The sequence below is a fragment of the Phoenix dactylifera genome, chromosome 18 (assembly GCF_051530095.1).
Source record: "Phoenix dactylifera cultivar Ajwa chromosome 18, Ajwa_hap1_PhDact_Kaust_v1.1, whole genome shotgun sequence".
NCBI lineage: Eukaryota > Viridiplantae > Streptophyta > Magnoliopsida > Arecales > Arecaceae > Phoenix > Phoenix dactylifera.
The window spans coordinates 13,071,116-13,143,204 of NC_143207.1; the positions used below are offsets into that span (position 1 = coordinate 13,071,116).

Genomic DNA, 72,089 nt, shown 5'->3' on the forward strand with positions numbered 1-72,089 from the left:
GTTATTTGTTTTCTTGAAACACTTCATTTTTTATTCCCGAGTCCAATGGTGGTATCTATTTTTCAAACCACTATTGGAGACATAAGGTTTGGATATTAAACATGTCAAGTGAGAGTGGGATTGGTCAGTAGAGGTCTTCTTCAACCCTGACATAAGCTAATCACCGTAACAAATTGCACAAACACCACATGCGATACATGAATGTTGGCTTGGTTTCACAAGACCATAGTGTCAAGAAAATCACCAGGGTAACATAGCTAAGAGGTAATCAAAGTTGAAATTAAGCAATATTAAAGTTGAAATTAAGCTTGTACGTGAAAAATTCATTCTTCAAGCTCATTAAAATGTCAGCTTGGCAGCTCATCACCCGTCCTGTTAAAATATGCGGAGAAGAAGAGAAACTAAGAGAATTGTATTTCTGACTGTCTATTACAATGTACAGAAGCAACCTTTATACAGATTAGGAGACCGACAAAATTTAGTAAGGCCTTTGGCATAATCAATTACAAATCAATAAAGGTGAAATTTGGTAAAGCCGACTAAAATTTGGCACAGCCTGATTTTATGGAGGCCAATTATATTGGGCACAATTAATGGTGAAGTTTGGTAAGACCGACTAAGTTTGGCATAATCAATCAATCAATAAATTCTAACACATCCATCCTTCATGCATGCATGGCATCTATTTTCATGTGTCCCACAAGTTCCCACGCCCTACTAGGTGAAAGAGCTTTCCCTAATCATGAAATATACCACGTAATTGAGGCTTCTGCCAGGGCTATAATACCCATTTTACCCCTATATTCACCAAAAGCCCGACCTGAGCCACCGCGAGTAGTCCGACTTATGAGGTACATCCAGAGTACATAAGACTTTTCATAGAGTTTTTAAATATAAATATTCTTCTAAATATCAAATTTTGCATGAATATTCTTCTAAAATTAATATTTATATCTATACCTCTATAAAATATTTAATTTTGTTATTCTATTTTGTTATTCTTATTTTTGCATATGTATTCACACCATCTAACATCGTTAAAAAATTAACAGTTTCAAACTAGAATGACTAAAATATTTTTAATAGATAGATGTGCTAAAAGAAACATTTATAAAATGATCGCAATAGAAGAAAAAAATAATTTCAAAATTTTATTTTATTTTCAATTAAAATAAATATAGCTTTTATTAATGATGTTAAAAGAACCGTTATATTAGGAGAATTTATGCAAAAATAGTATTTTATGAGGATAAAAAATAAATAATAAAAAAATATTTATATAAATTTTAATTGTTAAAGGGTATTTATGTAAAAAAATTATTTTTTTACAACATGTCTCCTCCGTGGATCACCTTCCTTCGTGCCAATCCAAGTTGAATCGTTCAACACACGGATCTCAAAGCTCTACACATTACTCAAAGCAAGAAGTGGATGATCCATTGCTCCCACATGCATCACAATATCACATGCAAGGATACGACAGGGCCGGCTATTTAGCCCTTCTTTTAGAGTAATTATTTTTTCGTGCTTCCATTCAAAAATTATATCAAACTATAAAAATTTGTTATCCATCTTCGTTGAAATATTGTACTAGCTATCTATTTTCATATTTTTTTTTTAATATTTTACTTGGCAACTATTTATTTTTATATCATTTTTTTAAATATTTTATATTTATTAAATTTTTTTATTATTAAAAAAAATCTTATTTGGCCGTCCGTCCATGATATGCGGGGATATGACAGGGCCGGTTACTCTTTACCTCAAATAGTTATTGAGACAAGACCACCATCCCTTTCCGACGGTGATTGATGTGGAAGAAATTATTCCCTGTGCTGCATGCGTGCAGCATGTGGCCGTGTACGTCACCGATTATGATTATTTATTTGTAAAATAGTGTATCAAGATGTATGTTTGACGAACGAGATCCACAGAAATGAGCCGTTGTGATTGATGATGTGTACGGGTCATTAGATGAACGATGCAGCGTAGGGCTGAGATTGGTCCACCGGTTCTGCTGCCCGTGGCCGTTTCTCCACTTGGTGGGGACCGATGATGCGAGCATCCAAGGTGGCGAGATCTGGTGATGCTATTACGTGGCTCTCTGGGCCCGCAAGTCCAAAGAAACCAAGCATGTAACACGTATCCCATCCATTGCCGTCGGTCTCACGCATCACACAGCCCAAAACGTTGGCGAACTTTACTCCTCTGCCCTTTTTTTTTTCGCCCTTTTCGTTTTGATCCATCGGATGCCTACGGCTACCCTAAAAGTCAGCGACCAAGAAAAAGAAAAAAAATTAAACACACCCATTCCAAACACACCCATAGTCCCCCTCTCTCCAACCTAATTTGTGGGGCCCGCGTGCAGTGGACAAAGAATGGCCGGCGGTGGAATTCTAAGAACCGATTCCGGTCCCCGTTAGCGTGACGGTCTTTTTTTTTTCTTCTTTTTTTTGGGTACAAGAAGCGGGACGGCCTTCTCTCTTTTGCCTCCCTCTTGCCCTCTCTATTTTGAGACGCTCGTGTCTTTCCGCGGCCGTTCAATTCATCACTGCCATCCACTACGGAAACATGGGGCTGTCTCTAATCGAGGTGATTTGTTTGAACGGTGAAAAGTGAGCCTCGATTTGGTTCTTCCTTGTTTCGATTTGTGTTTTATCCATGATTTTTTTTTGGTTGAGATCAGGGCTTTACTAAGTCGCTTGCGATGACCGTGCTATCGGAGATTGGAGACAAGACATTCTTTGCAGCTGCGGTAAATCTATCTTTTCCTCTCTTTTTTTTTTTGTTAAAATTGAATGAGAAAAATGCACACTTCCTTGTTCGGATGTATTAGTGAAGATTAGAACTATGTCTGGTGAAGATCGGATTATGTCAGATTTAGAGTTTGAAATCGCTCTACCAGCACTCTGAATTTTTTTTTTTTCGCTTCTTTTTTTTTGCCTGAATCAAACTGAGTTTTAAAAGCAAGGTCCTGAAGCACCTTGATTCCTAGTTTCCAGTCTCCTGTTGTTGTGGTAGATAGATTAAGGTAGGCCAACCCTTGGATACAGTGATTTCCTATGAAGTTATACTGATTGATGTGGCGGCCAAAACACAAGAGACCGCCCCGTTTATTACGCACGTGTGATTCAATTGCTATCTTGTCAGAAGGAACATGTAAGATTATTTTTGTCTTAACAAAATTAGGTAAACAAAAATATATAGATAATGTTTTTTTTTATTTTTTTTTCGGGGGTGTGGTGTGTGTGTGTGTGTTGGGGGGGGGGGGGGGGGGGGGGGGGGGGGGTTCTGGGTTTAGAAGTGGCTTTGGTTTCAGAGGCATATATCTCATGTTGTTTGTAAGTACATTGAGCTCCAGGAAAAAGACCATAATAAACCAACATTCATATATTAGGTCCTGTTGATCAAAACTTCTTCTAGAGTCTAGACACACAGACACACACATGCAAGCATGCAAGATACAAGCTTAGAAGCTTACCTCAATAATTTTTGTCTCGCTTATTGGAATATATTCTCGAATCTTGATTATAATACACATCATGCATCTTAGCACCCTAGCTCTATTGTTGTGGTCCATATTATCAATCACCTGATGCAGGGTTATAAAACCTCCAATTGATTTTTGTATTGTTGGCAGTTTAAATTTTGTGGGTCATGGTTAATGCTGTTCTCTGTTCAACTTAGATGGCCTATCATATATTTTTACACTAAGAAAGTTTGCACCGGATCCTACCATAGTTCAACTCTCTCCTTAGCATGTAGTTATATCCTAGCGCCATAATATATGATGGGTCATCCTGAACTGTTCATCATAATCTACACATCATAAAACACATGATGACTACTTTTAGTTGCTTTTGGTATTTTTAAACTGTGGATCATAAAAAACTGTTTTTCATGTTATTGAGGAGTTGATTATGTCATGAACCATGATGCATAAGTAGGAAACCCCTATATATTTTTTTTTTCCATTTTTTTGGATGATTTTGATGGTTATGTTACTTCTGTGGATCTATAAATACATAAGGGTTCAAACTTCAACTTCACTCTCTTGCCCCTAACATCTTGCTGCCTAGGCATGAAATTGTAGTTCTGAAGTTTGAAGTAGGAAATGATCTGTGTGCCTTACTTGAAATATTAAATTCCTTTTATTTGTTTTACCAAGATCTGGGTTGTCAAGCTTCTACTATAGCTTCTTGTTAGAACAGTGGCAGTGGACACTGTACCACCGTCAAATGCTACTAGTTGTTGCTAAAATGTACTATGCAAGAATTGTGTGGTGGTCATACCTGTAAGAATTTGGAAAGATGCAATCTATTTTTCCTATGATAGCCTGAACATTATTTTTGTTTCACCTGACATATGATTGCTCTTCTTAAGATCTTGGCAATGCGTCATCCAAGGAGGCTTGTCTTAGCAGGTTGTTTAATAGCATTAATTGTGAGTTCTCTTCCTTGACCTTTACTTTTATATTAAAGCTGTTGCTTTACCTTAGCCATAATTTCATCTGTTTTCACATATATATGGAGTTGGATTGTAGGTGATGACCATCCTATCTGTCTTGCTTGGTTGGGCTGCACCAAATCTGGTATGCTATATGCTTTTTATGATTGAGAAAGTATTATCTCTTTGTTTTTGAACTTATCATATTGACTTTTCATGAGTTTTGAAGTTATTGTATTTTGTTTATCTTCTGTGATGTTTCTAGAAATTAGTACCGGTTTTGGAGTTATAGGTATCTATAGCAATATAGAGGCCTTATGCCATGAAACATCTTATAAATTATATTGAAAATCAAGGTATATGGTACCAGCTTGAATAGGGTGATACGGGGCGTACCGTACCGGTTTGGTACCCGTACCCGATATGGGTGGCATACGGATACTCGGTGTACCAAAAAATTTCATACCTTACCATACCGACACTGTGCTAGTGTGACATTGGTACATGGTCTGGTACCGAGACGACGAACTTTACTAAAAACTCTATATTAATATTTTTGTTAAATGTTTTCTTCATACTCCAGTGTTGCTTCTGTTAGTTATTTTTTACTTAAGCAGACATGATAGGCTACATCTACCTATATCCAGTAACTATTGTGGAAAATGAGTAGTAATTGATCTAAGAGATAAAAGATTTATGCATAAGTTTACACATTGGAAATTTTATGAATTTCATGCAATTATATTACCTGCTTCGATGAAATTTGGCCCAGTCATTTGGCATCAGGAATCTGAATGTCAGTAGAGACTTTATGGAGCATAACTGTCTGAATGATGGCTAGGTTATCCATATATACTGATGCTTTATCTGAAAAACATGTGTATTCCAATTTCATGAGATTACTAGCTTTTTTTTTTAAAATTAATGTACTCATATATCAAAATTTGCTTTTTCAAGGAATTAAATGTTATGATTTTATGCTGATTGATGTTTGGAAATGTTGAAAAAAATTCTATTCAGAGTAAAACTTTTCAAGTTCATAATATTTTCTATTCTTCTTATATTTTTTGTTCTATTATATTTTGCCTTTCAACAAACGAACACTCGAAAACTCTAGACTTGGGAAAAAAAGTAGAGAAGTAAATTTCATGATTTTGGAATTAAAAACCTCAAAGCACAATCATTAAAAGTCCTCAAAATAAATTGTTTGATCATACCTTCACCAAGGCACATGTGATAAGGATACCTTCTTATTCGATAGAGGTGTTTCTAATGATTAAAAATTGTTAGCTACTACGGTGCAACGAACTGAAGAATCAGATTTGTTTTGATAAATGCTGTTGCTTTCCTTTGTAAATGAACTCATGGATGTTAGTATTTGAAGAATGACGGTGAAAATGGTGCAAGAATATGAAAAATGGTTTGCCGAATCTCAAGATTCTTCATAGTAAACTTTGAATTAGAAGCATTAGGCTATTGCTTTCTTCATAACTGTGTAATAGTATTTGGAACAATGAGATGGAAGTTAGGACTGAAGGTTGTTCTTGATTAATGGAAATATAGAGATAAATGTGCTTCTGGGATATTAGTGAGTGAGGTCATACGATGCATGATAAATGATTAACAGCTGCACATGCTACTTCGGAATCTACTGAATGAGCTTTAGAACATCATTTATCTGGTCTATGGATCAACCCAGAAAGAGCCTTTACATTCGAAATAGTCATTTATATACAATGCTTTATTTTTTTTTCGTTGAGATGTTTTTTTTATCAGAAGAAACATGGGATACATTTCCATGGGGAATCATCATTCTCATAGACAAGTGCTCTCACTCTTGGTTATGTTCCATTTTTTATACTTAGGCTGATGAGTCGGCTGTGCTTCTATTATCCGCGAAAAAAGCAGCAGAAAGCCAAAAAAAGAATTATGAAAAGGTACCCCTGTAGTCTGTAGCTCATATCCATTGTTCCTTTGGGATTAAAGACCTGAAGATGCTAACGAGCATTTGTGGAGGAGTACAACCAGGGTGTAGGTATACTTTTGAGAGGGAGTATGTTATGGCATCTTCCTTAATACACAGACAGCTAGTGGGTGCATAATGGAGTCTTAGACACTTTTGCTAATTCACAAGGATCAAAGCATCATGTAACATGTTGTATTTGTGCTAACGCTGGACACAACGACAAGTAGGCAAAGGTAAATTTGTAAAAGAATTTGCAACTGGTGGTTAAATTATACTACTTAATTTAAGCATTTTAACACAGACAAATTTTAATGTCTTTATACTGGGACATATGTATGGTTTAGACAAGTAACTACACTTTGTAACCAATCTTTGTAAGATCATAAATCATCCAAGAGCTGATTTCCTTTTAACAAGAGGATAGCATACTGTTAAATAAATTGCTTTAGAAACAGACATCTTGTTACTATGTTTGCAAAATTACATCATATGTAACATTTAAATCGTCACTAAAGTTATTAGGGGCTTATATGACTATACTTAAAAATGCATCGTAGGTGTTGTGTACACACACCAATGATAATTTGCCAAACTCTTATCCTAATAATACTTCTAGAAGCTTATATATTATGGCTGATCTTGATCTCTAACCTTAGACAAGGATCGCTAATGATCTATGTTGACCAGCACTTGCCATGCCAGGCTTGTTACTGGTTTGGTACCAAGTATTGAGTGAATAACTTGGTGTCACATGATGTTGAGCTATATTAAATCTTCATTTCAACATATTTTGATTTAACAGGTGTCTGTAGGGTCTAGCCTAAATGGTCGTTGACCCTTTTTTCCTTTCCAATTTATTTTTTAAAAGTTGGAGATAGGTGCATGTTAGTTAAGACTTAAGACTGTGACTTAGCAAGAATATAACAAATTTCATTTATATGAATACTTTTGACTTAAGATATTATATGTAAACAAGGAAATACTCTCCATTTGATTTCACCAAAAATATATAGAATTCAAATTCCATCAAACTAAGAAGATAAACTTTCCAGCTCAAGAGCAAATCCCAGAATTTTCAGATTATGTCTAAATAACAACTTTCAAATATTTGACAAATACTCAAACATTAGTAGGAAGCAAAGGTTTGGTAAGAAAAGCACCATATCTTAGTCTCCAAAATTTTTCATCTAATTTCAGATCTCAGTCTCCAAATTATTGCATCCAAAGGACAAAAATTTTGTATAATGAACCCCACTTCAATTTGAGTTAATATGTTCTCCCAAATGAAGGCTGCCAAAGGTGGGACCCTTTTATCAAGTAATTAAATAAATAAATAACAATGCTCCATCCATAGATGAGTTTATCAGGCAGCGTACACAGACAAAATTATGCTCCATCTATGCTGTCATCCATCTACTTTAGAATCCCTTGAATCAAACAACCAATAATGAGCAACTCCCACTTCCACTCTGTAATTATCCGATCAAGTGAATTTGCACAAGGAAAAACAGATTTTGAAAACAAGAAATCTATGGCCTACTTAATCTATAAGGCCACAATATCTAACAATTGTTGCTAACTTGCTATATTAATGTAAGAAATTATTACGTAAATTGCTCTTTGTTAAGATGGATGACCAAAATGTTCAATTTAACTAATTAAATATCCAACTGAGTGCAGAGCTGTAGATTTTGGAGTGCTTATTCAAGAATTTCAATCATAATCCTTATAGTCTATAACTATCAATACAACTTTGTATGTTTTTAATTGATATAGAGCTGGTTTTCTCTTAAATAGGGTGATGAGGACTGAATATGTAAATACCATTTCAAACCACTGTTTCAGCTCGATTATGGGAATGAAACTTCAATGTTTATACTTAAGCACTACTAAGGAGCTAATAGGTCTTTTCTATCACTGGGATCAATACCTAAGGAGCTAATAGGTCTTTTCTTTTGTTGGTCTTCGAACAATGTGCTACTTGAAATTCTCTTCTGGTTTGAGCAGTTTTATAAATTCTTTTCTGAAAATTATTTTCTTGTTCGTGGTTTCTTATTAGAAAAAAATGAATTGAAATAACAATATTTGCATTTTGGTTTAGCTTCTCTGTTTCCAAATACTCTGTGCTATGCATAGATTTTGAATAAAACAGAGTTGAAATGCGCAGATTTCTCGCAAATGGACGCACCATGTAACAACTGTGCTGTTCTTTATATTTGGATTTTGGTCTTTATGGGAAGGATTTACAGAAGATGGGTATGCTTATCTGCTCTTTCTCCTTTTAAAATATTTATTAGTTTTTTTCTCATTCAAATCAGGTTTCATCACTTACTTCTATACTTAACATTTACCCATCAGGGAAGCTGAAGAGCTGAAGGAAGTAGAGGCAAAACTGGTTGGTGAAAATCATCTCTGGAGTCCATTGGTTTATTTAATTCTATGTACCACATTCTTTCTATGATTTTGTTAAATGGCTATTTAATTCTATTTAATTAGGATGCTGACTGGAAAGCTGGCACAGGTGGCCCCAAAGGAGGTTCTAAGGTCAGTTGGCAAGTGTAAACTGGTCTCTATTTATCTTTATTTCTCATATCAACTTACTTTCCGTTGACTGAAGATATCTTGCTCTTCCTGGTCTTCATAAAGATAAGTAACTCTTCAGCAGTGGAAAGCACTTCGTTTAAATGTAAACAGCGATAACTTATTTTCTTTTCCAATCATATTAACAAACATTTAGTTCTAATGCATCCGTGATCACCCAATGTCTCTAATTTGCTCTAGTCAACTTGTCGTTTAGAGTTTCTCTGTATATAAATGCAGAGCAAGTTTTAAATCAATCAGCAAGTTACATTCAATATTTGATGTATTAGAGAGAGTGTACTGTTTTCCTGTCCGTCGAAATAGATCCTCTAAGCCATTTCATACTCTTATACTTTGTTTTGGTGGTTGACTGGTTAGAGGATTTGCAAAGGTTTCATTTGAAAGGAGCTTGCTAGATAGATTGTATGTGAGGAAATGAGGATGAGAGTGTCATGAAATGGCTTTTGGGTTAAGCTTGTATAGTGTGATTTGATAATGTGGAGTGGGTGAGAGATGAAAAAGCAACTGGGCCAAAAATAAGCCTTCTAAATTCCTGTTTAGAAGAATAATATATGTGTAAAACCTACTTGATGCAAAATTTTTGCTTTTAAAGACATTTTATGCCAGGAGATATCTGTATAATTTTCTTACATTCTTGTTTATCTAGGTTCTCACAGTGTGCATATTATTACGGTGAGATATTAACACAAAATGTCCATTTATATCTTTACTGATGTAGGATTTGGTTTTTCTCTTCATTTATATTATTTGGTGGTTGAAGAGCTTGTCGGATGATGTCTATAGTATCTTGTGAGGGCTTTGGTAAAACCAAATCTTTGTGGGACTCTGGTTGGCATAAAAATGGGTTACATGAAAACTGTCAATTGTGAATGTTTGGAGACTAACCACTAGGAACTGGTTTAGATCTTTGTAAAATTAGAGCTGCAACTTGGGTTGTTTTCAACTAGAAAATAACCAACCCAATCATGTTCTTGGGCTGGGCTAGGTTAATGTTTTAAGAAAGTGGATAGGGCTTAAGTTCAAGATAATTCAGACCCTGGGTTTGGTTGAGTTGGGGTTAAGATTAAATCCAACTTGAACCTTACCGGGTACCATGAAGAGAGAGAGCATGCACCTCTCACTTGATTTGATGATTTTCCCTTTTTTCACAATGGATAGCCAAAAGAGGAAAGAAGGGGGGGGGGGGGGGGGGTGCGAGCGTTGGCACATGGAGATGAACGCACCATTGTGCGGCTGGGGAGCTGGCCGGATCAAGCCTCAGATCCAGCTGGGAGGAGCCAACATTACCTTATGTATATGTACATATGTAGTTATGTATGCATATGTACATACAAACACAAAGGGAACACAACTTGACCTGATCTACCTTGGCACAATACTGACCCAAACAGAAATTAGCCCAACCTGAAGTTAGGTCAGGTTTAGAGATATAAAAGTAGGGCTGGGTTAAGGTCGAGCGTTCAACATGAGCTGACCTGCTCGAGTTGCATCCCTAGGTAGAATAATTAAGATTCTATTTATGCCATGCAAATTAGCAAACAATTAAGATTCTATTTATGTGCAAAGAAGTTCAACTAGAAAATTTAAGGGTCAAGAAGCATATTGGTCCAGCAACCCTTTACTTGGGGAAGTCACCCTTTTGTCTAAGGTGGAATTTGGCATGTATCCTTCCAGTTTATTTGCATATAAAAGGGAATTATAAGGGAAGAAAAATGACATGAAATGAAAGAAAAGAAAGTCTAGTGGCTAAAAACAGTAAATCTTACAAAAAACTGAGTCAGGCTACCAATGACCCATCTGATCCAATGTTAGAGAACCTTTTGTACCAGCTGGAAGTGAACTGAAAGAGTTGAAAAAAAATACTTTTGAGTATCATAAACAAGATTCGCTCTATGATCCGCAACCAAATTGTATCTCTAAATAATTGCTGAACCACAACATATATGGAATCAGCTGGCATTCTGAATTTCTGAACAAGGTAGCACAGCTTCCGAGGAATATGAGAATATTGTTTAATAATATCAACCAATATTTGAGAATCAGATTCTACAATGTTAGAAAAGAAACCTTTTGGGGTGCAAAGTCTCATTCCATCAAGAAGTTCTCTCATTTTAGCAAACGTAACAAACTTATAGAAGTAATTAAAACCCAAAAGAAATCTGCCCTGGTCATCCCATGTAACACCACCATTTTCAGGTACCAGGCTTGCCTTTGGATGCATCATCACAGTTCAATTGTACAAAATGAGGAGGTCATTTGATTCACTTAGTTCAAAGTGCCTTCAACTTTTCTAGGCTTGAGATTAGAGACACCAGATTCAGAAAGCACTAACCTAGCAAAATCATTTGTAGGGGCACCTTTAACCTGGAAGGCAATAAAAATATCTCAAACCCAAATGTTAAAGGCATTTATAATTTATAACCAATGTCTGACTTTTTTGAGTTTTCAAATATTCTATTTCTTTCACACAGATTTCTAGCATATAATGCAAAGAAGGAATTTTTTAATAGCTGTATCTTGGTCTTCTTAACTTGAATGGGGACGTCGAATATTTAGAATTTGAATAATGTCCAATTTATTGAGCTTCAGGGAACCAAAAAGATTAGAGAATTTGATCCTAATAAAGGCATGCCAATTCACGATCAGGGAAGATTGGTGGATTTTCAGTGCCCTCAGGGAAACAAATATGTTTAGAAGCCAAATGAATTCCATGGGAGTTCCAAGAGCCATCGACTGGTAATCTGAATTTCTGAAGATGCCACATAGTGAGAGTTTTAACAGGATGCTTGGTCCAAACACTTCTTAGATTAACCTCTCCAAATCTTCTTTCTCAAATAGATTGCCTGCTGATTTGAGAGTAAAACATCTTATGATCTTAGCACACACGAATAGTCTTATTAGAATTGATAAAAGTACTCATACTATTGATGAGATGAATTAAGTCAAGTGAAGGACTAAGCAAGACAATTTCCTACTTAAGATGGCCTGTGTCATCAAACAGTCATCGAGCTTCAAGCCTACAACCTGCAAGTTTGAGTCATCTCCAATATCCCACCAGAAATTTAATTCTCCCTCACCTACTAACTAGCCGATGCTATTCTTGGATGATCTTTAACTGGTATCAACCTTCTCCAAGCGAGCGAACAACTAAGATGATTGGCCAACAAGGTGAGCATAAGTCTTTTTCACAATATTAAGAGAGAAGAATCTTGGTACATGAGGATTCATTCAATCTCTTCTTCTCCCATAATTTGATGCTATGAAAAGTTATAGCGTTAACTAACCTTTTAAGTCCAGCACCATCTTCAGAATCAGGAAAGAACAAGTTACTCCACCATTTGATGCTTTTGAATGCCTTCAAGTCACCTGATAAAAAATTCGTAATGATTCTTTCGATCTTATTTATGAGCTTTTGAAGGGGAAATGAATAAAAGGTCATGTAGAGGCAAGGAAGAGGTTAGACCCATGGTTTATGAAGTTACTTTTCTAAAAGCTCTTCTATACTTAAATAAAGGGTAGAAATAAAGAAATTAGCAACGATACCAGATAATGCAAGCTGCTTTATTGAAGACTTCTGAAATGGGTAAAGTCTTAACATAAGTAATCACTTAGGGCATAATCATACATGTGAAGTTCATGGATAACAGATAACCATCTTATAAGAAAATTATGGAAGTTCTCTAGAGTATATTATAACGGAGGAAGCATGAAGATGATTTAAGATACAAATGGGACATGGTATGGTTTTGACAATATGACAAATTTTGATATGTCAGGATATGGATATGGCAAGAATACAAAATAAATGAATGTATTCTGACAATAATTAAAATTTATCCTGTCTAATAAAAAGTTTATAGTTTTAGATCTTGTTTGCTTGATTCATAGGTTCTGTTTCTCCCACTTGCTTAGGATATTAGAGGGACAAAGGAGGTTTTATTTCGCTTAACTGACTAGCGAGCTGGTGGTTGAATTGACCCAAGATTACTTGACCAGAAACCTGATGACCTCCAACATTATCTGTGACATATACGCAAGTATTTGGACCACATATCAATGTATCAAGTGCATTGAGTTGTAACAAATGTTTATCTGGTGCTGACACCACCTGGACATCATGGCACTACACATGGTCAAGGTGCATTGCAATAGCAGATTTGTGATAATTAGCTATCTAACACAAGATGTGGTTGCCTATTGGAGTGACAAGCCTAGCTTCTAACTGCAAGAAGCAGATAACCATGTCCTCAACTTGAACTGGGTAGGTGTCGTGTTTCTAGGGTTTATGAGTTTTAACATGCTTAAAATTGAAGCGGGAGGTAAAATATTGTTGTAAAGGTAAAGGGTATTGACCTAGTAGTAAATCCACATCACCAAAGCTTCCTTTAAAATCCGCAATCTACTGTAGCTTTATGCAGTTTCCTTTGGCTGCTAGATGTCTTCCAATGAATGTCCCTGCAATATACTAATGCAAGTATACCCCATGGAGAGAGGAAACAAGTGCGTAAACTCAAAATGTGGACTTTATCAATTAATGTGTAGAATTTAGTACATAGATGGGGTATTTTTTGGGGCATTGGGCACCAAAGATTTAATGTCTCCAAAGAACGGCTCAAACTAATGAAACTATGAATTGGAAGCAAATAAAGGTTGTATTCATCAAATCCATGAGCTAATGGCAGTTCTAGGCATCTAGTAGCAAGAACTGGCCATTAGTTAGGACTTGACTAGATGGTTCTGCTGGATTTATTGGGTGTACAAGGCAGGATTTAAACTTTGATCCACACTATCTTGCTGATGTCATTCTAATTTTTCATTGTTCTCACCAACAGGAAAACATGATTAAGCTGTCAGATGTGTTGTATGGCCAATTTGAGCTGTCAGACCCAGTTCAATGCAATCGGGATTCTTTTGGTGTTTGCACTTCATCCATTTGGTCAGGGATGGACTTGGTGCCCATTCTGACCCGTCTAAAGGCCTCGGCTTGCACCACGGCCTCTTTATGCTTCTTGCACCATTGGTGGATCCATTTGGCACTAGCTTGATTCATACTATGGTAGTGTTGGTATATGATATGTATTAAATGTAATTAAATTACTCGAGGGAAGTGTCCGGAGCTTACAAAAGCTTAATTAGCCTTATTAATATTGGGGTTCCAAGCACCAAAGGTTTTTTTCTCTGGCTTCGAAATCATTTACCAACTCCATAAACAAAATTTCATCAGTAGTGACTTACCTTATCTTGATAAGTGTTTTCAGATTTTTCCCTTTTCAACACTAATTCCCTCTAAGAGTGGCATATAGTGACTGACATGCACTTCTGGAAGGGAAGATTGAAATGAGGTAAGGATGGCTATGTTAGTCATAGTGCCTGCAGTGCAGTAGCAGAAATCCTTCGCTTAGGATGCTGCACCTGCTTTGGAATCTCCCCGGAAAATCGCCTTTGTTAGGAACATCAGTACGGCTAATGTAGGCTTATTTGAACTAAATTATTTCTTTCAAAGTTAAATAGCACTTCATAAATTGACTGAAGTTTATGGAATTTTCTGCTTGTGAGAACATATGCATAGTTACAAATTAAAGTCAGAACATGCATGCTTTGCAGGAACATATGAATATGCAAATTATTAAGTCAGAATATGCATTTTTAAATAATGAGCCACATTGGTATTCGAAGCATGTCTGCATGTTAGGACTGTCCAAAGGTTCCATCAATGTTTGCTTTCTTTGATCAAGTGTGTGTTCATGCACCCAGGCAAATTTTAACATTGGATATTGGAGTCTACTAATTGTGTAATTCTTTGTGATGCATATGGATATTAGCTCTGGGCAATCACTGTTATGTATTTGTATGTTGTTGAACCAAAAAGGAATGACAATACTTGATAATCTTCTTGTTATCCAGTGTTATTGAGTCAGTCCATTCAATGGTTCGAAATGTAATATCGTGACAAAAGAATCAGATCCTGTACCAGATCAGGGATTTGCTGTATTGTTTGCTAAAATCAAATTCTGGCAGGAAACCTTAAAAGGCTGTTTTGTTCATAGTTATATGAAACTTTAGACTGATTATGGGTGTTTGAGCAAGGATTATTTGGTCTTCAATATTTACAGAATATACCAGCGAGATGATTGATAACTTCCTCTCCAGTACTGTTCGTAGGATTATAAACCTTGAACCCTAGGTATTTACTAGCTAGATGCCCTGTGCACTGTATCTTCCTATTATATACTTCCATCTCTTCTGAATGACATGAAAATTTAACTATAAATCATATCAGGTGATAATGGCATTTTCATGTTGTATAGTTTGTCAGCCATTAACTAATTACTTTATTCATTCTTCATAAATAGGGGGATAATGATTTAAAGAAACAGCAGAGACCATTTCTGACACAGTTCTTCTCACCCATATTTCTGAAGGTATGGTTGTAAGGTCACTGGTACAAGATAAAAAATATAGATGCAATGTTGTTATATGATGCACAGTTTTAATATGCTGTTCTTATCCATCGCTGCAGGCATTTTCCATTACTTTCTTTGGTGAGTGGGGTGATAAGAGTCAGGTAATCTGTGGATAAATAATTTCTTTAAATCCCATGGGTTTCTAATTGTATTAAGGTACTGGCCATTATAATTAGCTCTGTCTTTCCTCTCAGATTGCTACAATTGGTTTGGCCGCTGATGAAAACCCATTTGGTGTGGTTCTTGGGGGCATCATGTATGACCCGAACCTCATGTCTTCTTTATGAATGTCCCTTTTATTATAATGTTATTTATTTTAGCTGAATGCTACTGTTTTTCTTGGTTATTATATTTGGGTGCAGGGGACAGGCATTGTGTACTACAGCAGCTGTTCTTGGCGGAAAGAGCTTGGCATCCCAAATATCTGAGAAGATGGTAAGGGATTACCCTTTTAGTTTTTACCCTAAACACTTCTTTAAAAAAATGATATAGACATTGATGCTGTATTAATCTGGTTGTAGGTTGCACTCTCCAGTGGGGTACTTTTCCTAGTATTTGGGCTCCAGTCCTTCCTGTCAGCAGTGGGAGAGTCATGATCCTCACTTGCCGTCTTTTTCATGTTCAAATGCTTATCTGGTTGCACATTTTGCTTTCCCTATTCATTCCAAGATATATGTCATGGGATGTCATTTGCACCACAGCTATTCTGACTCAAAATTTTTATACAATAGGAGTTATTCTCACAGCTTCATTTATGAACAATCTGTACCATAGTTATAAACATTTTATCAATTCAGTGACAAATAGATTACTATCTATTATCAATATGATCATAAATTTTACTCCTATTTGCTTATCCCTTTCAAATCTTTGCATTGCATTGAGATCTGTTCGTTGATGAAAGAAAACCAAAGACATAAATATTTAGGCTTTGTAGGCGCACTAAGGAAATTTGGATTCATGCAATTCTCTATGTTTACTCTTAGGGATTTTGTAATCAACGGATGTAACATAATAGAAGAACAGTCTTATCGACCAACGGTCAGAATTTCTTCGAATATGTCCTTAAATTTATTCGAGATTTGAGCAAAACTCAGATTGGAGAAGAATATGGTTCTTGGGTTCCCTTTGTTGGAACTATGCAAAAGCTCCTCTAGGCCCAATAGACTGAATTAGTGCTTCTCGCCCAAATAGGAATAAGAATGACAATCGATTTTTTTTTTCGATTTCATCGCTTTGTTCGAAGGCGGCCTCTTCCTTTTTTGAATTAGCAGAATTGTCAGCCCTTGCTAAGCCTGCTGAATTTACTAACATTGTTGTAGGCTCCTCTGTACAAGCGTATAAGAGCTATTATACTCGAAAAAAAGAAGTTTATGAAAGAGTCTTTCTTTATTTTTTGAATAGCCGGCGTGAGAGCAGACTTTTCCTGATCGTATGAACAATACCGTCTGCTTTTATGAGTTTCCATTGATCTCTCAACGCAGTTGCGGAAGCTATTTGTGAATGAGCATTGCTACCTGATTCCTACAAAAGAAATAGGGGAAGCTCACTTTTTTCAAATGGGGCTAGAAAGGAGGGAGGGCAAACATCTCATCACTTGCCGCTAGACCAAGTTCTCGAGAGTGTTCGTTCTATTCTAAACCCATTGTTGTCCACGGTTACCTTGTCGATGCGAAGGGACACAGGAGATTGATTGTGAGAAAGAGCCCTTTCAAGAAATCTTACCTAGGTAAGACATTCTGTTCTGCTTGCAAAAAACTCAGCTAAACTGCGAACCCGAAGCCACAAGCTTTTCATCAAATTGGTAAGCATCCTTATTGGGACATTGTTACGGGAGCTGATGGTGACCTTATTAAATTGCGAGCTTATACAGCTATGCTTATTGTCAATGCATTGTGGGCTGTATTTCTATTAATTCGGATCTGAAAATTAATGCTTGGCTTAATAAATAGATTAAATGGTTGAAAAGATTTTGTTCCGACTTATCTACATCCAAATACTTCCTCCTTTGTCTAGATGGTTGTGTAGTTAATAACAATGGACAGATATCTAATGATACACGTATTTAGCTTATTCATTAACGATGTATGCATGGTTTCCAAGGTTACCCTCCCACACAAGTTCAAGATGTTGGAGACCGTTGACACACATTATGGCATGAGTATTGAACTGCTCATTTCAAATTGGAATGCAGTGCTGTATGATTTGTAGCTGTTGGGGGGAATAAGATTTTTTTCCAAAATGACATAAATGCCCCTAAGAAGCCGTACAACTTCCGACCCCGGACGGCCGAAGTCGGACGAACGCCCGACCTCGAGACCTCCGACCTAAGAAAAACCCCGATATTCGAGGTCTACTCTTGTCAGCCACCTACTACGGCCGTGCGCTTCAGAGGTCCGGCTGAGGACCATACCCTGACATTTATTGCGCATGGTCGCTGTAACCCTCCGGCTTACTCCATAATAAATGCGGATCTCCGGCTTACTCCACAATAAATGCGGATCTCCGGCTTACTCCATAATAAATGCGGATCTCCGGCTTACTCCACAATAAATGCGGATCTCCGGCTTACTCCACAATAAATGCGGATCCCCGGCTTACTCCATAATAAATGCGGATCTCCGGCTTACTCCACCATAAATGCGCATGGCTCCTGTCATCTACGGACTCTCAGCTCTCCACGGCAAATCAGCCCAGCAGAGTCTAGTCAACTATGATAAGTCTCCGATCTCGGCCATACCTCCGACACCAATGCAATAATTCGTCTGACAGCGTGCTAGTTCGGGTTATACGACGCCCTCACCGCCGACATCAGAGCAATGATTCGCCTGACCATGCGCCGACCTGAACAACATGCCGAGCCGTACTACGGCCTCGCCCTGTTACATCGCAGGTAAACCGACCCCCGCCTATAAAAGGGAGCCTTGGCCTCTCAGGAGGGGGTTGGAAGATTGATACACTCTACAGACATTATTTATCTCCCTTTCTACACTATCTGCCCCCTCCCTGACTTGAGCGTCGGAGGGCCGGCGCCGGAAAACCCGGCCACCGGTTCGTGTGCAGGCACCCGGACGGAGGACGCCGCCAACTGACGGATCGCCGCTTCGCCACGAGGACCTGCCGCCCCTTCTCTCCGACTGCCCCAGACGGAGGACGCCGCTCGCCGACGGACCGCCGCCCCGCCGTGAGAACTCATCGCCGCTCCCTCTCCTCGACCGAAGACTACCCCCGGGTCCAATTTCCAGCAACAGTTGGCGCTAGAGGAAGGGCCCGAGTAGCAGTCATGAAGTTGAGAAGTAAGGGAGCCTCTAACATCTCCCGGCGTCCCCCGCAAAGCCCTGGACACTCTGTCCAGAATTCTCCAACTCCGGCTGACCCAGTTCCTCTGGTCCAGCCGGAACAGTTCGACGCCTTGGTACAGCAAGTCCAGGCCCTGGCCGCCGCCGTTCAGAGTTTGCGGCACGAGGAAGCCTTACCTACGCTCCCCCCACGGGCTCAGACCCCGCCGGAGTGTCTCCCCGACGGCCCGGTTTTCCCAAGCCAAAACTTGCATGGCTCTTCTAGAGCCAATAACGGAGAACGAGCTTCTCCCCGGAGGGAATTACCGGGAGAAGGTTTCGATCGGAGACCCCAACTTTCTGAGGCAGAGTCAGCCCCAGATCACCGTGAGCCGGCGCAAACCACAGCGACAATCCCACGGGCGGGGGAGCTCGACCGGAAAGTTGAGCATCTGGAGCGTCAGATTGCGGCGCTCCACAGCAAGAAGGCAAGACAAGAGGGAGACTTTGAGTTCACCACCAAGTCCCCCTTCTCCCGCCAGATCGAGGATGGGCCGGTTCCCGCGAGGTTCAAAATGCCTCAGGTGGAACCCTACAATGGGACGACCGACCCTCTCGACCACCTGGAGAGCTATCGGGCCCTCATGGCCCTACAAGGGTCCTCGGAGGCCATGCTCTGCAAGGCCTTCCCAGCGACCCTCCGAGGGACCGCTCGGCTTTGGTTTTCCGGGCTGAAGCCGAATACGGTGTCCTCTTTTGAGCAGCTCGGCAGGCAGTTCGCCACCAACTTCGCTGCCAGCCGGCGCCAGCGACGGACGTCAGACTCCCTCCTCGACATCAAACAGAAAGAGGGGGAGCCCCTCAAGGAGTACCTGGACCGCTTCACCGCCGCCACATGGGAGGTTCGCGAGCTAGACCAGTCGATGGCTATGTCGGCTCTGAAGACTGGGGTTCGCTCCTACCGGTTCCTCTTCTCCATCGAGAAGAGCTTCCCGGCCGACTTCACTGAAATGTTGGCCCGAGCCCGGAAGTATGCCAAGGCCGAGGAGGCAGTTGCATCCAGGCGGGGGGCAATTGAGCCCGCCTCCAAGAAGCAGAAGAAACGCCGCGAGGAGCGCGGCCGACAAAGGAGCCGATCCCCCCGCCGAGAGAAGAACCTCCTGTTGGGTTGTGGAGCCTGATCCATTCCCTTTTCTTTCAAGACCCCTATGTGCACTATGGTGGTGGAGGATCAAGGGAAGACAAGCCGGAAAGAGTTCGAAAAGATTCAGAGTTGAATCAGCAAAGAAAAAAAATTTCAGCAAGGTTCGGAGTCGACTCCAGCAGACTTGGAGTCGACTCTGGCACGCAGGCAGACTTGGCACAGTCTTGGAGTCGACTCCAGATCCATAGGAGTCGACTCCCCAGTGTTGGAGTCGACTCGAGAACTCTAGGAGTCGACTCCCACAGGCAGACAGAGAGGCTTTTTCTGTGGACTGTGGCCGAGTCGACTCGCAGAATTGCGGGAGTCGACTCGAGCACGATTTTCACGCGAGGCTGAGTTATGAACCGGGTTCAAGCCAAGGTTTTTTGAAGCCCTAATCAAAGTAAGAGATTGGGAGGTATATATAGACTTCTTGTGGGACACGAGAGGTGTGTGGCAACCTTGAGAAACCCTAGAACTCATCAACGAGAAGTTTCCAAAAGGAGATCCTTTGTGTGCATCAGGAAGACGACGCGTTGCTCGTCTTGAGAGAGATTGTTTTGCTGTAAGAAAGAGAGTTTGTTCTCTTCTCTTGAATCTCTGTAACTTTCTTTGATTATATAGTGAAGTATTGATCTGTGCGGCTGTGGACGTAGGAGCAAGGGACTCCGAACCACATAAACTTGGGTGTCTTGTGCGTTTGTTATTGTTTCTTGCCGTGTCCTTTTTTCTCCTACTATTTCTTATATTCCGCAATCGTAGGGTTGAATTCCTAACAACTGGTATCAGAGCCATCTGGTTCAAAGGAAAAAGTGGGAGCAATGGCGGCTGAAGAAGGCAAGGTCAAGATTGACAGATTTGACGGCAAAGACTTTGGTTTCTGGAAGATGCAGATCGAAGATTATTTATATCAGAAGAAACTTCATCTACCTCTTGAAGGTATGAAACCGACAGATATGTCACAGGCCGACTGGGATTTAATGGATCGTCAGGCTTTGGGAGTTGTTCGCTTGACGTTGGCTCGAAACGTTGCGTTCAACGTTTTGGAAGAGAAGACAACAGCAGGTTTGCTGAGAGCATTGTCGAATATGTATGAAAAACCCTCGGCCTCCAACAAGGTGTACCTGATGCGCCGTTTATTCAATCTGAAGATGAGTGAAGGTTCCTCTGTTACTGATCACATCAATGAGTTCAATCTGATTACGAGCCAGTTGAGTTCGGTGGAAATCAGTTTTGAAGATGAAGTTCGTGCCCTAATTCTTCTATCCTCCTTGCCAGAAAGTTGGGGTGCAACGGTGACAGCTGTAAGCAGTTCCTGCGGCTCAAACAAACTGAAGTTTGAGGAGGTCCGAAATCTGATACTCAGTGAAGATATCAGAAGGAGGGAGTCTGGTGTGAAATCTGGTTCGATTTTGAACACATCTGAAGGCAGAGGAAGAACTGTGCAACGCAGTGAAAACCGTGGCAGATCGAAGTCTAAGAGGAGGAGCAAGTCTAGATCGAAAGGCGATGGCTGCTGGCATTGTGGCAAGATGGGCCACACGAGGAAGAATTGTTGGCTTAGAAAGAAGAATCCAAGCAAGGGGCAGAACGAGGTGTCCGTGAATGCAACCACAGATGAAGCCAACGATGCTTTGATTCTCAGCGTGGACAGCCCTATGGAATCGTGGATACTAGACTCTGGAGCTTCGTTTCATTCCACCTCACGGAAGGAGTGTATGCTAAACTACACTGCAGGAGACTTCGGAAAGGTTTATCTCGCTGATGATGAGCCTTTAGATATTGTGGGGACAGGTGAAGTTCATATCAGGATGATGAATCAGTCAGTGTGGAAACTGAAGAATGTGAGGCATATCCCAGGCTTGAAGAGAAACTTGATTTCTGTTGGGCAGCTTGACAGCGAAGGATATGTTACTACCTTCGTAGGTGGTTCATGAAAAATCACCAAAGGAGCTATGGTGATAGCACGTGGGAACAAGTTGGGGACTCTCTACATGACCAATGACACCAAGGATACGGTGGCATTAACAGAAACAGGTGCAGATAGTTGTCTTTGGCATCGCAGACTTGGACATATGAGTTAGAAAGGTATGAAGATGATGGTGAAGAAGAACAAGCTAGCAGATCTGAAAACTGTTGATGTAGGTCTCTGTGAAGACTGCATATTTGGGAAGCAGAAAAAGGTTAGTTTCTCAAAGGGTGGAAGAACACCGAAGACAGAAAAGCTAGAGCTTGTACACACAGATGTGTGGGGGCCTTCACCGGTTGCATCTCTTGGAGGCTCACACTATTATGTCACGTTCATTGACGACTCTACCAGAAAGGTTTGGATTTATTTCATGAAGCACAAATCAGAGGTATTTGTCACCTTCAAAAAGTGGAAAAGTCTGGTGGAGAATGAATCTGGTGCAAAGATAAAACGACTAAGGTCTGACAATGGCGGTGAGTATGACAGCAGTGAGTTCAAGGAATTCTGCGCAGTGAATGGAATCCGAATGGAGAAGACAATACCGAGCACACCGCAGCAAAATGGGGTGGCTGAGCGAATGAACAGAACCCTGAATAAAAGAGCCAATAGTATGAGGATCCATGCTGGTTTGCCCAAGATGTTTTGGGCTGAGGCAGTCAACACCGCAGCGTATCTAATAAACAGAGGCCCGTCGGTTCCCCTAGATTGCAAATTGCCTGAAGAAGAGTGGACAGGAAAAATAGTAAATTTGTCACACTTGAGGGTCTTTGGGTGTGTCTCATTTGTGCACATTAATGCAGAGAAAAGGGACAAGCTAGATGCAAAGTCCAGAAAGTGTTTCTTCATTGGATATGGTACAGATGATTTTGGTTACAAGTTCTGGGATGCACAGAACCAGAAGGTCATCAGAAGCAAGGATGTGATATTCAATGAGCGAGTTCTCTATAAGGACAAGAATACTTCAGATCTTGAGAGTGCAGGGGAGCAAAGCAAGGAAAAACAGCAAGTTGAGCTGCAAGAGATTACAGAAGAAGATGTTGCCAAAAGTTTTCAGAAAAATCCTGAAAATTCAGAAACTGTTGTGGCACAACCTCAACCAAGTATACCACAGCTGAGAAGATCAACAAGAATCTCGAGACAACCGGATAGATATTCATCCTCTTTACATTATCTGCTATTGATAGATGGAGGTGAACCCGAGTGTTATGAAGAAGCCATGGAAAGTGAAGATTCGGTGAAGTGGGAGTTAGCCATGAAGGACGAGATGAAGTCCTTGGATAGAAATCAAACTTGGGAACTCAGTTCACTACCAGAAGGCAAGAAGGCTTTACAGAACAAGTGGGTCTACAAAGTTAAAGAGGAACATGATGGCAGCAAAAGGTACAAAGCAAGGTTGGTTGTGAAAGGCTTCCAACAGAAGGAAGGTATTGACTACACTGAGATTTTCTCTCCGGTAGTCAAATATTCAACAATCAGAGTGATTCTGAGTATTGTGGCAGCAGAAAATCTATATTTGGAGCAGTTGGATGTTACGACTGCATTTCTCCATGGAGAGATTGATGAAGACATCTACATGCAGCAACCTATCGGCTTTGCAGTCCCTAGCTAGGAGAACCTTGTATGCAAGCTGAAGAGAAGTTTGTATGGTTTGAAACAGGCCCCGAGGTTGTGGTACAAAAAGTTCGATGGATTCATGATCAACAATGGTTTTGTAAGATGTCAAGAAGATCATTGCTGTTATCTTAAGGTACTTGATGGCAGTTTTATCATCTTACTTTTGTATGTTGACGACATGTTGATAGCCGGACCGAACCTACAAGAGATTGAAAGATGGAAGAAAGAGCTATCAAGGAAGTTTGCAATGAAAGACATGGGTGCAGCAAAACAAATGCTTGGGCTGAGGATTGAAAGGGATAAGGTGGCTGGAACACTGAAGCTTTCTCAAGCTAACTACATTGATAAGGTGTTGAATAGATTCAATATGACAGATGCAGATTCTGTGAAGACACCTTTAGCGAGCCATTTCAAACTTTCAAAAGAGCAATCACCCAAGGATGATGAGGAGCTGAAGAAGATGTCAAGGGTACCATATGCTTCAGCTGTAGGCAGCTTGATGTATGCTATGATATGCACGAGACCCGACATTGCACATGCAGTAGGAGCTGTGAGCAGATATATGGCCAATCCGGGTAGACAACATTGGGAGGCTGTCAAGTGGATCCTAAGATATTTGAAAGGTACCAGAAATGTAGGCTTGTGTTATAGAAAAGGCAGTCAAACACTACAAGGTTTTGTGGATGCAGACCTGGGAGGTGATACTGACACTAGAAGAAGCACCACAGGGTATGTTTATACCATAGGCGGAACAGCAGTGAGCTGGTTCTCACAATTGCAAAAGATCGTTGCTCTTTCGACAACAGAGGCAGAATATGTTGCCATTACAGAAGCCAGTAAGGAGATGATTTGGCTACAAAACCTTCTGAAAGAGCTGGGCAGAGAACAGAACTGTAGTGTACTATTCTGCGACAGTCAGAGTGCTATTCACTTAGCTAAGAACCCAATGTTTCATGCGAGAACGAAGCACATACAGCTGAGATATCACTTCATCAGGAAGTTGCTAGAAGATGGCAGTTTGTTACTTGAGAAGATTCAAGGAGCAAAGAATTCAGCGGATATGTTGACTAAGACAGTCACTACAGAGAAATTGAGGCTATGCATGGCCTCAATTGGCCTCCAAAGCTAGTTGAATGGAGGTGCCGCACAGAGAATACAGATCAAGATATAGAAGTTTGTTTATTTTTCAGATAGATGCACAATTGGATGTATCAGTCTCCAAGTGGGAGAGTTGTTGGGTTGTGGAGCCTGATCCATTCCCTTTTCTTTCAAGACCCCTATGTGCACTATGGTGGTGGAGGATCAAGGGAAGACAAGCCGGAAAGAGTTCGAAAAGATTCAGAGTTGAATCAGCAAAGAAAAAAAATTTCAGCAAGGTTCGGAGTCGACTCCAGCAGACTTGGAGTCGACTCTGGCACGCAGGCAGACTTGGCACAGTCTTGGAGTCGACTCCAGATCCATAGGAGTCGACTCCCCAGTGTTGGAGTCGACTCGAGAACTCCAGGAGTCGACTCCCACAGGCAGACAGAGAGGCTTTTTCTGTGGACTGTGGCCGAGTCGACTCGCAGAATTGCGGGAGTCGACTCGAGCACGATTTTCACGCGAGGCTGAGTTATGAACCGGGTTCAAGCCAAGGTTTTTTGAAGCCCTAATCAAAGTAAGAGATTGGAAGGTATATATAGACTTCTTGTGGGACACGAGAGGTGTGTGGCAACCTTGAGAAACCCTAGAACTCATCAACGAGAAGTTTCCAAAAGGAGATCCTTTGTGTGCATCAGGAAGACGACGCGTTGCTCGTCTTGAGAGAGATTGTTTTGCTGTAAGAAAGAGAGTTTGTTCTCTTCTCTTGAATCTCTGTAACTTTCTTTGATTATATAGTGAAGTATTGATCTGTGCGGCTGTGGACGTAGGAGCAAGGGACTCCGAACCACATAAACTTGGGTGTCTTGTGCGTTTGTTATTGTTTCTTGCCGTGTCCTTTTTTCTCCTACTATTTCTTATATTCCGCAATCGTAGGGTTGAATCCCTAACACCTCCCCAGACTGAGAAGTCCGCCCCGACAGCAGAGGCGATCTCAGCAAAGGACCCCTCCTCGGCCGAGGTCCCCACCACGGCCTCGGACGTACCCGGGAAAGTACGAGAACTACACACCCGTCAACGCTCCCCGGGCCGAAATCCTGATGGAAATCGAGGGTCGGGACTTCTTCCGACCCCCGCCTCCTATGCGAGACACGGGATTCCCCCGGAATCCCAGGAAGTATTGCCGCTTCCACCGAGATCGTGGGCACGACACGGAGGACTGCTACCAACTCCGGGATGAGATAGAAGCGCTTATCCGACGGGGAGTACTCAACCGGTTCGTGAGGAACCGACCTGAGGAAAGGAGGCCGGCGGAGAATGTCGCACCAACCGAAAATCCGCGCGACAACAGGCCCATCGCCGGCACCATCAACATGATCGGGCGGGCCTCGGCAGGAACGGCCGCCCTGGAAGCACCCCCGAAGCGCCCACGTACTAGTGAAGTCATCTCGTTCTCGGATGAGGATTTAGAAGGGGTCGAAACCCCCCATGATGACGCTGTGGTCATCTCTATGATTGTAAATAGGTTCGATGTAAAGCGTGTCCTAGTTGACAATGGAAGCTCAGCCAACATTTTGTATTATCATGCCTACCAAAAAATGGGATTGACAGAAGGGCATCTCCGGAGAGTCAATGCCCCGTTGGTTGGGTTTACCGGAGATGCAGTCCCGGTTGAAGGTGAGGCTAGCTTCCTTGTCACAGTCGGCCTCGCCCCCCGGGAGAGCACAGTGAGGATGGACCTCCTGGTGGTCCGTCTGCCCTCGGTCTACAACGCCATCCTTGGGCGCCCAGGGCTAAATGCCCTTCGAGCCGTGGTTTCAACTCGCCATTTGCTCATGCGGTTCCCCACCGACCAAGGAGTAGGCGAGGTCCGCGGAGACCAGCTGGTCGCCAAGCAATGCTACATGGCGGCCCACACAGTAAACCAACCAGCCGAGGCGCCGGACCACCCGATGGGCCCTTCGCTGCCCATAGAAACCCTCGATGCGAGGGACACCCTCTGGAAGAAGCAAGTAGAGCCCGGTGAGCTCCTTATTCAAATCCCACTATAAGAAAATTTTCCCGAGCTAACTGTGCAGGTCGGCTCCGGCCTCGGCGCCCGCGAGAGGGATTGCCTCGTCAGCTTCCTGCGGGACAACGCTGACGTCTTCGCCTGGTCGCCCGCGGACGTGCCAGGAATTGACCCTGAGGTCATGGTCCACCGACTCCAAGTGAGACCGACCAGCAGGCCTGTAAAGCAGAAGAAAAGAGGCTCCGCCCCGGAACGACAACGAGCTGCGGCTGAGGAGGTGGACAAACTCCTCGGGGCCGGCTTCATCCGGGAGGTCTCCTACCCGGACTGGCTCGCCAACGTAGTCCTCGTAAAGAAGGCCAACGGGAAGTGGCGTATGTGCGTTGACTATACCGACCTGAACAAGGCCTGCCCGAAAGACAGCTTCCCCCTCCCGAGCATCGACCAACTCGTCGACTCCACTTCAGGACACCAGCTGCTAACCTTTATGGACGCCTTTTCAGGGTACAATCAAATCCGAATGGCGCCAGAAGACGAGGAGAAGACGGCCTTCATCACCGACAAGGGCACCTACTGCTACAAGGTGATGCCCTTTGGCCTGAAAAATGCTGGGGCCACATATCAGAGACTGGTCAGCCAAATTTTTAAAGACCAGATCGGCCGAAACATGGAAGTCTATGTGGACGACATGCTGGTAAAGAGCCGAGCGGCGGAGCACCACATAGCCGATCTCAACGAGACATTCGCCAAACTCAGAAGGTACCAAATGAAACTCAATCCGGCGAAGTGCACGTTCGGGGTCACCTCGGGCAAGTTCCTGGGTTTCATAATGACCCAGCGCGGAATTGAAGCCAATCCGGAGAAAATCCGGGCACTGCAAGAGATGTCGCCTCCAAAGACAGTTAAGGAGGTGCAACGGCTCGCGGGGCGGGTTGCCGCCCTGGGAAGGTTCGTCTCTCGGTCAGCCGAGCGATGCCTCCCCTTCTTCAAGAGCCTTAAACGGCCGAGAGACTTCCGGTGGACAGAAGAATGCCAGCAGGCCTTTGAAGAGCTTCGGAGCCTTCTGGCCTCTCCCCCGCTGCTCACCAAGCCCCAGAAAGGCGAGGTCCTTTACTTATATCTGGCTGTCTCCCCAGCTGCAGTAAGCTCAGTCCTCGTCCGGGAAGAGGACAAGCTCCAAAAGCCGGTCTATTACACCAGCCGGGTTCTCAGGGATCCTGAGACCCGATATTCTAAACTTGAGAAGACCATCTTCGCTCTCATCATCTCGGCTCGGAGACTCAGGCCTTACTTCCAAGCCCACACGATAGCTATATTGACCGACCAGCCTATGAAGCAAATACTGCAGAGGTCGGATCGTGCGGGGAGGATCGCCAAATGGGCGGTCGAGCTCGGGGAATTCGACCTCGAATATCGGCCCAGGCCGGCTATCAAAGCTCAGATACTCGCCGACTTCATCATGGAGTGCACCCTTCCGGACGACCCCGAGAGGCCACCCGAATCCTTAGAGGAGGCCCCGAGGCAGCCATGGGTCCTGCACTCGGACGGGTCTTCGACCTCGGAGGGTAGCGGGGCCGGACTCATCCTCACCAGTCCAGACGGAGTGGTGGCAGAGCAAGCTTTGCGCCTCGAATTCCTGGCCTCGAACAATGAGGCCGAGTATGAGGCTCTCATCGCCGGGCTCAAGCTGGCAAAAGAACTAAAAGTGGAAGACCTGACGGCCTTCAGCGACTCCCAGCTGGTAGTGAACCAGGTCCAAGGAGACTTCGGAGCTAAAGATCCATCCATGCAAAAGTATCTCCAAAAGGTGCGAGAACTCATATCTGCCCTGAATTCTTTCAACATTCAATACATCCCCAGAGCGGAAAACCTCAGGGCAGACCAGCTATCCAAATTGGCAACCTCCCGCATGAGCGAGCTTCCCAAGGGAACAGCGCTCGAGTATCTTCGGATCCCCAGCACGGAGGAACCCGAGCCCACCATGTGCATCGACTCCGAGCCAAGCTGGATCGATGGGCTCGTCTGCTACCTTCAGGACGGAACCCTACCTCACGACGAGACGGAAGCTCGCCGAATCAAGCGCCAGGCCCCCCGGTATGTCTTATACGAGAATAGACTCTACCGGCGATCATTTACTTCTCCCCTTCTCAGATGCCTCCGCCCCTCCGAGGCGGACTATGCCCTTCGAGAGGTCCATGAAGGGATCTGCGGAAATCACTTGGGGGGTCGGGCATTAGCCCATAAGGTCCTGCGACAAGGATATTATTGGCCCACACTCCAGAAGGATGCAACGGATTTCGTCCGGAAGTGCGATCGGTGCCAGCGAAACGCCAATGTCCAGCGCCGACCTTCAGCTCTGCTGACCTCCATCATCGCCCCCTGGCCGTTTGCCCAATGGGGGATCGACATCCTGGGGCCCTTTCCCCTGGCCACCGGACAGAGAAAGTTTCTGGTCGTCTCCATCGACTACTTCACCAAATGGGTCGAGGCCGAACCCGTCGCCCGGATCACCGAGCAAAAGATGCGAGACTTCGTGTGGAAGTCCATAATCTGCAGATTCGGACTTCCCCGTATCCTTATATCTGACAATGGTCGACAATTTGACAATGTTCATTTCAGGAAATTTTGCTCTGAGCTCGGCATTGATCACCGTTTCACCTCAGTCGCTCACCCCCAGACAAACGGGGAAACTGAGGTAACTAACCGCACTATTTTGCAGGGGCTCAAGGCTAGGCTTGATCGGTCCAAAGGACAGTGGGTCGAGGACTTGTACAATGTCCTTTGGGCGTACCGGACCACGTTCCGACTGCCCACGGGAGAGACCCCCTTCAACCTAGCATACGGCACTGAGGCCGTCATCCCGTTGGAGATCGGCCTGCCTTCTCCAAGGGTGGAGCATTACGACCCCGACACCAATTCTTCCCAGCTCAGGAGCAACTTGGACCTCGTCGAAGAGACAAGAGAGGTTGCCCGGGTCCGCATGGCGAGATACCAACAGCGAACGGCCCAATACTACAACTCTAGAGTCAAGCCCAAGCTCTTCAAAGTGGGGGACCTCGTCCTCAGGAGAGCCGAGGCTTCTCAACCAACTGAGCAAGGAAAGCTCGCCCCAAATTGGGAGGGGCCGTATTAGATCGCCCGGGTACAACGACCAGGGGCGTATAAATTAAAGTCCCTAGAGGGGACCCTGATCCCGCGAAGCTGGAACTCCGAGAATCTACGAATGTACTACCAGTAAAACCCCTAGGGGTTCAAGACAATCAGGACAATGGACTCAGCTTCCTTTTCGCAAACAATTCTCTTATCTTGATGGCTGTAATTCTCTTCTAATATTGGGTCGTCTGTGATCCTCAGATTCCCCGGCCAAAATCGGGATGCCTCGAGGCTCGACCGTAGAGTCCCAAACTTCCTCGACCTCGGGAAGAATCGCAGGACGACGAAATATCGACTTGGCGCGAAATTCCCTCGACTAAGGTCAGAATGCCCCGGTTCGTCGGGATGCCCCGGTTATAGGGATGCTCGAGACTTCCATCTTCTCCTACCTCGACTAAGGTCGGGATGCCCCGAGGGTCGACCGTAGAGAACCAGACTCCCTCGACCTCGGGAAGGCGCCGTGAGGGGTGGAAAGGGTGGCTCCACCCGGGGCGCCACGAAGTGGACCCCCGGGAGCGGTCGACGATCTCCGATCCCCGAAGCGAGCGATCCCTCGACTAAGGTCGGGATGCCCCGAGGGTCGACCGTAGAGAACCAGACTCCCTCGACCTCGGGAAGCGTCGCAGGTCGGTAGAGCGTGCCCAGACCCGCCGACTTGACGAACGATCCCTCGACTAAGGTCGGGATGCCCCGAGGGTCGACCGTAGAGAACCAGACTCCCTCGACCTCGGAAAGAAGCCGTAAGGGGTGGAAAGGGTGGCTCCACCCAGGGCGCCACGAAGTGGACCCCCGGGAGCGGTCGACGATCCCCGATCTCCGAAGCGAGCTATTCCCCGACTAAGGTCGGGATGCCCCGAGGGTCGACCGTAGAGAACCAGACTCCCTCGACCTCGGAAAGCGTCGCAGGTCGGTAGAGCGTGCCCAGACCCGCCGACCTGACGAACGATCCCTCGACTAAGGTCGGGATGCCCCGAGGGTCGACCGTAGAGTCTCAAACTCCCTCGACCACGGAAGGCACCACAGGTCAGCAAAGCGTCCACGGACTCGCCGACCTGACGCAAGATCCCTCGACCAAGGTTGAGGCGCCCGAGGTCCTACCATGGGGTCTGAAACTCCCTCGACCTCGCAGAGAGCTACAATTCAATAAAGCCTCGCCAAATCCTCTCAACCTCGGTGGGCGCTGTTGGGTCCGTGAGAAACCCGAGCCCCCCTTTAAGTCAAAATGACTCCGGAGGTCAACGAGGAAAGGAGGCAACCTACTCCACCATGCGAAGCGTGACTCGGAGAATGCAAGAGGTACATCCAGCTAGACGCCCTCCTTGTTAAATTTTATCTACATATTGCTGAGCGGAATCCCAACGTTGGAGTCTTATCTCGCCCCAAAGTCGGGCCTCTCCAATGGGTCGGCTTAAGATCGACCCCCTAACTACATTATGCAGGCTCCGTTCGTCAAGTCTCCGCAATCTGTACGAAGGCCTCATAGATTAGGGCCCAACTCGGCTCTTCTACGTAAACTCCGACATCTAGCTGAGAAAGTGGTCCCGACCACGAGTGTATCAGCCAAACATGGATACCAAGGCAATTTTTGGAAATCCCAGCCTTGCTCACCGAGATCTCGGCAGAGTCCGAGAACGATAACTACGAAAACCTTCGACGATGACTTACTTATTAGCCCGCGCTCCCTACGAGGGGTTCGGAGTTAAGTTCGGAAACCCGACTGAAATCTCCGAATAGCAGCAGGCATAGACCTAGTCCGGTCTTACTTGAAGGGCTAAGGCCCGACCTCGATGCCTTGGAATTTTCCTAAAGGCTAAACGTGATGACTTCCACGATTCTTAGATCCGAGCTATGGGACTTGGAGGAATTTTCTAAAAAACCTAAGACTTGGAGCTCCTTTTGGTCGGAATGACTAGAACCCGAGAATGCTAAGACATAGCCCGGGAAAAGGGGACAACTTCGTTAAGCAAACCGAAAACTAAGGTGTGAAGTTAGAGGTCGTCGAGGCAGTTAGCTAAGGCTCTAGCCTCGTTCGCAACAAAAAAGAAAGGCAAACACATAATGATGAAAGTGTTTTTCATTAACAGAAGGCCGAAGGCCGATTACAAAATTGGAGGTCGACCATTTAAGAGCCGACCTCGGATACAATGAAAAAGAAAGGAAAAATACGCTAAGTCCTAAGCGGCGGGAGCAACGTCCGGGGGGTCGTCCGGCACATTGATGATCTCGAGGTTTTCAGCCGGCACAGGCTCGAGGTCGGGGGCAGGGGCCTCGGGTACCGCCTCCGGGACGGCGTCCGTCTTGGCCGCCGGAGCCGCCTCTATGGTGCCAACCGCCTCGGCCGCCCCCGTCGAAGGCTCGGCGGGGTCTTCTTCGTATATCCCCACCTCGGATGTCAAAATGGTGGGGAGGGCTTCCACGTCGGACCCCAGGCCCAGGTCCTCCCTCGGACGGACCGTCGAGAGGTCGTACTGAGGGCAGTACCGGCGCATCTGAGCCCGGAAATTCTCGAAACCTCGGAGGAACCCGTCCACTGTCTCCTCCTCCAACATGTCGCAGAACTCTTGCGACTCCTTGAAGAGCTCCACGGCATGTTCGGCTCGCTCGAGTGCCCTCCTCTCCCGGGCCTCAAGTTGCTCGATTCGGAGGCGGGAGACCCCGTCCTCATGCCTGAGGGCCGCGACCTCGGCCTGGACCTCCCCTAAGCGCGCCTCCGTGCCGCGCAAGGCCGACCTGGTTAGGGCATGGGCGGCCTTCTCCTCCCCGAGCCCCTCCGCCATAGCGAGGCGCTCAGCCTCGGTGGCCGCCCACCGAGCCTCGGCCGCGGCCAACGCCGCCTCCAGCTCGGCGACTCTTTTCTTGGCCGGCTCTAGCTGTCGGCCGAGCTGTCGGACTTCTTCCCGACACCCGTGGGCGATGAACGCCAAGGTGTCGAGCTCGAGAATATGCTGAAAAGGAAGAGACGAGGGTATTGTGAGTTGAAAAGCACACAAGTACGCTAGTAACTCAAGAAAATTAAGAAGGAAGCTTACCCGGGCAGTGTTGCAGTAAGCGCTGCCAACGACCTCCTCCAGCGAAACATTCCAGAACACGGCCCGGTCCGCTGGAAGTACCGCACGCCGCAACATGGAGCGCGCGACCTCGGCATCCTGAAAGGCCGAGCTCCCCTCGGGAATAGGGGAGTCCGGCTCAACCGACTCTTCTCGGAAAGCCCGGGAAGAGCTCGGCACGACCGGGCCCGAGGTCCCGGAGCCGCTCGCTTCGGGGCCTCGAGCAAGCCCGGGTTCTGGCTGCTGCGGGGCCATGGACGACTCCCCCCGCTGGGCAAGGGGGGCAGGGCAAGGAGGGGCCGACGGGCCCGCATCACTAACGACCCGCTCCCGCCTCGGGTCGGCTGCAGGGGCCCCCGCCTCGGGGCCACTCGTGCCGGCTGAACTGGAGGCGCCGTCCGACCTCGCCCTCTTCCGGGGCTGGGGCCTAGCTCCCCCGACCTCGGCCTCTCGCCTCCTCAGGCGAGAGAAAAGTGATGTGTTGCTGGTCGGCAGGCGGGGAATATCTGAAATCAAAATTTCGTTAAGTGTCAGACCAGTGACAGTAAAAGCAAAGAACGAAGAAAAAATAAAATAATGTAACCACCCTTACCCTCGGGGCGCGCCGAGCTCAGACCTACGCTCGCCAGGGCGTCCTCCCGCAGGAGCTCGGTCAGGTCGTTGCCCCTCCCGAGGGCTCGCACGGAGTCCAGGGTCCTCAGCTCCCTCCTCGAGGGCTCGGAGAGCTTATTGAGGGTCTTCAACCGAGGGTTCCCCCACCTCGGGTCGAACCCCCAAGGCGCCTCGGACGCCAGGAAGAAAAACTTCCCCTTCCACTCATGAATCGAGGAAGGGGCACCCTGGAAGAGTGACATACCGCCCCGAAAGGCGAAGTATAGCCACCCTGCATCCGCCGGGTTCTTCTTTAACAGAAAACACCGGCGGAAGAGGCCTACCGAGATCGGGATCCCGTGCCCGAGGCACAGGGACAAGAACCCGATTATGGTCCTCCACGAGTTCGGAGCCAACTGCGCCGGGACGAGCTGGTACTCGGCCAGCAGCTGGCTCACGAACTCGTGGGCGGGAAAACGCAGGCCAGCCCAAAGTGTCTCGCGGTAGACCGCGATCCGACCTGGGGGCGGCTGCGTCACCCTGTCCTCCGGCCCCGCAGTTTCAAGACGAAACCCGGGCTGGAAGAAGAACCGGGAGCGGATCAGCTCCAACTCCTCCCCCGACAGGCTCGATCCCACTTCCTCAGGACCCAAACCCATTCCCACAGAAGAGCGAAATAAAAGTTAAAAAAAGCGGAAAATGAAAGCTGGGGAGGAGAAGAAAAGAGGAAACCCTAGTGAAAACAGGGTGAAAACCTACTGGACATCGCCGGAAAGCGCTCCGGGCACCGACGGCAAGGTTCGGTTAAGAAAGGAAGCAAGGGAGAAAGGCAACGAAAATAAGAAGCAGCCAAATAAGACCTTTAGGGCAACCTCGAGGGGTTTATATAGACCCCCCTGACGGCCCAGATCGATGGGGTCGGTTCCCATCCCCCGATCGGGTTGCGCCACGTGTCGACCTCGTAAGCCGAGGCACCGTATTCACTCCGGATTAATAAATCGGGTACGAAATCGAAGCGTTGTCCCGTCGGATCTCGGGGCCTCATCATGGGTCTGCAAAATCAAATCGTCTTGAGGAACGAACGGACGCCGCCCCGCTCCCCTCATTTAATAAGATCTGGGACACGTGGAGCCTCGATGTGGCCTCCACCTCTCCGGAATTGTGATCCAGTAACACGAAATCGGAAGCGTCCGACCTTGGGTCACGCCGCGTGTCCGTTTTAAACCCCGTAACGGCACACTCATTAATGAGCGAGAAGCCTCGATTACGGGATTGAGGCACCGCCTCGACGAGCCCGAGGACCCCCATCATTAATCCGCCGTAAGGCGATCCTGGCGATTCAAGAGACGCCACCTCCGCTTCAAGAAGCGTAATGATACGAGCTTCATCATAAGCTCACCGAATAAAGCAGCCTCGAGACGCCAAAGGGCGCAGGTTTCACCATGAAAGCTCCGAGAAGCGCAAGGGGGCGGACGAGACTCGCCCTCCAACCTCAGTGACAGACTTTACTTCCCTCGTCCGAGCCCACAAGTCGCTCGAACTCGGAAGTCGGGGGATAGTGTTGGGGGGAATAAGATTTTTTCCCAAAATGACATAAATGCCCCTAAGAAGCCGTACAACTTCCGACCCCGGACGGCCGAAGTCGGCGTCCGACTTCGGAACGCCCGACCTCGAGACCTCCGACCTAAGAAAAACCCCGATGTTCGAGGTCTACTCTTGTCAGCCACCTACTACGGCCGTGCGCTTCAGAGGTCCGGCCGAGGACCATACCCTGACATTTATTGCGCATGGTCGCTGTAACCCTCCGGCTTACTCCATAATAAATGCGGATCTCCGGCTTACTCCACAATAAATGCGGATCTCCGGCTTACTCCATAATAAATGCGGATCTCCGGCTTACTCCACAATAAATGCGGATCTCCGGCTTACTCCACAATAAATGCGGATCCCCGGCTTACTCCATAATAAATGCGGATCTCCGGCTTACTCCACCATAAATGCGCATGGCTCCTGTCATCTACGGACTCTCAGCTCTCCACGGCAAATCAGCCCAGCAGAGTCTAGTCAACTATGATAAGTCTCCGATCTCGGCCATACCTCCGACACCAATGCAATAATTCGTCTGACAGCGTGCTAGTTCGGGTTATACGACGCCCTCACCGCCGACATCAGAGCAATGATTCGCCTGACCATGCGCCGACCTGAACAACATGCCGAGCCGTACTACGGCCTCGCCCTGTTACATCGCAGGTAAACCGACCCCCGCCTATAAAAGGGAGCCTTGGCCTCTCAGGAGGGGGGTTGGAAGATTGATACACTCTACAGACATTATTTATCTCCCTTTCTACACTATCTGCCCCCTCCCTGACTTGAGCGTCGGAGGGCCGGCGCCGGAAAACCCGGCCACCGGTTCGTGTGCAGGCACCCGGACGGAGGACGCCGCCAACTGACGGATCGCCGCTTCGCCACGAGGACCTGCCGCCCCTTCTCTCCGACTGCCCCAGACGGAGGACGCCGCTCGCCGACGGACCGCCGCCCCGCCGTGAGAACTCATCGCCGCTCCCTCTCCTCGACCGAAGATTGCCCCCGGGTCCAATTTCCAGCAACAGTAGCATACGGTAAAAAAGATTTTTATAAAGTAATTTAAATATGCATCAAAAAGATTTTGCAAAGAATATGATCTATTTTAAAGTGATCTGAACAATATCATACATGTGCCTACATAGATCTCAAAGCAACCAATAGATGATTCAGTGGTGGACACTTGTGGAAAAAAGTGAATCCTTTTTTGGCACATTTTACAATCTCGATCCAGTGGAGTAAGAGTAATTGGTGCATTAGATTAGAGATAGAATTGTAACTCGATCAATTGGATGAGAATCATATTTAAGTTGGGTTGAAGGTTAACTCTAATCCAACTCTAAGATCGGCCCAAGGTTTTCAAGCCCCAACCCAATCTAATGCTTTGACGTGCAGGTTCGTGTTCAGCTACCTCAGCACCTAGGACATATTTAATTTGTGGGAGGAGGAGGAAGAAAAATATGGTCAAAAAAAATAATAATAAAATAAATTATATTTAGTTGGAGATTTTAAATGAAAAAGATGAAAAACATAGTCTTTTCATGAAAATAAATTGTCAATCTTTTATAAAAAATAAAAATCTACATGGGACATTAAAAAATCTACTTTCTATCATTTGGTAACCAAGATAAAAATCTTTATTTTTCTAAAAATGCTTTTAATTCTAATGGTTCATATTAAATTTAAAATATTTAAAAAATATGTTTTCTACATTATTTTGAAAATATGTATATAAAATATATACTTGCTAAAAATTTTTTGGGCTGATCAAACGACGGTACAAGCCTGGCAGGCACCGAGTAGAAGCAGGGCTGTAAACCCGCGCGACGTCATCATCATCTGATTGGGCTCGCGGCCACCACCCGCGGCAATCCGCTCCGCGCGCACGCAGCGGTCACCCATGTCGCCGACCGCCACCGCCATGTCCTCCGCCGTCCTTTCCCGGTCCTCTTGCCTTCTTTCTTCTGCCGTTCGCCTTCGCTCCTTCTCGAGAACTCTGGCGTTCACCTCTTCCTTCGCTGCGCCCCGTCGCCCACCGCGCTCCTCTCGCGCTCTATCCGTCCGTGCCTCCTCGGCCTCCGACCCGCCACTCGAGGTCTGCGCCAAGGCCTCCACCACCGTCCCCGATCGGCTTGGCGACTGTGAGCGCTCTCTTCTCTCCTCACAATTAAAAGCTCCCGTTTAAGTTGTTTATATGATGCGATGCTATTCTTTTGATACTTATGTTCGTTGTTGAGATGGTGAATTATTAGGAAATGAAGAACAAATTCAGTTCTTCTAAGCTTGTCCTTGACTAGTTAGTTAGTAGTCAAGTTGGGAGTGGTAAAAATTGCTGCAAACATTGTTTATTATGCTGTGTATAAATTTTTTTTGATATATTTTTTCCTGCTGTTGCTTATTTTATTTCTTCCTGGTTTTATTGCGGTTGAGATTGTTTAGAGGATAATGAATCGACTTGTAAATGCCCCTTATTATCGCCACTTATGCTCAATATAATGCAATTTAAGGGGTAGGGCCGAGGTTTGGATTCCTCATTTGATTTCTATCAATCATAATCTCATGTCAGATATGACAGATTGCGTTGTGTTCATAGTTGTTAAGAAATCCATGCATTACTTGCAATATAGTTAAGCACTATAACTATGTTCACGTGCAAAATATTTGAAATGCTATGCTACTAATCTTACTATGTTGTTTGGAACATATTCCTTACTATTGTTGAAATAATTGATATTAGGGAATTGCTGCTTTACTTATGAAAAATTAATACCTTTTTTCTTTCATATGTATGTTCAGGCCCCTTTACACAAAGGGTTTTGTTGACTCTTGAGGAGAAGCACCTACCTTATGACATGAAGCTGATAGATTTTGCTAACAAACCAGAATGGTAAATCTATTCTTATTGCTTGATGAGAAGAAAAATGTAAACTATACCAACAGTTTGAAGTTCCTCATGTTGTCTTTTTCTTCCTATTAACAGTCACTTTTGACTTATTGCATTAGGTTTTTGGAAATCAGTCCTGAAGGTAAAGTTCCTGTTGTTAAACTGGATGAGAAGTGGGTTGCTGATTCAGACATCATCACCCAGTCGTTGGAAGAAAAATACCCTGATCCACCATTGGCAACTCCACCAGAGAAGGCTTCAGTGTATGTATTTTAAATTATATATGTAGTTTGGCATCTGTAATATTGAAGATGAACTATGATCCATAGTTATGTTGTTTTATTTATTTCTTCCTCAAATTTGACTTTTATCTGATTGTCTATTATAATTCTTGTTATCGGTGTCACAAATCCTATCATTATACTATCTTAGCATGGATATGAGTGGTTATATGATCAATAAGTATCTTTGTCTTTTTATATTAGACATGCAATATATTCATGTGACATAGGGTTGGGTGAATAGTTATAGGTTAGATGAGCCCTTAGATATAGAACTCATTTTGTTTTCCTTCTTCCAGATCTAACTATACCTTCTGGTATTGTAATTTGAGATGTGTTGATTTGTAGCTAGGCGAAGGAGATCACAACAATGCTTTGTTGGGTTGAGGGTCAATGATGAAAGAGATTTCCTGGCATATAAGCTGTTTAAAATCTGATCATGGACATATCTACTGAGTCTTTATGGTATGGGGAAAGGAAGAAGTTAAAAGTAGATATTTAATAATCTGGGGTTAACAAATAGGTTATGAAAGAGGATAATAGCAAATTATGATCAGTTATGCTGATTTGATCTGCTGTGCAGAAAGTTTTGCAGCAAAGGTAGTATGACAAAAAAAGAAGGTAACAAAAAGGAAGAGGAGAAGAGGATTGTTCAGTGCAGCAGCTTTTTAGTTATTCGAGTTCTCTTTTCCTCTTCCTTTTTTGCTAAGGTGTTTAAGGAAACAAAGACAGAGCTGTTGTGTCACAGCAGACAGATATAAAAGGAGAGACGAGAGGAGAAGAGGGAAGAGAGTGTGCTGAGAGGAGCTGGACCTTTTCCTTTAAATCTCTGTGCAAGTTGCTGCAGTTCCAGCTGGCCTTTCTCTTTTTATTAGGTGACCAGCTGTACCATTTACTTAATTGAGCCCATCTAGGATTCCGTGAGAACAGAGAAGCAAATAAATTATAATTTCAATGATCTCAAATTTGTCTCGAATCCACTTAAAATAAAGACTAGAATCTAAAATTTTAATAACCAGTTCAAGTCGTTCCTGCGATTACTTTCCAATGTCGCTAGAATCCTTAAGACATTTTCAGAAGTCTATGTTGTCTTATATAGTTAGATAACTTGCCTAAGTCCTTTTTGCCTTCTGGCTTGTTTCTGACTTATGGTTGACCTAACCCAAGCCCATTTGTGCTGCCTAAAGCTGGCTGCCTAGCTGTAATAATTGCTTTCGCTATGAACAACTCATCCACGAGCCATTGCCTCGGAAAATTGCTATTTCCTAGATTGATGTTTTCTTGCAGTAGTTTACATTTGTCAACCGCTCGTCTCTCTACTTTAACTGTGGTAGGATTGGTCACATGGTCAATGCTTGCCCTCATCTTGTCCATGGAGGCAAGAAGGTTATTGGGGCAAAAAAAAAAATGATCATTATTGATCCCATGTTGGATGTGCTGGGTGATGCAAGATCACCTGGGGATAGCCTGCTTATACGTTGGTGGATCTAACGGGTTTGGAAGATTAAAGGTTTTGCTTCCTTTTGGTGCTTGCTATCCTATTGCAGAAAATAGGGTAGAAGTGAGCAATTTTGTGGGTTAAAGGAAAGAAGGAAGTTTTCTAGGCTTGCTGTAGGATACAGGGAATAAATTTTGGTGTTAGGAAAGCTTTCTTGGATTAGAGGTCTTATCTCTTATCTGTAGAAGTGGCTGTGATGAAGTAGGATTCAAAAATCTGAAGTATTGGAACTCCACATTGCACATCTTATATTGGCCAATGACCTGCATGTATTTTTCATAGGGATCAAAATAGTTACAATATATTTTTGCCTTTTGGCTTGTTTCTGACTTATGGTTGACCTAACCCAAGCCCATTTGTGCTGCCTAAAGCTGGCTGCCTAGCTGTAATAATTGCTTTCGCTATGAACAACTCATCCACGAGCCATTGCCTCGGAAAATTGCTATTTCCTAGATTGATGTTTTCTTGCAGTAGTTTACATTTGTCAACCGCTCGTCTCTCTACTTTAACTGTGGTAGGATTGGTCACATGGTCAATGCTTGCCCTCATCTTGTCCATAGAGGCAAGAAGGTTATTGGGGCAAAAAAAAAATGATCATTATTGATCCCATGTTGGATGTGCTGGGTGATGCAAGATCACCTGGGGATAGCCTGCTTATACGTTGGTGGATCTAACGGGTTTGGAAGATTAAAGGTTTTGCTTCCTTTTGGTGCTTGCTATCCTATTGCAGAAAATAGGGTAGAAGTGAGCAATTTTGTGGGTTAAAGGAAAGAAGGAAGTTTTCTAGGCTTGCTGTAGGATACAGGGAATAAATTTTGGTGTTAGGAAAGCTTTCTTGGATTAGAGGTCTTATCTCTTATCTGTAGAAGTGGCTGTGATGAAGTAGGATTCAAAAATCTGAAGTATTGGAACTCCACATTGCACATCTTATATTGGCCAATGACCTGCATGTATTTTTCATAGGGATCAAAATAGTTACAATATATTTTTGCCTTCTGGCTTGTTTCTGACTTATGGTTGACCTAACCCAAGCCCATTTGTGCTGCCTAAAGCTGGCTGCCTAGCTGTAATAATTGCTTTCGCTATGAACAACTCATCCACGAGCCATTGCCTCGGAAAATTGCTATTTCCTAGATTGATGTTTTCTTGCAGTAGTTTACATTTGTCAACCGCTCGTCTCTCTACTTTAACTGTGGTAGGATTGGTCACATGGTCAATGCTTGCCCTCATCTTGTCCATAGAGGCAAGAAGGTTATTGGGGCAAAAAAAAAATGATCATTATTGATCCCATGTTGGATGTGCTGGGTGATGCAAGATCACCTGGGGATAGCCTGCTTATACGTTGGTGGATCTAACGGGTTTGGAAGATTAAAGGTTTTGCTTCCTTTTGGTGCTTGCTATCCTATTGCAGAAAATAGGGTAGAAGTGAGCAATTTTGTGGGTTAAAGGAAAGAAGGAAGTTTTCTAGGCTTGCTGTAGGATACAGGGAATAAATTTTGGTGTTAGGAAAGCTTTCTTGGATTAGAGGTCTTATCTCTTATCTGTAGAAGTGGCTGTGATGAAGTAGGATTCAAAAATCTGAAGTATTGGAACTCCACATTGCACATCTTATATTGGCCAATGACCTGCATGTATTTTTCATAGGGATCAAAATAGTTACAATATATTTTTGCCTTCTGGCTTGTTTCTGACTTATGGTTGACCTAACCCAAGCCCATTTGTGCTGCCTAAAGCTGGCTGCCTAGCTGTAATAATTGCTTTCGCTATGAACAACTCATCCACGAGCCATTGCCTCGGAAAATTGCTATTTCCTAGATTGATGTTTTCTTGCAGTAGTTTACATTTGTCAACCGCTCGTCTCTCTACTTTAACTGTGGTAGGATTGGTCACATGGTCAATGCTTGCCCTCATCTTGTCCATAGAGGCAAGAAGGTTATTGGGGCAAAAAAAAAAAATGATCATTATTGATCCCATGTTGGATGTGCTGGGTGATGCAAGATCACCTGGGGATAGCCTGCTTATACGTTGGTGGATCTAACGGGTTTGGAAGATTAAAGGTTTTGCTTCCTTTTGGTGCTTGCTATCCTATTGCAGAAAATAGGGTAGAAGTGAGCAATTTTGTGGGTTAAAGGAAAGAAGGAAGTTTTCTAGGCTTGCTGTAGGATACAGGGAATAAATTTTGGTGTTAGGAAAGCTTTCTTGGATTAGAGGTCTTATCTCTTATCTGTAGAAGTGGCTGTGATGAAGTAGGATTCAAAAATCTGAAGTATTGGAACTCCACATTGCACATCTTATATTGGCCAATGACCTGCATGCATTTTTCATAGGGATCAAAATAGTTACAATATAGATGAAAACAACTCGATGATTTTTTTTTTGAAGGATACACAAATTGGTCATAGGCAAATTGACAAGTTGCTACCCACCATTCAAAAAGAATTGCAGCATTTTCTTCTAGTCTTCTCTCACATGGCCACGTGGTTCTCGAAATGCCTCCTCTCTGTTACATGAAAGTTATGAAGACCATCCTACTTACTTCGCAAATGTTGTAGTCTTGATGTGGTTTCTGGGGCATGATATAACAATGTGTAAGTTCCCTAATCCCCATTACTGAGACATATTATTCCAACGCAGTTCATAACTACACATTCAGGATGCAGACCATGTGCCTAGGTGGTTTGCCTCTCTGTGAGCATAAGTCCTATTAGAGAAGGAGAGATTTGGCAATATAATTGGCAGATTGTATGTAGAAGTGGTCATGCTTTGATGTCTTTACTCTTAATAATAGGAGAAGCAAGAGCAAGATTATTTAACCAACAATAATATGACAAAACAAAAGTTAAAAACTTTAGCCTAGAAACCAGTTAGCCCTGACCAATCAAAGATCAAATGCGTCATGTAACTGATGGAAGCTCCCACCCTTGCAGGCAGTATGTCTATCCTTTTGGAGCATGAAAGTATGGATTTGCATGTGCATTCTGGAGCAGAATGGTCCATCTGGAAGATAGTTTCAGTTGTCACGCAGCTCTTTTGGCAGCAGAAAATGCAACAAATCTGACCCTTTGATTGCTTGTTTCCTGTGCCTTACCTTCCTTTCATCTCTGAAAGATAATTCTATGGTCAAGTGGTTCTTTACACTTCCAAAGTCCTACTTATCTGTCCCTTTGATTGCTTGTTTTCTTTGCCCTTTCTTACTTTTCATCTCTTTGTGTAAACAAAAGAATACATGATAGCTAACTAAAACAAACAAAGATCAGAATCCATGATGAATGAAATCAAGATGAAGTGGCCGCTTAATCATACATAGTTACATTAACATATGCATGTAATTATGTATATATTTGTATGCATACACACAGACCAGAATTTCTGCATGAATTTGGTGGATTATATGCATACTTAATAACAACAGATGTAAGACACATGTATCTGGGCATGCATGCCAGAGTTTTCTGAAGGAATCGGCATTTGACAAACATTATGACACCGAATAATAATAAGATGCAGCTGTCCAATGGAACACTGAAGATGAAGATTCGATAATGATTACTTATGCCTTCTTCAATATCTTGTCATACCAGAAGTTTGTGCGGGTGCTCTTGCGATGAATGCTTTAGTTGTTACTGAATCAACATTTCCAGTTCCATCTTATTGAAGTTGAAGATTGATGAATTAAAAAAAAAACTAGTTTAGATTTATTGCATTTTTGGTTCTTTTATTCCGGTAATTTTTTAAACTAGGTTTTACAATTAGTGTGAATAGTCCTACTTTGGATACATGTTGGGTTTGTTAAGTAGTCGTTGTCATGTTTTTTTTTGTCTCGCAATTTTCGGTGTCTTTCTATATACTGGAGGGTTTGCCTTAGAGAAGTATTTTATAGACTAGTTACTTGGTTATTCCTACTTTAGCCATAGTAAAACAAGTCATTAGAAATCATAAAAGGGCCTCATGGCTGTCCGCTAGAGGCATTTTTCGTGAAATGTTTGAATAAATGAAACATTTCTGTTGGCCATTTTTGGCCCTTCTGACCGGTCCAATCCCCCCCCCCCCCCCCCCCCCCCCCCTCCCTCTCCCACCCACCAGCGGCGCCTCTTCTATTCTATTTCCGTTCTATTCTCAGGATGTTAGTATTTTCTTCACTATGCTTGATGATTAGTTGCATTAAATTTTCTGCATCTCATATTAAATTTCAATATGTAAGCTTTTTGATCTTCTGAGTTCTGCTTACAATTCAACATGAGATCCTTTCTGATTGCCACTGAACCTCTCCATATCAGTGTTTCTACTATCCTTACAAAATCTGTAATTGTGGGGCAGGTTTAGTTGATTTCTCAGTTAATTATAATAATCAAAACTTTTCTTTTCTGTCCTATTTCTGAAAACTGGATAGCAAGCGAGATATGTGTTCATAGGACAGTAGCGGCCATATGTAGGCCATCATTAATTGGTCCTACATCAATTTAGTACAAGAGATAAATGATCCGACTCTATTTGTCTTTTCTTTTCCTTGATCTCGCTTCTATTATTCCTTTGATTGCCATTTTCATCATGTTAGTTTTAAGCTTGAGGTACTAAATAGGCTTATGCACAATGAGTTGACATCAGTCTACATCAGGATGAAATGTATCAACAATGATTTGGTTTCAATGGGTGCTATTGTGTAGCCATTTGCAATAGCATTGTGTTAAAAAGCTCCCTAAGACCAAACTGAGATCAAAAGACATATAATTAATGAGGCTAAAGAATTGTTACATGAAGAGGCTAATATTAGGGATTCGTCAGATGGAGAACCTTTGATCTACCAAGCAGAACTGCCATAATTGAAGATGTGACAATATAGAACCTTGCGGTCCATGGGCCATCGATTGTTTGAAGGAAGATTGGTACAGTGAAGATACACATGATATAGCCATTTTACTTTGATGAAGTCAATAATTGAGATTCAGCTTGATTTTCAAGATCCAAGAATCCTATGATCATCTGTCTGTAGATTAATTAAGTGGCCCATGATTGCAGAATCTGATCTTCCAATCACAAGGAAATTATACACTGCTTTTCTTCAACAAATCCTAGAGATCTAACAATCGAGCATGATGATATAAATCATCAAAATGATCTTAACGATGAGATCTGCACAGCATAAGCAAATAATGATGAATAAAAAAATCTATGCTATTTTAAAACTTGATTTAGGTAACTTCAAAAATAGGTTTTAAAGCCTTAATTTAATTATTGTGTCAAAAAAGGCCTTGATTTAATTAGAATTGGTTGAGGAAAGTCTTACCTTAGGTGGATGTCAGGCTAAGTCATAAAATTGTTATCTTTTCTTTTTATAAACAAAGTTTTGTCTATATTTTCTAAAAGAAATTTGCTTAGTCTTTCATATCAAGCTCTAAAAGCTTGCTTTACATCATATAGTGTCTTGTTAAATTTGAATACATGATTTTAAAATTTATGATTTCAAATTCGGGCAGTTGTTCCACATAAACTTCCTCAATAATAAAATTATTTAGAAAGGCACTTTTAACATCCATTTGAATAGTTTGAAATTCGTGTAGCAAGCAAATGCAAGTAATAATATGATAGCTTTTAGTCTTGCTACAGATGTAAGCGTTTTATCAAAATCAATTCTTTCTTTTTGATTATAACCTTTTGCAACTAATCTAGCTTTATTTCTTATTACATTTCTATCTTCGTTTAATGTGTTTTTGTAAACCCATTAGTTCTAATTACAAGATAATCCTTAGGTCTACTTACAAGTTTTCACACATTGTTTCTTTCAAATTAGTTTAGTTCTTCTTGCATAGTTTTTAACCAATTATAATCTTGTTCAACTTCTTCTATTGATTTAGGTTCTATTTGAGAAACAAAAGCTAAATGATTACAGATATCTTTCATAGGTCATCTAGTCTTACCCCATGCGAAGGATCACCAATAATGAGTTCTTTAGGGTGACTATGAGCATACATCCATTCTCTAGGTAAGTCATGTCTATCTTGAGATTGCTGTTTTGGCTGATCCTCTTCTTTTTGATTATCATTACCTTTTTTTTCATGGTCCATTGCATCTTGTGCAGATGCATTCTTCAAGGTGAGGTCCTTCATTTCTTTGCTCAATGAATCTACATCATCATCAAAATCTTTTTTCTTTCTTGAAGGAAGGTCATTAATTTCATCAAATATAACATAAATGGACTCTTCTACCATTGAAGTTCTTTTATTGAATACTTTATTGAATTGTTAGGTAGATGTCAGGCTAAGTCATAGAATTGTTAGGGCATTGTGAGATTCGCAATTTTATATTTCAGGATATCAAGAGTCCTAGTTGTAAAACAAGTTGTAAGAAAAAAAGGGTCCTATACTCCAACGGCTTCTTGTTATAAAGCATCGCACTTGAAATATTTGAATGAATAAAAGATTTCTTTTATCCAGGTTCCGCCATTCCTACGCCGTCCAATCCTCCCCCCTTCTCTCTCTCACCCCCTCCCCCTCTTCCCCCCACCTCTCGAATCCCCCACCTTTGTATTTTATTCTCTTCACAATGTTTTCTTTTTCTTATGCTTGCTGTTTTCTTGCTGTACATATTTCACTTCCAAGTCAATATCAGATTTTTTTGTTTTTTTTTTTTTACTTCTTCTAATGCCCTTAACCTTCTCATTTGGTCATAGCAATAAAAGTTTCCCTCTTCTGTCCTCTTTCTGGAAACTGGATAGCAAGCTAGACGTGTGCTAAGATAACCTTTTACACATATGCAAGCCATCCTTAATTCATCCTATATTTATATGTTTTCCATTTGTATGTTCATCAAACACAATCACAATGATACTGATTGTTGGGTTTGCTTTTTTATTGTTTTGCAGGCAGTGTAGCTTGGATGTCTGTCTTTATTCTTAACTGCCTAGTGTATTAGATTTGATAGATATTTATGAACTTATCTTTACATTGTTCTACACAACTTAACGTTAATTTAACAGGATACTAGTAACATTAGATATGATTAATATTTTTCTAGTTTTGCATGCTTTTTCTTGCAGTGGTTCAAAAATTTTCTCCACATTTATTGGTTTTCTTAAAAGCAAAGACCCAGATGATGGAACAGAGCAAGCATTGCTTAATGAGCTGACATCCTTCGATGATCATTTAAAGGAAAATGTGAGTTTATCATGTTCTTATCGTTACTTTATTCTTGATATATTTTCTTGCCATGTATTTTTAAGCAGTTATCTGTTGCTATTTCCTTTTTTTTCCTGGAGGAAGTTCAATGATTTTGGTACAGTACTAAACTAGATAGAATTGCATCCATGAGATCTCTATTGGATGGCTAAAAGTTAAAGGCACTTTATGAAGAATTTGGAGTAACTTATCTGATTCCTTAGGAACTTTTAGCATGTTGCTTCTACTACTTTTGCATATCTTTGTTTTTTTGGTAAGCATGTTGTTGCATATTTTGAACAATTATTTTCTTTGAGATAGACTTTTAGTGCAAGAAATAAGGAGGGTTTTGCCATCAGAATAGCAAAGTTAAGATAACCTATATCATTGTTGCTGCTATTTAACTTTGTAGAATTTAGAATGCTGGATCTGGGAGTGCTGGGTTTTGTCGACATAGTATCATTAGCTTTTGCATATGCTGCATGACTGATAGTTTAATCAATTCAGTGAACTTACTATCTGTGCCAATGGAATTGATCATCTGCTTGTTAATTTAATCAAGTTAATGGATTTGATATTAGGCTTTTGTGCTCTTTTTAGGTAATCATTTTTTAGGTAATTTCAAACACTAGTCGGCATTGTTCGGCACAGTTCAAGTTTTTAGTGCCGGTTTTGCCATCCTTGATTTCAAGTGATTTGACCGTTCAGCATTGAATTAATAATACTAAGTATTTTCAAGTTTATAGTACATTCAAATGAATTTACCAATATTTTAGTGTTTCCACAAAGTATTGGTAAATGAGAGTTTACCAATACTTAGTGCATCTTAGTGTTTCCACAAATGAGAGTTTGCAATGATGTTGAAAAGGCATAGTCTTGATTGTACTAATTATTTTCAGAATCATTAAAGTGTTTTTGAAACAAAACTTTATTGGTACATGCACTTATTTCGATAATTCTTATAAGATATCATTTCATACTTATTTGAATTTTCAATAAGTATTGATCCTTATTGCTCCATTGTTCTACTTTTTTTTAATATCATATTATTCGTTATGCTTGGCTACTTATTGAGTTGTGCAGCTCACTCATTTACTCATTACATTTCAATGTGGAGATCTATTGGATTAGGCTACTAAAAAAAATTGAAGTACTTTTTGTACAAATATTGGAGCCATTACTTCAGAAGCATGACTTAGCTATTTTTTGTATTGTAAGGTGATGGTATATAAATTTATCTGGTTTTGTTTGAGGTCATCAGTTGTAAAAGTTTAATTTGGATGAGATTTTAGTATGTACTCTCTGTTCAAATGGCCATTGATTTTTCTGAATATGTGATTCTGAGATGAATTTTATGAAATTATTAGCTTCTGCAACCGATGATTGATTCAAGATTGGGCCATTGACCGACCATAATTAGTGTCAGAGTTGGAACTTGGCAAATCCAGGTTTCGGTCGTGACAGGTTTGAACCTACTAATTTTCCCTCTTGTAATATGAAATGACAATAGATCAAATGTACTAGGTCTAATGCCCAAGTAAGAGGCCTGACTCTTTCTTGTGCTGTCAATTTATAGGGGTCTGACTAAGAACAAGAGGGCTTAACCCATCTGGTGTCATGACCCACGATCTGAACTTTTCCAAGTGCAAGGTGTGACCATCATAATTGATCAAAACATAATTGAAATTTAAAATCCCCAAAAGCAATCATATGATCCAACCATACATGTAACTCAAATATATTAGAACCCAAGACATTTATGACAAGATCCAGTTTACAACTTAAATATATTCTCCAACACACAATACTCTTGCTATACCTTCAATGACATAAAAACAACATGGAAAAACTATGTTTTTGATGATGTTTCAACTGCCAAAATTTGGTGGCTTCATGTTTGATGTAGTAACCTTGTTGTAGAATAACAACATATACAACTTAATTAATTGGCAATACTCTTCAGAAATTTTTGTTCGATATTATTTCATGATCAATAGGAGTAGATTTAGCCAGTATACCATAGGTTTGGTTCATTTTTTATATGGATTTTATATGTTCATTTTTTAGCATGGATTTTATATGTTCATTTTTTTTAATCCTGGTATTGTTGCATATATTTAACCGTCTGGTTCATTCTTATACCATTTTCACTCCAAATAAAATAATAGACGTATGCACTTATAAAATATGAACTGTAAGTCTTATCTTTCTCTTTTTTCTGTTTATAGGGTCCTTTTGTTAATGGTAGCATGCTTTGTGCTACTGACCTGTCACTTGGACCTAAGCTTTACCATCTGGAGATTGCTCTCGGTCACTATAAGAATTGGTCAGTTCCAGAATCCCTTAAATATGTAAGGGCTTATATGAAGGTATGTCAGATCATTTAAGATTTTGCTAATTCCTATTTATTCTTGCAAAAAGTTGACCTATATCATGCAGTAAGATAATCCCATGAGTACCCAATGATTGAACTCAGGTACCTGTCTAAAGAAACAATTGGAAATGTAATACGAGTGTGTTAAATGAAAGCTTATAGTTTTTATTGTTTAATCAGATGTAAAATAGTTCGAATATGTGCAAATGGCATGTTGACCATGCACACTATCAGACAATAATCAATTTAGTTGTTGACATTCTATTCCTTGCAAATCATATAGCAATGTATGCAATTTTAGTTATTTCAGGAAATACTTAAATCTTTTATATTTCTTTGATGCTTCTAGATGGACCCCAAAATGCTATTTGAGCATGCTTTTTTCTTTTTTTTAAGATTTTGATCTAGGCCACCTTCAGATGCTTATAATGTCCATGTCATATGGGTTTGGAAATTTAAACATGCAAAATATTTCTCAATAATTTTGGAAATTTCTTAAGTGCTCTATACAAAAGTTTTTCAAGTGTTGGTAATGATTGCAACTATTATATATCAATATTCATGCAAAAGATCATCTCTAAACACTTCATAGTGTGCAATTTTTTCATCTTATACTCATTAACTTGTTAAAGCGGTTGGAACTACCGAATTCTCATCTTTCCAAGGAATTCTAATTTGTAAATAAGAAATGTAAACACATGTTTACCAGGTACCCTTCTTGTATTTCAATAAGAAAGCTTGTCCAAAGATGGACTACATCTAGAGAACAAGATGATAGATGGTGGTTAGTAGCAGAGGGTGGATCAGATATTAGATGAGATCACCAATATAATGGCTGGGAGAAATGGGCCTCATGCAAATGATGGGTTTCAACTTTAGTGGGTTAATCGCAAATGAGAGAAAGCAGCACAGGTTCAAAAGGCAGTGAAAGTTTAAACAGTTTTACCATTGTTGCAGAAAAAATAACCTTTATACCCCTTTTGTGCACCAGGGTAACCAAGAATAGTACACTTGATATCTTGTGGTCCCCATTAGCCACAAGTTAGACCAAAACTTTGTATGTGAAAAAACCAAAACACTTTAGGAGGTATGGAAGAAGTCAGAGAAGACAATATAAAAGTTGCAAGGATATTTTCCTCTTTGGATGGGAATAAGCATATGATTTATCATATGAACTATAAAGAGAATAACTTCTGCATAAAAATTTATACATTCATCCCTTGAACAAAGGGCCCTAGTGTCCTCCAGCAGATGGTGATTCTTCATGTCAGGAACACCATTCTGCTGTGGTATATATAGTATGAGAGAAATGTCCTTCAACCCCCTGAGAGGCAAAGAATGACTCAAATCCTTTTGATCATCCCTTGCTTGATCAGCACAAAATGTCTTGATTTTTATGTGTCAACCATTTCATAGAAATTATGAACAATACGGGAGCTCATCCATACTTTCAATCAAATATATGTAATAAGTTTGAAAGAAGTGGTCGACAAATAAATGAAATGAGGATCACCAAACCAAGAAAGAAAGGGAGTAAATACCTACATATCAAAATGAAAAAACATTAAAGGATAACTTATCCTACAATGCTCAAATAACAACTTTCAGAAGTCATCTTAAAGTTACTCGACTCAAACTGACTAGTTAAAAGTAAACAAACAGACATGAAAAAAATATACCCAAGCCTCTGATGCCGAAAACGAGACTAATTTGTGACATTATCACCTAGGTAACTATAGTTCTATCAACATCAAGAGGATGGACGATTGGCTTCATGAACACCACCAATCATCTTCTTTGATTTCAAGTCTCGGAAGACATTGTATGAAGAAAAAAAAAATGCTGCACTGCAATTCAGTTGCTTGGTAAGTTTACTTGCCAATAACAAGTTAAAGGAAATGAATGATGGAAGAGATATAGGGGAGTAAGCCTAAGATAAAGGTGTTTTAGCTAAATTTACCCCACCTTGGATGGGAATGATAGAAGAGAAACCTTCTTATTTACTGAACATATGTCAGAAGGTGCTGGAACTATGATTCAAGAGTTCTGAGGAAGGGATTAAGAATTGTTATATGATGTATGAATGGTAAGAGTTGCTTTGCCTCCCATTTGATCCTAGAATGTTGCTTTGAGGGAAGCTTACTGCTATGGTATGCCTTTTATTATTATTTGATTTCAAGAATCACCAGTTAACACTTTTGTTAACAGAATGGATACCAGATTTCTTTCCTCAAAACCCAAATTGCAGTTAGATCCTTTATTCTTGGTTCTCAAAGTAGTGTTTAAATCCTAACACAACTTGGTGTGTCTAGATATTACAATGACCACACCATTCTTTCTCTGGACTCTCTTACTTGGGACGAACCCATGTCTTGCTGCAGTTTCGTCCTGTTACTGCTCAACAATCCCAGCTAATGTTGATCAGTCAGCAGCACTAGAAAGTCCGCTTACTCGCTTCTCACATAATTGTAAACATGCTCCAAGATAGAAAAACATCTTTTTCTAAAGCATGCAACATTGTGACTCCATTTTAATTGGTAATCCAGCAATCATCTGGGAGATTTGTTGTTTCATTATTCTGTTATCTATTTTAGCAACACCAGTAATATATGACCGATAATAATCTAACTAGTCTTAATTCCTACCTTAGAAGACCTAATAATCTTCTATCGAACTGCCCCTTGCTCTATGGTGATTGGAATCTTTAGTATTAGAAAAGCAGCACGACAAAGCCAGTCAGCAAGAAGAACCCTTGCAAATTTGATCCGGATCTTCTATTTGCGCTATCTTTTTAGTAGCACACCAGATTGATATGTCTAACCCCTTTTATTTTTTCAGTGTTTTGGTCAACAAATCAGATCAAAACCCACTCTGATACCATGTTATTATTTTCATATCAGATAATAAATAAAATTAGATCCGAAATAATAATAAGTTAGCTAAATAGAAAAAATAATTTGGTCCATCCATTAGTGGTTCCTCAGAACTACAATACTTTTCTTAGTAAATTTTATGACTAGTCCTCAGGTTATGTATTGTGTGCAGGATTTTCTTTCTGAGAATGCATCCAACTTCGGTGAAGGCGTAACTTCCGATAGAACCATTTGAAATTTTCATTTTCACATCAATTACTCACTTCAGTATTTTGCATTATTTTTTTTTGCCTGACGAGTCTTACATGGTACTGTTCTGCAGTCCATTTTCTCTATGGATTCATTTGTTAAAACTCGAGCACTGCCAGAGGACGTCATTGCTGGTTGGCGTCCAAAAGTTATTGGCTAAAGTCACTCAGCAGATCTTACAGAAGCATCAACGGCTCTTCCTTCTTTGAGCATATTAGAATGTGGATGCATATTCAAATAAGTCCATTGTACCTTCTGATCAGTCTCATGTTTTAGTATAATTCTTTTTGGATGATCTTCCACATTCTCTCATCTACGTGCTCATTATTTATTTGCTAATTAGATTAGAATCGGAGTCTGTCTGTGGCATGGTAATTAATGGACAAACTCTCGCAGGTAGCAGATCATCATATTTCAATATCTGCGATTAGGATCTTTGCTGCAATGTAACAGAAGGCGTCCTAATTCTCTTTTCGCATTGTGTACAGGAACTGGTTCCCTAACAGATTATGATATCTTCCACTGGTGATAATTTTCACCTGTTACCCTTGATGTAGTGTAGCCCAACCTTAGAAAACTGCATGAGAGTTACCTTTAAGCCATATATATTTGAGTGGCCTCTGCTATGCTCTTACATAATTTGACCCAGCCTGATAAAGGTTTGGAGGATGAGATTGAGGCTCTGATATATATGATCTGTTCATCTTATATATATATATAATCTCATGAGGCTTTCATCACTCTCCTATGCTGAAGCAAATGACATGGCGAGCTTAGAGCTTTTTGTTGGTTACAGGCAAAGTCTTGATTAAAATTTATAGAGTATTACTAGGTCTCTTTAGTGTAGACATCTACAAATTGCGACCATAAGGTAGATATTGGCAAATGTGTAAAAAGGTGGAATCCCAATAACCATGAAATCGAAGTATTTCGGGTAAAAAGGAATTCATATATTAGAATTTGAAAGATAATTTTTAAAGTCTCGATTGAGATTGATGCATGAACTGCACTATTGGAGGGATATGGTGGTTATGAGAATTAGTGGTTGTTATTTGTAGTTGGTTGGTTATACTATTGTATCGGGATGGCGACTTGCAAAAACTATTTTTTTCTTTCTGGTCAGATTTAATGTGCTTATGCGCATGAAACCTAAACTAAATTTAAAATTTCACTCTCTATATTATCCAACTCTTAACATTTAATTTCATTCTCTTGACAATTTGCAATTGGTAGGTCCCTTGGGATAGGAATCTTATGATATATATTGGCATAACAAGCTAAAACTTTCTTGTTGTATTTTAGGTATAAACAAGCTAAAGTTTCATTTGTATTTTGTATGTAAAATGAAAGTTTTCATATGGAAGAAATATTGGCTATTTATATATTTGGTAGGACAATAAACCATGTGCCCATCATATAAATTATAAAACCTAATGGGAGATGCTACAAATTTTTTTTTTGAAAAAAAGGAAAAAAAGAGAGATGCACCACTACTATAATTACTCAAGATTAAAGTTTGGAAGATACAACATTCATAAATTACACCTAAATCCTTTGATTGCTAAGCAGAAGGATGTGAGCACTGAGACAAGCCCTAATTCAGGAGATGCTGGTGTAGTTAGCCGCACTACTATTAATTCTCATCTCTTATTTGCATTAGTGATAAAGCATATTCATAATAGAGATTCCTCCTCATATTGCGTCATCCTCTTTTCGACCTAATCTTGATCTCTCCATTGATAGCCTATTGTCTTGCATAGAACCAGCCATCTACTCTAATTTCTTTTGACTACAAATCAGACCCCCATCATGACTGAGGCATACTCATTTTTCCACATGAGCTATCTGCCTTCTAGTTCTTTAACTCATCTGAATCTCTTCCCTTATAAAAAAGACCATTGGGACATTATGGATCCAAACTCATGCAGAGAGAGCCACAAGCTATTTTAATGAGACTGTTAACATGCCTAATCAATGGTTTAACCAACGTTTTCCGTACCGGTACCAAACCCCGTACCAGTGCTGCACTAGTAGACGTACCGAATATCGGTACGGTACGGTATGCGGTATGCCAGGCATACCGATATTGGCATACCGATATCGGTACCCATCGGTACGGATACGGTATGCCCGATACTGACTGTTACCGACCGGTACAGCGTACCATTGGTCTAACACTTTTATTGAGCTATATCTCTGAGAAGGAAAACCCTACTTTGCTTGAGGATTGCATGATTCTATCACTGTTTACCTTGTCAAACATATTATAGCCAAACTTTTGGTTCATGGACTTAACTCTTTGTTGGGTTATCTTGTTCAGCATGAGTAGAAGGCTTTTGTGGCTAATAGGGACATAAGTGAAAATATTATGTTGACTCAAGAGATTGGCCATATTCCATATAAATGAACAATTCAAATGTCCAAACTGTGATGATCAAAATGGATATGCAAAAGGCCCATGACCAGATTAAATGGAGGGAAATTATTCAAGTGCTTAGTGGGATGGTTTTCTCTAGCAAATGGATTAATTGGACCTAACTATTATATTCTAATTCACGTGCGGTTGACAAATTGGTTCATAGAGAACTTTTGTTACTGTATCCTTTTATTCTCTTCTCCTAATCTTTAAATAGTATTCTTAACACCAAGATGCATCAGAACTATTTATCGAGTTTCAAAATTGATCATCGTAGTAATAGAATCGGCGAACTCATATTTCCTGATAACATTTCATTTCAAACTAGTAATTTTATTAGGTTGGACATTGCTGTTAACACATCAACGAAAGATTAAACTGGCCAAGAAAATACCAATCACATTCTAAATCATGGTACTAATTTGAATATTGATGTCTTAGTAAAAAAAAGTAATAGAATGAAAAATGAACTGAAGTTAACAACTCTTAGTAAGTTGACATACAACAATGGAAGCAATAACTAAGTAATATTTGAAATGAGGGGGACAAAGACATGGGGAAGATAGAGCACTGGCACCTACATGTCTATTAAATTACAAGTAATGTTATTGGAAGTTATTGCCTACAATGTAGAAAAATGTGATGCCACCGGAGTTAGAATGGAAATAACTGGAGTAAAACTACAAAAAGAGGAAACAATTCTCCTCTATAGTCTCACCAAGCATCATTAGATTCTATAAGCAACCCATCTTTTGCCCCACAAATGCTTCTGTATCTTTTCTTTCTTTTTCTTTTTTTTGTTGATGGAAAAAAAAAATGCTACTGTCTCCACAAGACATAACTGCAAGAAGCTGCATATGGAAGGTCCAACTCTGCTCAAACTGAAGAATAGGGATAAGAGTTGTAACAACCTAGGATCTCACCCATAATGGCTAGCCAGAAGTTATTATTTGGGTTCCTTGATCTTGTATAAGTACCTAAGATCTACCCAGTGAATAACCGATGTGGGACTAAACACACGCCCGCACGGGTTCTCACATACTCCCCCCGTTCAAGCCCTGATGTTCTCGTCATGCTAAGGGTTCAAATCCATTCGAATATAATCACAAACACCACGATCAGCCAGTGGTCAGCTCCAATAGATCCGTGCTGCAGTGTCCCCTAGTCCACATAGGTTATGGGCTGGGTCCGCTCTGATACCATTTGTAACAACCCAGGACCTCACCCAAAATGGCTAGCCGGAAGGTATTATTTGGATTCCTTGATTCTGTATAAGCATTCAAGATCTACCCAGCGAATAACCGATGTGGGACTAAACACACGCCCGCACGGGTCCTCACATACTCCCCCTGTTCAAGCCCTGACGTCCTCGTCAAGCTAAGGGTTCATATCCATTCAAATCTAATCACAAACACCACGATCGGCCCGTAGTCAGCCCCAATGGATCCGTGTTGCAATATCCTCTAGTCCACATAGGTTATGGGCTGGGTCCGCTCTGATACCATTTGTAACAACCCAGGACCTCACCCAAAATGGCTAGCCGGAAGTTATTATTTGGGTTCCTTGATCCTGTATAAATACCCAAGATCTATCCAGCGAATAACCGATGTGGGACTAAATACACGCCCGCACGGATCCTCACATACTCCCTCCATTCAAGCCCTGACGTCTTCGTCAGGCTAAGGGTTCAAATCTAATCACAAACACCACAATTGGCCCGTGGTCAGCCCCAATGAATCCGTGCTGCAGTGTCCCCTAGTCCACATAGGTTATGGGCCGGGTCTGCTCTGATACCATTTGTAACAACTCAGGACCTCACCCAAAATGGCTAGCTGGAAGGTATTATTTGAGTTCCTTGATCCTGTATAAGTACCCAAGATCTACCCAGCGAATAACCGACGTGGGACTAAACACATGCCCGCACGGATCCTCACATACTCCCTCCATTCAAGCCCTAACATTTTCGTCAGGCTAAGGGTTCAAATCTAACCACAAACACCACGATTGGCTCGTGGTCAGCCCCAATGAATCCGTGCTGCAGTGTCCCCTAGTCCACATAGGTTATGGGCCGGGTTTGCTCTGATACCACTTAAGTTGTCACGCCCCCGTCCCGAGATCGCGAGCCCGGGGTCGCGCCAACCGCCGCACACCCGTAGGAAACTCTCCCCACGAGCATGCAAGGCATCTAATCCAAAACACCTCAATTATGTAATTCTAAAATAATTTAACTGAATAAATGCAATCTTATTCCATTGACTAACTCAAGTCATAAGGTCTCACAAGTCTAAATACGCAGCGGAATAATCATTTACCAACATGCAGAAACCTAGTTCTTAAAATAACAAAAGTCCACCAATCATAATAAATGTCCATAATAACAAATCAACTTAAATAACCCTAATCTAAGATAACTTGTGCCACAATCCTTCTAGTCGCTCTCCCATTTTGAATCCCCAATAGACTAGTTCTCGAAATCTGTAAAACAACAAGAGATGGTATAATGAGCTAGACAACCCAGTAAGTAATGAACACTCTAGCTAGATAAATTAAGCAATAATATGTGAAAAATATATAAATATGCAGTTCCAAAGTATAAGTCAAATATTTCTTAAATTCATAAGATTCTTTTTGCGGTTTCAATTCATCTTGTCGATCCTGGACTATGACCACATGTTCCGTGTGGCAGGGTCATCAACACCGACTAATCTTCTTGCGGTGAGTCCCTCAGGACAGTCAATTGCCAACGTATCTGCCTCCATTGACGGGGTCCTCAACATAGCCAGGTCGAAGTTCAATTAGTTCACTATTTCATATTTCAGTCATGAAAACATGCAGTATAAAAACCAAATATCGTTCATATCTTAATTTCTTTCAATTTATCAGATTCAACTCAACAGCCAGGAACTATGACCACATGTTTCCTGTGGCAGGGTCATATCACTGACTATTCTTCTTGCGGTACCTATGTATTAGCCCCCATTGGCAGGGTCCTCAACATAGCCCGACTGCAAGTCGGAATCTAGTACAAGTCATTATCTTTCCTTTCATTATGTTCAGTGTTTCAAGCCGAAAAATACAATGTCAGAGCAATTAAATACAATTCGAACCAGGAGCAAATACGTTCAATCAGAGTTATACAATATTCTAAAATTATACATATAATCCATGCATCAAATTCGTAATCATAAATAATTCAATTTGTAAAATAAATATTTAGTTTGCCGATAAATCTAATAAAGAGGTTACATCACTTACCTTGGGAACGCGATTCGCAACAAATCCAATTAATTCCGCAAATCCCTCGCAGAACCTAATATTCAAAAATCATATTCTTCTTTTAAAATTCATCACAACATATATATATATATATATATATATATATATATATATATATATATACCAAGACTTAAATTTTAATATCCTCCCATGGCTGGCCCTGCAGGAGTGCCAAACCCCGAGTTTGGGTTCATACCCGAATACCACCCCCTCTCTTTATTATTATATTTATTATATATATATATATATTTTTCTTTTCTTTTTTTTTCTTTTTCTTCTTTTCTTTCTTCTTTTCTCTCTTCTTTTTCCTTCTTTTCTTTTTCTTCTTTCTTCTTTTCTCTCTTGACTCCCTTCTTCTCCTTCGGTGAAACAGGGGACCCCATGACCCCCTGTCGCCGCCCCCTCTTCTCTCCTCTCAATCAAACCCAAGGCGGCCGCGGTGGCCGGCCTTGGCAGTGGCAGGAGGTGGCGAAGCAAGTCCGGCCACCCCCGGCGACTGGCGGCGGCGAACACGCCGACGGCTAGAACAAGCCGTTTTGGACCCAAATCCGGCGATCGGCCGGCTCAAAAACCCCATACACCAAGGCTAAACATCAAAAGAGGAGGAGAAGAAGGCGAGGGACTCTTACCTCAGCCCCGACGAAGACCGGTAGTTCTCCCCCTCTCCGACGGCAATGAAGAAGAAGAAGACCCCCGTACGAACCCAATAGCCCTCTCTCTCTCCCTCTCACTTTCGGCGGCAATGCGAAGAAGACCCTCCCCCTTTGCGGCGGCTCTCCTTCGGTGGGTTCAAAGGAGAAGGAGAAGGAGAAGGAGAAGGAAGCCCTAACACAGGGCTCTTCCTTCTTCTTCAGGATCGAAAGAATCCATCCCGTTGCTGCCTCACGTGCATTGCACGTGAGGCCAAGTATTGGGACTGGGCCGGTCAAGTGGACCGGGCCCAGTTCCAGGGTCTCACATGAAAGCGAAGAACCTAGGATTCACTTTCAGTGGTATCAGAGCAAGGTTTATGTTTAAACTTTTATGTTTTAATTCTTGCAATTAAATCTGAAATCATTAACATGTTTAGATTAGATCTAAAGTGCTTTTTATGATTGATTTAATTGCTGATTATGCATGATTAAGTAGATCTGAAATTTTGGATGCATATGATGCATGTTTGTGTTAGGATTAGTAACATGAATAAATCTGATTAATACCTTTTATGATGGATGAAAGTTGTGAATCTGATTCTTGACTTCGCAGCCACGCACACGAATGGCCTCTACGAGAAGTACACGCGAAGTCCTGAAGGATCTTCTTCCGCAACAGTGCTAGCAGCTGCAGAACACTTGAAAGCTGAAATCTGCCCGCCGGGATTCAATCAACTCTTGATCAATCGTCTTGAAGCAGATAGAGATGAGGTTTGTAAGAAAAGTAGAGGACTCAGATCTGATCTTGAATCTTCTAGATATTCACCCTGAAAACCCTATCTAAAATGGAGAAGAAGAGGAGGAGGAGGCGGGTGAGGAAGAAGGCTACAATGGATGTGTTTTTGGTGCCCATGTTTGACCCCTTTTAATGGCCTCCGAATTTTCATTCAAAATTCGAAATTTATTTTCAAAAAACCTCTTTTAGTTGGCACATGCAAAGGAATAGGAACAACCCAAATCAGATCTCAACCAAATCTGATTTAAATTCAAATTTTAAACACATGTGCAAGAGGGAAGGAATTTGAAATCCATGCGGCAAGGTAAAACACTTCATAATTTCGAAATCACCTCTTGAAATTCGAATTTAATCCATTCAAAAACTCATACGCCACCTTGGCTGATCGTTTGAGTGATTAAAATCATTTAACACATTGCTTAATGTTTGAATTTAAATTCAAATAACAAACAATGTCGCCATGTGTCAAGCAATGGGTCCATGTGCCATGCAATAATTTTGGTTTATTTAAAATTCATGAAATCCAATTCCATGTCACCAATAATTGCCACATCATCTGAGCCTAATCCCCTTGGGTTGCACCTAATCAAATTTGGTCAAACCCGAATTAAAACAAAGCAATTTGGTTGAACCCAATCTAATCAGGTCAGACCCTGATTGAGCTCAAATTGAATCCAATTCAATTTTGGCTCATGCAAACTCAATCAAATTGAATTATTACTTTGTGTTGGACCTAATTCAATTAGGTCAATCCCCAATTAAGAACAAATTAATTTAAAATTAATTTGATCAGCTTAAGTCCTTTTTGGTTCTAACCTAATCCAATCAGGTCAAAATCCTGATTGAGCCCAAACTTGAATCCAATTCAATTTGGCTCATCCTTAGCACAATTACTCAATCAAATTGAGTTTATTAGTAATTTAATTACTAATTAATCCTTCAATAATTACTTTAATTATTTTATAAGATAATTTGCCAATCAAATTGACCAAATTATCCCTGAATGATTCTTAATCATTCATCAGCTTTCTTGATCAATCAGGAATCTTCTATGCGTGTGACCTCATAGGTTCGAACCTAAGCCGGTAGTATAGGAACAATTTCCTACACTAATTGATGTGACCATCTAGCAATGGTACCCAACGTCCGGATAGGCCGAATATATGCGAAGCAAATATTCTGGAACCCTGAACTATGGTTACTGTATAATTCAATCCCTTTGACTCCTAATGCCAGGATGACTTAGAGCTCACTGTCAACCCTATAATTAGTACATCCATTATATGATTAACTTTAGATATCCCGTGACTCCTCACTGGGATTACCCTGGCCAAGGTTTTGCTAAATTAATCACAAGACATTATCTCCTATTTTCAGGAGGGGTCAATTCCATCTTGACTCACAACTGACTACGCAAGTACTTGACTGCACCCAGTGACCTTCCGTCACTGAATTAGAAATTCAGATAGTCCGGTACCAAAGTACAGTGAGTTGCTTCTAGTCACAGGTTGCGGTCTCAGGTCAGAGGGCCAAACTTATACCCATATCCACTCGGAACATCTCTCGACAGTAGAGCGTTCCGGAATTGGTCACGTTTAGTGAAATGTACTTCTACACTTCACTTGTGTGGCATACCAGTGTCTCCACACTCCGTGGTTAAGAGGACAACCAACATATATGTCACACAACGACCTAATCTCGATAATGTTGTTGTCCTAGTAACAACATATCATTTCGTCGCAAATAAGTTTAAGGACTCAAAGATAAATCCTCCTTTATCATAACATAAGTCCTAAGGACTTCATCATATAAGAGTTCATTTGAAGATGAAATGATGAATAATGCCAAATAACACTTTATTAATTTGTCAATTCATTTACAAAATTCAATCATCAATATGCTGACGATTGACATTTAGGATACAAATTCCAACAACTCCCACTTAGCCTAATGCCAATCGGCACAGTATCTAATACTCATCTTCGACTTGTGTTCATCGAACTCTTTGATGCCGAGGACTTTGGTAAATGGGTCAGCCAGATTTTCTTTTGTGTCAATCTTCTGAAGATCAATATCACCTCGATCGATGATCTCTCGAACCAGGTGGTAGCGACGTAGAATATGCTTGGTCCGCTGATGTGCTTTGGGTTCTCTTGCTTGAGCTATGGCCCCAGTATTGTCACAAAATACAGGCACTGGACCATCAATGGAGGGTGTCACTCCAAGCTCGGTGATGAACTTCCGCAACCATACAGCTTCCTTGGCGGCATCAGATGCTGCGATATATTCTGCTTCACATGTAGAATCTGCCACTGTATGCTGCTTGGAACTCTTCCAGCAGATGGCCCCACCCTTAAGAGTGAAGATATATCCCGACACGCTCTTGCTATCATCTTGATCTGACTGAAAACTTGAATCGGTATATCCTTCAAGTTTTAAGTCAGAATCACCGTAGACAAGCCACTGATCTTTAGTATTTCTCAAATACTTAAGGATGGTTTTGACAACCTTCCAGTGGTTGCTACCTGGATCAGACTGGTATCTACTCACTACTCCTAGTGAGTATGCCACGTCTGGTCTAGTACATGTCATGGCATACATTATAGATCCCACTGCCGAAGCATATGGAATTCTATCCATACTCTCTCTTTCTTGAGAGGTTGTCGGACAATCCCTTTTAGAGAGGTTAATTCCATGGCCCATTGGAAGATAGCCTTTCTTGGAATTAATCATACTGAACCTTTTCAGTATAGTATCAATGTATGTGGATTGGGATAATCCAAGCAATCTTCTAGATCTATCTCTATAGATCTTCATCCCTAGGATGTAAGATGCTTCTCCCAAATCCTTCATGGCAAATTGAGATGATAGCCAAACCTTTATTCCTTGTAATGCAGGAATGTCATTCCCGATTAAAAGAATGTCATCCACATACAAAACAAGAAATATAATAACTGAACCATTTGCCCATTTATAAATGCAAGGTTCCTCTTCATTCTTAATGAAGCCATATGATTTGATCACCTTATCAAATCGTATGTTCCAACTCCGTGAAGCTTGCTTTAATCCATAAATGGATTTTTGAAGCTTGCACACCTTAGACTCATCTGCAGATATAAAACCTTCAGGTTGCATCATATACACCTCTTCTTCTAAATCTCCATTTAGAAAAGCAGTTTTAACATCCATCTGCCAGATCTCATAATCTAAGTGTGCTGCTATCGCAAGCATAATCCGAATAGATTGGAGCATTGCCACAGGAGAAAACGTCTCGTCATAGTCAATACCATAACGTTGACGATATCCCTTGGCAACCAGACGGGCTTTATAGGTCTCTACTTTTCCGTCTGCGCCCCGTTTCCTTTTGAATATCCACTTACACCCTATGGGTTTAATTCCTTCGGGTGGGTCAACTAATGTCCAAACATCATTGACCTTCATGGATTCCATTTCGGATTGCATGGCTCCAAGCCATTTATCAGAGTCATACCTCTGCATTGCATCCATATATGTGATCGGATCCTCATCGTTTTCATCAAGTTCGATAGGATCCCCATCCCGGACCAAGAAACCGTAGTATCTGTCCGGCTGACGTGGTACTCTACCCGATCGCCTTAATGGTACATCTAATATGGGTTCTGGATCTGATCTAATCAAATCCGACTCAACTGGTTCAGTAGATGGTGTCGGATCTTCTACATGTTGAACTTCTCTAAGCTCAACATTAGAGCTATTTGTTCCTTCACCAAGGAATTCCTTTTCTAAGAAAATTGCTCTATTGCTTACGAACAACTTTTGTTCTTCAGCAAAGTAGAAGTAATATCCTTTAGTTTCTTTAGGGTAACCAACAAAGAAATATTTGTCAGACTTGGGTTCAAGTTTGTCTGTCTTCAAATGTTTGACGTACGCCGGACACCCCCAAATCCTAAGGTGAGAGAGCATCGGCTTATGTCCAGTCCACATCTCATGTGGTGTTTTATTTACAGACTTACTTGGAACCTTATTTAGAATATAGCAGGCTGACTCAAGAGCATATCCCCAAAAGGATATGGGCAGATTAGCAAACCCCATCATGGATCGAACCATGTCTAACAGAGTTCGATTTCTCCTTTCTGACACACCATTATATTGTGGTGTACTAGGAGGAGTCCATTGGGAGAGAATCCCATTTTCTCCTAGATATGTCAAAAATTCACTGGAGAGGTATTCACCTCCTCGATCTGATCGAAGAGTTTTAATACTCTTTCCAGTTTGTTTTTCTACTTCATTACGATATAATTTGAACATTTCAAATGATTCAGATTTATGTCTCATTAAATAGACATAACCATACCTAGAAAGGTCGTCTGTAAACGTAATGAAATATAAATACCCACCTCTAGCATCTTGCTCATTGGCCCACATACATCAGAATGTACAAGGGTCAATAAATCACTGGCTCGTTCACCTTTTCCGGTAAAAGGTGATTTGGTCATTTTACCAAGAAGACATGATTCACAGGTTGTCAATGATTCACAATCATTAACATCAAGGATTTCCTCTTTACTTAACCTGTTCATCCTATTCTTGTTAATATGACCTAGCCTATGATGCCAAAGGTAGACATCCGTGACATTATCTATTCTAGGGCGCTTATTGGATTTATACATTACATGAACAGGCTGTGACAAAATGTAAATGCCATTACTCAGAATTCCATTCATTACAACAACACCATTCCAAATGACATTGCAATAATCCTTTTTTATTGATATTTCATAACCATTTTTGGCCAAAAGGCCTACAGAAATGATATTCAATAGAAAACTTGGACAATAGTGACAATCACTAAGGACATTTACATGAGAGCTGAATTCAAGTTTAAGAATTCCTAAAGCTAGAACTGGAACTGGTCTTCCATCTCCAACATTCAGGAACCTTTCTCCTTCTTCAAACCTCTTACTGACTTGTAGCCCCTGCAACGCAAATATTAAAAGGACTACCGGTATCCAATACCCAGGTCGAATTATCACAAATAGAAAAATTGCAAGGTATTATCATATAAGTACCTTGATTGGCAACTGATTGCCCACTTTTCTTAGGCCGGTTCGGATCGAGGGATGCAATGTAAAGAGGACAGTTCCTCTTCCAATGTCCTTGCTTCTTACAGAAGAAGCACTCCGCCTTGCTCTGATCAGCCTTTTTATTCTTTTTCTGACTAGGCTGAGCATGGTGCACCTGTTTCTTTTGGATTTTATTTTTCTTTTTCCCTTTCTTAAAGGAGCGACCCTTGGATGAACCTCCCACTAAATTCACCGTCTTCTTAAGAAGTTGGTGATCATTCTCAAACATCTGTAGTAACCCCAACAATTGGTGATAATTCACTACAGGTTTCGTCATACGAAAATGAGTGAGAAAAGGACGGTATGATCCAGGCAATGAGTTTAGTATGGCATCCTTCCCCAATTGATCATGAAGGGGAAAGCCAAGAGAGCTTAGACGCTCGATCAACTCAATCATGTACAGTACATGATCAGTTACCGAGGTCCCATCTTTCATTCGGGCGCTGAAGATGGCACAACTAGTTTTGTGCCTCTCAACGTCGTCAGGAACGCCGAATGATTCATTCAACACTTGAATGATATCTTCCGGCTGCGTATTCTCAAAACGCCTACTAAACTCATCACTCATTACTGCCAACATGATGCATCGAACAGTGATCCGGTCACTGAGCCACTTCTGATAAGTGTCTCTGGCCGATCTTGATGCATTAGCAGCGGGCTGCTCAGGTGCTTGATCCGTTATCACATAAAGGATCCTCTCATGCTCTAGCACTATTTTCAATTTCCTATGCCAATTATTGAAATTTGGACCAGTCAACTTGTCATTGTCCAACAATGAGCGAAGTGATAAATTAGTGGCCATTTCTGCATAAAAAGAAAATTTGGCTATTAGTATATGAATTGACTAAACACAGTAGACTTGGACTTTAGTCTAAAGATATTTCCACTATTTTATACAAATTGGTAGCCTCTACCTCTAATTCGAAAAATTACTCCTAATTCTTTAGTGGGCACTAGAACCCAATAGATCCCATATAGGCCCGAGTGTGGCTCGGCCAACCCATATGCACCTATTGGTAGGTTCTTAACCAATTGCTTCACCAAGCAACTTCTAGTGATGATTTTGCCCTAGGTTTTTCGGCAGGCGTGTGGCGCCTCCACCGAATACCCTAGTCAGGTCCAACCATTAAATGATAGGGTTAAGTCTAATCAATTAATAGACGACCAAGCCCGAGTGTGGCTCGGCTCACCTGACCGCCTATTGAAGGTACACTTAACTCATCATATATTGAATGACAATTCCAATGCTTGATAAGTACCAGGCGTGTGGCGCCTCCAATAATTATCAAAACATTGGACCCATTATCACCCAACTTAATGGGAGGCTATGACCTAGTTATCTCCATAACCATTTCATTTTAAGGACCTAATAATTTTAGAGGATTTCATAATTAGGATAGATGAGAAGATCCGGTTAGTCTAATTTCTCCCACTGACTTCACCAAATCAGATTAGACTCAAACCGGTTAAGGAGACACCTAAATCAGTCATACTGATTTTCCTTAAGGCATGGGCTAACTCGAATCATTAAGTGATCCAATCAAAATGTGATTGACCATATCGGCCAGGTAAGTCAGATCGGTGGAAGGGATATGCCATTAACTCGACAAAGACGAATCAGTGTGAGTAGCTCCCAATTAAAAACCACCGGTTAAAACTGCCAAACTTACCTTAGACACCGACTGGTTAATCAATTTCGATTTGATTACTCAAATGACTCGGGCTACACCTCTGAGCCTAAATCAAGTTCCATCTTGGTCTAATCAAAGACATGGAATTGATCAATCTACAACTATTGTATTTAACCTAGAGTTTCCTTGACCTAATCTAGTTACTACTTAATTAGATTTGATCAATTAACTCTAATTAGACCATGTTTGATTCTAACCTTAGGTCTAACCCAATTCTAAGAACTTGATTCAAGCTAACCCATATGCCCAAAGAATTATGCAATGTCAATTAATTGAGTTACAATTCTATTTCATAACACTTAATTCTCAATTAAGTTTAGACTTATGAAAGTTTTGATCATTGCATATTTCTTTTTAATTACATATTAATTACAATCTTTCAGTTCTTAAAATACATTTTCAGATCTGAGTTTTTGTAATTAATCACATGTAATCAGATTTAATTCATGTTTAAGTCATTATGTTTTATGTTCATGCATCACATATACATAACAACATGAATTAATACAAACAACATACATCTTATGTATTTGTTTTTTCACTTTTATTTTCAGATCTGATTTGTTCATTAAAATCAGAGATCATATGAATCATAAACTTTATTTAGATCTAATTTAAACAATATTATGATTTCAGATTTATTCATGTTACTAATCCTAACACAAACATGCATCATATGCATCCAAAATTTCAGATCTACTTAATCATGCATAATCAGCAATTAAATCAATCATAAAAAGCACTTTAGATCTAATCTAAACATGTTAATGATTTCAGATTTAATTGCAAGAATTAAAACATAAAAGTTTAAACATAAACCTTGCTCTGATACCACTGAAAGTGAATCCTAGGTTCTTCGGTGTTTAGCATGCTGAATTTTTTTTTTTTTTTGAAAACCATGGCTGAACCTGATCGGGTTGCCTACGTACCCCTTCATAAGGGGGATCAAGCCATACGTAGTTCTTTTTAAGTTTTAAAATGCAGCGGAAAAACCGAATCAAACAATTTAATTCATGCATGCTTACAAGATCAAATCTAGAAATCAGCACCTTAAGAACACATAGGATTATGCCGGAATTGTTTAAACAATTATGCTAAAACTTTTATGCATGATTAACTATCAGATCTGAAACTTAAGAACTCTATTCCAATTAATCTCCGAATATCCATCGAATGGATTCTGGAGATATCTCCGTGAGGAGCCCCAAAAGAGGGTAAAACCTCGGGGAATTGGACCTAGACCTTGACATCATAATAAATGATTAATGCTAGATTAATACCTTTTATGATGGATGAAAGTTGTGAATCTGATTCTTGACTTCGCAGCCACGCACACGAATGGCCTCTACGAGAAGTACACGCGAAGTCCTGAAGGATCTTCTTCCGCAACAGTGCTAGCAGCTGCAGAACACTTGAAAGCTGAAATCTGCCCGCCGGGATTCAATCAACTCTTGATCAATCGTCTTGAAGCAGATAGAGATGAGGTTTGTAAGAAAAGTAGAGGACTCAGATCTGATCTTGAATCTTCTAGATATTCACCCTGAAAACCCTATCTAAAATGGAGAAGAAGAGGAGGAGGAGGCGGGTGAGGAAGAAGGCTACAATGGATGTGTTTTTGGTGCCCATGTTTGACCCCTTTTAATGGCCTCCGAATTTTCATTCAAAATTCGAAATTTATTTTCAAAAAACCTCTTTTAGTTGGCACATGCAAAGGAATAGGAACAACCCAAATCAGATCTCAACCAAATCTGATTTAAATTCAAATTTTAAACACATGTGCAAGAGGGAAGGAATTTGAAATCCATGCGGCAAGGTAAAACACTTCATAATTTCGAAATCACCTCTTGAAATTCGAATTTAATCCATTCAAAAACTCATACGCCACCTTGGCTGATCGTTTGAGTGATTAAAATCATTTAACACATTGCTTAATGTTTGAATTTAAATTCAAATAACAAACAATGTCGCCATGTGTCAAGCAATGGGTCCATGTGCCATGCAATAATTTTGGTTTATTTAAAATTCATGAAATCCAATTCCATGTCACCAATAATTGCCACATCATCTGAGCCTAATCCCCTTGGGTTGCACCTAATCAAATTTGGTCAAACCCGAATTAAAACAAAGCAATTTGGTTGAACCCAATCTAATCAGGTCAGACCCTGATTGAGCTCAAATTGAATCCAATTCAATTTTGGCTCATGCAAACTCAATCAAATTGAATTATTACTTTGTGTTGGACCTAATTCAATTAGGTCAATCCCCAATTAAGAACAAATTAATTTAAAATTAATTTGATCAGCTTAAGTCCTTTTTGGTTCTAACCTAATCCAATCAGGTCAAAATCCTGATTGAGCCCAAACTTGAATCCAATTCAATTTGGCTCATCCTTAGCACAATTACTCAATCAAATTGAGTTTATTAGTAATTTAATTACTAATTAATCCTTCAATAATTACTTTAATTATTTTATAAGATAATTTGCCAATCAAATTGACCAAATTATCCCTGAATGATTCTTAATCATTCATCAGCTTTCTTGATCAATCAGGAATCTTCTATGCGTGTGACCTCATAGGTTCGAACCTAAGCCGGTAGTATAGGAACAATTTCCTACACTAATTGATGTGACCATCTAGCAATGGTACCCAACGTCCGGATAGGCCGAATATATGCGAAGCAAATATTCTGGAACCCTGAACTATGGTTACTGTATAATTCAATCCCTTTGACTCCTAATGCCAGGATGACTTAGAGCTCACTGTCAACCCTATAATTAGTACATCCATTATATGATTAACTTTAGATATCCCGTGACTCCTCACTGGGATTACCCTGGCCAAGGTTTTGCTAAATTAATCACAAGACATTATCTCCTGTTTTCAGGAGGGGTCAATTCCATCTTGACTCACAACTGACTACGCAAGTACTTGACTGCACCCAGTGACCTTCCGTCACTGAATTAGAAATTCAGATAGTCCGGTACCAAAGTACAGTGAGTTGCTTCTAGTCACAGGTTGCGGTCTCAGGTCAGAGGGCCAAACTTATACCCATATCCACTCGGAACATCTCTCGACAGTAGAGCGTTCCGGAATTGGTCACGTTTAGTGAAATGTACTTCTACACTTCACTTGTGTGGCATACCAGTGTCTCCACACTCCGTGGTTAAGAGGACAACCAACATATATGTCACACAACGACCTAATCTCGATAATGTTGTTGTCCTAGTAACAACATATCATTTCGTCGCAAATAAGTTTAAGGACTCAAAGATAAATCCTCCTTTATCATAACATAAGTCCTAAGGACTTCATCATATAAGAGTTCATTTGAAGATGAAATGATGAATAATGCCAAATAACACTTTATTAATTTGTCAATTCATTTACAAAATTCAATCATCAATATGCTGACGATTGACATTTAGGATACAAATTCCAACATCACATTCCCCCCTCCTAAAAAAAAATTTCGTCCCCGAAATTTCCGTACCTATAGTTTCAAAAAGTTGAGGGTATATCTGCTTCATCTCATTTTTCAGTTCCCAGGTGGCTTCTCTTTCTAAATGATGGCTCCACTTCACCTTGACATAAGGTATAACACGGTGTCTTAAAACTTGATCTTTTCTGTCTACTATCCGCACTGGATGCTCCTTATATGATAGATCTTCTCTAACTTGTAAAGGCTCAAGCTCTGTGACATTACTTGGGTCTGGTATATATTTCTTCAACATTGAGATATGGAAAACATCGTGTACACCAGCCAGAGAAGGCGGCAAGGCAAGTCTATAAGCCACCTTACCAATTCTTTCTAAGATCTCGAACGGACCAACAAATCTGGGATTCAATTTTCCTCGAATACCGAATCTTGCAACTCCCTTTGTAGGTGATATTTTAAGAATACATGGTCACCAACTTGAAATTCTAATTCTCGTCTTCTATTATCCGCATAACTCTTTTGTCTACTTTGTGCAGTCCGAAGGCGATCTCTGATTAGCTGAATTTTCTCAACTATCTGTTGTACAAGTTCAGGGCCTAACAATCTTCGTTCACCAATATCATCCCAACAAATTGGCGAACGACATTTTCTTCCGTATAAAGCTTCATAAGGTGCCATCTGTATGCTACTCTGATAACTGTTGTTATATGCAAATTCTATCAGAGGTAGATGCTCATCCCAAGAACCCTTCATATCTATGACGCAAGCTCTTAACATGTCCTCGAGAATCTGAATGGTCCTCTCAGACTGGCCATCGGTCTGAGGGTGAAAGGCAGTACTAAAACATAACTTTGTTCCCAAAGCCTTATGCAAGCTTTTCCAAAATTGTGATACAAATCTAGTATCTCGATCAGACACAATGGATACTAGAATACCGTCAGTCTCACAATCTCTTTAATGTATAATTTAGCTAGCCTTTCCAGATCGAACCCAACTTTGATAGGTAAAAAGTGTGCCGATTTGGTTAGCCTATCCACCATCACCCACACAGCATTGTTAGAACTGGGAGTCTTTGGCCGTCATGTTACAAAGTCCATGGAAATTTGTTCCCACTTCCATATTGGAATGTCAAGAGGCTGAAGCGGCCCTGCTGGTCTTTGGTGTTCGGCCTTAACCTGCTGACATACTAGACATTGTGCCACGAATTGAGCAATTTCCCTTTTCATGTTGTTCCACCAATACAATTCCTTTAAATCTCTATACATCTTAGTTCCTCCCGGGTGCACTGTATATCCAGACTGATGGGCTTCTTTAAGAATTTCCTTTTTAATTTCCAAATCTATAGGTACACAAATTCTATTCCGATACCTCAAAGATCCATCCTCATGTATCCCGAATTCAGATATATCTCCTGCTTCTACTAACTCCTGAATCTTCAATAACTGCTGGTCATTACCCTGAGCTATCTTGATCCTCTCTATGAGTGTTGGCTGAACCTGCATATAAGCCAATTGAGTCCCCGAGCCAAGTACTCGGATCTCTAATTCAAGTTTCGTCGCATCTTCCAAAATATGTCGTTGGCTAGTAATCAAAGTGGCCATATTTCCTATTGACTTTCTGCTTAAAGCATCTGCAACAACATTAGCTTTTCGAGGGTAATAATTAATCGTTAGATCATAGTCCTTCAACAATTCCAGCCATCTTATTTGTCTCAAATTCAGTTCCTTCTAGGTAAATATATATTTCAAACTCTTGTGATCTGTAAACACCTCGCATCGTACTCCATAAAGATGATGTCTCCAAATCTTGAGAGCAAAAATCACAGCTGCTAACTCCAAATCATGAGTGGGATAATTTTGCTCATAAGATTTTAATTGTCTAGAGGCATAGGCTACTACTTTACCGTGCTGCATCAAAACACAGCCGAGTCCCTTCCTTGAAGCATCATTATAAATTGTGAATCCATCATCACCTGTAGGTATAGTAAGAATAGGTGCCGTAACCAATTGCCTCTTTAATTCCTGAAAGCCTCATTCACAATCTTCAGTCCATTCAAACTTAACTCCTTTTTGAGTTATGCGAGCCAATGGTATAGCTATAGAGTAAAATCCTTCCATAAATCGTCTGTAATAGCCTGTCATTCCTAGAAAGCTGCGAATCTCAGAAACATTAGTTGGCCTGTTCCATTGCACTACAGCTTCCACTTTTGCGGGATCCACAGAAATCCCATCTCCGGATATAATATGCCCCAAAAATGATATCTCATTCAACCAAAACTCACACTTCTTTAATTTAGCATAGAGCTTCTCCCTCCTTAAGAGTTGAAGTACGCTTCGTAAATGTTCCTCATGTTCTTCTTTTCCTTTTGAATAAATTAAAATGTCATCAATGAACACCACCACAAATCGATCTGAGAAAAATTTAAATATTCTGTTCATTAAGTC

The 72,089-nt window shown here is 41.4% G+C and overlaps 2 protein-coding genes across 5 annotated transcripts; both read left to right on the top strand.

Moving 5' to 3' along the window:
• Nucleotides 1-2,433: 2,433 nt before the first annotated feature.
• On the top strand, nucleotides 2,434-16,325 carry LOC103719931 (GDT1-like protein 5). Its single transcript, XM_008809421.5, has 12 exons — nucleotides 2,434-2,592; nucleotides 2,687-2,755; nucleotides 4,384-4,443; nucleotides 4,544-4,591; nucleotides 8,580-8,668; nucleotides 8,771-8,807; nucleotides 8,909-8,956; nucleotides 15,367-15,435; nucleotides 15,534-15,578; nucleotides 15,672-15,733; nucleotides 15,840-15,912; nucleotides 15,999-16,325. Exons 1-12 carry the CDS (start codon nucleotides 2,572-2,574, stop codon nucleotides 16,071-16,073), a joined length of 696 nt encoding a protein of 231 aa, XP_008807643.3. The 5' UTR covers nucleotides 2,434-2,571; the 3' UTR covers nucleotides 16,074-16,325.
• A 138-nt stretch (nucleotides 16,326-16,463) lies between these two features.
• On the top strand, nucleotides 16,464-52,846 carry DHAR3 (dehydroascorbate reductase 1). Of its 4 annotated transcripts, XM_089928577.1 has the most exons (8): nucleotides 16,464-16,518; nucleotides 17,155-17,206; nucleotides 36,777-37,125; nucleotides 37,781-37,871; nucleotides 37,988-38,131; nucleotides 46,681-46,798; nucleotides 49,027-49,167; nucleotides 52,368-52,846. In XM_089928577.1, the coding sequence occupies exons 3-8, from the start codon at nucleotides 36,885-36,887 to the stop codon at nucleotides 52,452-52,454; spliced, it is 822 nt and encodes a 273-aa protein (XP_089784703.1). In that variant the 5' UTR covers nucleotides 16,464-16,518; nucleotides 17,155-17,206; nucleotides 36,777-36,884; the 3' UTR covers nucleotides 52,455-52,846. The 4 variants fall into 4 exon arrangements, with proteins under 4 accessions (XP_089784703.1, XP_089784705.1, XP_088570736.2 ...); XM_089928579.1 differs by lacking the exons at nucleotides 16,464-16,518; nucleotides 17,155-17,206; nucleotides 52,368-52,846 and adding an exon at nucleotides 52,218-52,321 and having other exon boundaries at nucleotides 36,747-37,125; XM_088714610.2 differs by lacking the exons at nucleotides 16,464-16,518; nucleotides 17,155-17,206; nucleotides 52,368-52,846 and adding an exon at nucleotides 50,902-51,071 and having other exon boundaries at nucleotides 36,747-37,125.
• Nucleotides 52,847-72,089: the final 19,243 nt, after the last annotated feature.

Excerpts from the sequence above, each read along its gene's own strand:
- DHAR3 (XM_089928577.1), top strand. The coding sequence starts at position 36,885 with ATGTCGCCGACCGCCACCGCCATGTCCTCCGCCGTCCTTTCCCGGTCC. Across the intron at positions 37,126-37,780 it reads CCCCGATCGGCTTGGCGACT|GCCCCTTTACACAAAGGGTT; the intron begins GTGAGCGCTCTC and ends ATGTATGTTCAG. Across the intron at positions 37,872-37,987 it reads TTTGCTAACAAACCAGAATG|GTTTTTGGAAATCAGTCCTG; the intron begins GTAAATCTATTC and ends TTATTGCATTAG.
- LOC103719931 (XM_008809421.5), top strand. The coding sequence starts at position 2,572 with ATGGGGCTGTCTCTAATCGAG. Across the intron at positions 2,593-2,686 it reads TGGGGCTGTCTCTAATCGAG|GGCTTTACTAAGTCGCTTGC; the intron begins GTGATTTGTTTG and ends GGTTGAGATCAG. Across the intron at positions 4,592-8,579 it reads GTTGGGCTGCACCAAATCTG|ATTTCTCGCAAATGGACGCA; the intron begins GTATGCTATATG and ends TGAAATGCGCAG.